Source organism: Bombina bombina, chromosome 6 (genome assembly GCF_027579735.1).
Source record: "Bombina bombina isolate aBomBom1 chromosome 6, aBomBom1.pri, whole genome shotgun sequence".
Taxonomy (NCBI): Eukaryota; Metazoa; Chordata; class Amphibia; order Anura; family Bombinatoridae; genus Bombina; species Bombina bombina.
The window spans coordinates 889,291,200-889,363,288 of record NC_069504.1 but is presented as its reverse complement, the minus strand read 5'-3'; the positions used below and the strand labels follow the sequence as shown (position 1 = coordinate 889,363,288).

The 72,089-nt window shown below is 39.1% G+C and overlaps 1 protein-coding gene across 2 annotated transcripts; it reads left to right on the top strand.

Annotated features, from left to right (window-relative positions):
* The first annotated feature begins 30,082 nt into the window (after window positions 1-30,082).
* On the top strand, window positions 30,083-54,990 carry CTDNEP1 (CTD nuclear envelope phosphatase 1). 2 transcript variants are annotated; one of them, XM_053718440.1, is made up of 8 exons: window positions 30,083-30,490; window positions 34,181-34,247; window positions 34,427-34,545; window positions 34,862-34,933; window positions 38,582-38,698; window positions 40,712-40,823; window positions 41,647-41,731; window positions 54,628-54,990. In XM_053718440.1, the coding sequence occupies exons 1-8, from the start codon at window positions 30,389-30,391 to the stop codon at window positions 54,686-54,688; spliced, it is 735 nt and encodes a 244-aa protein (XP_053574415.1). In that variant the 5' UTR covers window positions 30,083-30,388; the 3' UTR covers window positions 54,689-54,990. The 2 variants fall into 2 exon arrangements, with proteins under 2 accessions (XP_053574415.1, XP_053574414.1); XM_053718439.1 differs by having other exon boundaries at window positions 34,427-34,581.
* The last annotated feature ends 17,099 nt before the right edge of the window (window positions 54,991-72,089 follow it).

The following is a 72,089-nucleotide window of genomic DNA, read 5'->3' as shown; positions in this document are numbered from 1 at the left end:
GGAGAGCAGGATTTGCGGATGATCCCCTGCGACAGAGCATCGGCAACATACTCCTCCATAGCACAATTCTCCGCAACAGACAGAGGGTAAACCCGGCCCCAAGGAGGAATGGCTCTGGCTTGCAAGTCCATGGTACAATTGTAAGACCGGTGAGGAGGCAACGTACCGACACACACCTTGTCAAAAATGTTTAGGAACTCTCGGTACTCCTCTGGCAATTGAGATACCGAAGAAGTGCACAAGACTTTAACTGGTTTCAGAAGACAAGTGAAAATACATTGCGGAGACCATAACAAAATTTCAGACCTGCGCCAGTCGAGACTGGGACTGTGCTTTTGGAGCCAGGGATAACCCAGAACAACCGGAAAATGCAGAGAGTTTATGACCTGGAACTGGAGAGTTTCAAAATGGAGAACCCCAACAGTCACGGATAATGGAGCGGTTTCATGAGTAACAAGTGCGGGCTGAAGGGGCCTGCCATCAATAGCAAGTGGAACGGACCGAGGCAAAACAGGAATGGAGTGCTTTGATACAAAAGCACTGTCAATGAAATAGCCCGCAGCACCGGAGTCAACAAGAGCCTGGGTGACTATGGAGGAGTCCACCCAGGAAAGGACAACTGTGACCAAAGGTTTCTCCTTTAGCGGGATGAGGATAAACCACCCAAAGTCTGCCCCCAACAGGACCTTAGGTGCAAGCGTTTCCCGGCCATGTAGGACAAGACTTCAAAAGGTGGCCCTGTAACCCACAATAGAGGCAGAGCCCCTCCCTCCTCCTAAAGGCCCTCTCCGCCGTGGAGAGACACGTGAATCCCAACTGCATCGGCTCAGCAGTACCTGGTGACTCAGGACCAGGAGGCATGGGAGGAGAGGGAGGCATGGGTGGGAACGAACACGTAGGAGTCAACGGAACAGGAGATTTACACAAGCGCTCTGTCATGGTCAGTCCTCCTTAACTGACCGCTATCTATCCACACCACCTTTTTTTCTATCTCGAGCCTCAGCTGCCTATAAAAGGCTCCTCCTCCAACATCTCATTGCTGGTTTAATGAAGTGCATCATCAAGTCACCTCTCCAGCCTTTTAACGTTTCTAGAGAAAACTTGGACGCTGATCTACGTTGCTTACAGAATTTATCCTTTGCAAATATCAGCTCTGATCGCTGTTACTCACAGACACTGGAACTCCCAGCTGCTTCGCAGAACTCACTTGCTGTACCTGTCTCATTCAGCTTCATACAAACACTGAACAACTTGTATGGGAAGTTTTGTGAGTACTGAGTTCATTAGAACTGCCCTGACTACCTGTCAGATATTCCTAACTGTTACTACAGCTGTTAAATACAATTGTTTTCGTTATTCAGTTACTTCATCTTTAACATTGTTGCTGTATTTCATAAGTGATAATCCTGATACTTTGTTTCTAACAATATTCTCTAAGCTAGTAACGAAGTCTCATATTTCTGCAGAATAACTTCTCTAGCTTACTATTTCCTTTGCCAATTTAATTTAAGGTTGATAAATATTGTTGTATTAACACTACAGTTGCTGTGGCCATAGTACTTCCATTTACTGGTTTGTTGTATAGCAGACCATCAAATATAACTGTTACAAAAACTTATTTTCAGTTAATAATTGCTACATAGAGTATTTATACAAAGAACTGGCAATTATTTGACACGCTCCTTGAAAGAGCGCCTCTCTCTGAGTCTGATGTGAATTAGGATCAAAAAAGACATCAATGCCTCGAGATCCTCTGGTAAATCTCTGGCAGCAACTTTGTCTTTAATCGCATCAGAGAGCCCATGTAAGAAGGCGGCAACAAGGGCTTTATTGTTCCAACCTACCTCTGCGGCAAGCGTCGTTTAGCAGCAGAGGAGGAGCGAGCCAGAACATTAAATACCTTTCGAAAGGAGGCAACAAATTCAGGATAATTTAAAATCACAGGTTTATTAGTCTCCCACAAGGGATTAGCCCAGACAAGAGCTGTGTCAGAGAGTAATGAGATGAGAAATCCCACCTTAGCTCTGTCAGAGGGAAACGGCTGAGGTAACGTCTCAAAGTAAATGCCCACCTAGTTCAAAAACCCTCTGCACTGATTAGGATCGCCTCCATAACGCTAAGGTAGAGGTGCAGAACTGGACATGCTCCTGGTAGGACTAGGTGCAGCAGCGGAAACAGGAGCAGCCATAACTTGCGGGAAACTTTGGTCCAAATGTGCAGTCAGCAGGGTTTGCAGGGCTAGTGCAAATTGATCCAAGCGGTGATCCTGTTCATCCATCCTGGAAATGATGGTAGGTAAAGGTGGATTACTAGCACCATCAGGACTCATGGCCCTTGCGTAATGTCAGGGTGCCAGGAATCAGACTGAGACGAGAAATGCAAAAATAATCACACCTTTATTAATAACAAAAAATAATAAAAAGTCCACAAGTCAAAGGACAAGGCAGGAGTCAAAGCCAGAGCTGGAAGTCAGACGAGCCGAGTCAGGAGCCAAAGCGAATAGTCAGACGAGCCGAGTCAAGAGCCAAAACGAGTAGTCAGACGAGCCGGAATCAGGAACAAGGAGAACAGCAGAGTCAGGAACAAGCCAGGGATCAGGAACCAGGAGGGATGTCAGACAGCCAGGTAATACACAGGAACTGGAACTCACAAACAGGTCTGAGACAACACAAGGGCAAAGCATACTGAACAGAGGCCTTTTAAATAATAAGTGATGACGTCACAATTCTGAGACTGCAACCTGTCTCACACGGATGATGTACACCAGTCTGGCCATAAGAGGGCATGCAGGAAATGAGCAGCATCACACACTCTGCACCAGACTCAGCAAGAGAGGTGAGTAAAATGGCTGCCAGCAGCACATGGCAAACAAAGCAGGGAAAAAAAACCCTGACATGGACTTATAAAACATCTCAATAACCATATTCTGGCCTTTACTGGCAGTGACTTGGCTCAAATGTTCTGTGATATCCTGGAATTAAGGTCTGCCACCGCCCATATGTGTCTCTTCAGGGGGTTTATCACTACAATGCTATGGTTCTAACCAAGGAGTGAATGGCCCTTTGCCTCTATAGCAGCTGCTCCAATATTTCCAGTGAGGAGTTCCACCTTGTTAACACATCTTACCAGAGATGGTTCTAGGAGAGACCTGCCTTATTGAATTTATAGCCTTGATGTTGCTCTGAAAGTGCCCCAGAATCTTTTTACACTGCTTGATAATATTAGCCTGTCTGCACTCTGCTGGCACAGTCATTTTTTACATCTAGATGAAGAATGTGCTGCAAAGCAAATGACAACAAACTTACCCTTTTTTTTGTAAGCCTTCACCATGTTTATTGTGTCTTCGCTAACCATCATCCCCAGATTTGGACCTGGGATCCCAGCCTGCTCACCCACCCACCAATCAGGCTTGTTATTTTTATGACCATCACCTTGGACATAAACCTTAAAGGGACAGTCTACACCAAAAATGTTCTTATTTAAAAAGATAGATAATCCCTTTATTACCCATTCTCCGTTTTTGCATAACCAAAACAGTTATATTAATAGGCTTTTTACCTCTGTGATTACCTTGTATCTAAGCTTCCTTATCTAAGTGCTTTTGACAGACATGCAGTGTAGTCAATCAGTGAAGACTCCTAAATAACTTCATGGGAGTGAGCACAATGTTATCTATATGAAACACATGAACTAACACTGTCTAACTGTGAAAAACTTTCAAAATGCTCTGAGCTAAGATGCGGTTTTCAATGGTTTAGAAATCAGTTTGAGCCTAGCTAGGTTTAGCTTTTCAAAAATACCACCAAGGGAACAAAGCAAATTTGATGATAAAAGTAAATTGGAAAGATGTTTAAAATTGCATGCCCTATCTGAATCATGAAAGTTTAGTTTTGACTTTACTCTCTCTTTAAATGGAATCCTCAAATTCCTCAAGGGATGGCTGATGGTTAACTCCCTGCTCAGATGCAGACCTTGTGCTTCTATAGGATGTGGAAGCTTCAATAACACTCTCTACTATGGCTGGTACAGCTACTCTTGCTGGTGTTGGTAGTAGCTATTTTGGCAGTGCTTGTGGCATTGTCCTGTTCTAAATAATACTGCTCTTTGCTGTGTGTAGGTGCTGGCTCATCTCTAAACGTGTCAGATATCCCAGCACCTTCCTTTACTCACCTATTTTAAGCACAACATGCATCTGGCCATACCCCCATCTCTTGCGCTCTCAAATACTTGCCACGCATTGCCATGGCATTCAATACCTGCTTACAATGAATAGGTGCTGCTTCCGGCCTTATTTTTAGAGCCACCTGAGGTACAGGTGCTTTGGCATCACCACCTTTTTTGCTTTATCGTAAAGGGACATTATACACTCGTTTTTTCTTTGCATAAATGTTTTGTAGATGATCTATTTATATAGCCCATAAAGTAAGTTTTTTTTTTTTTTTTTAAATTATAGTTTTTCTTATTTTTAAATAACATTGCTCTGATTTTCAGACTCCTATCCAAGCCCCAAAGTTTTAGGAGAATACCCACATATACCTAATCCAGCTTGCTCCGGTTTGTGTAAAGGGTCTTTTCATATGCAAAGGAAGGGGGAGGGGGGAGTGTCTGATATTTCCCACTTGCAGTGGGTGTTCCAGTAACCTTTTAAACAGAGCTAAACTGGAAGTTTCTAAGTAAGTTTTAAAAAGGTTTTATACTGGATTTTTTAATATCAGTATCTGTGCATATTATTCTTTATAGTAGTGTCTATTACATGCAGTTATATGAAAATGAGTGTATAATGTCCCTTTACAGGCAGGTCTCACAATTAGAGACTTTAACAGAGGCAGCCTGCAGATCCTAAATAGTGCTCTCCTTATTGCAGATATCACAATTAAGTAAGTTTAAGGGGAAAGTGTACTGTAAAATCAGATTCCTCTTAAAGAGCCAGATTAGGAATGGAGCGCAGATGTTTGTGTGCGAGCAATAAGGGGTTTATTGCGTGTGTTTGTGCTCGTCGGGCTAACCACTGGTATTACAAGTTAAAAGTAAATGTGATTGCTTGAGCCCAATCGTGATTTACGCTAGAATGATTAATGCGTCCTCAGAGCACTGGTTAACTGTTTCACAAAACAAAAAGTGTCACAAAACACATCAAAAATACATTACAAAGTACAGATACACTCATAATAACACCATATAATAAGTTAGCACTGCGGAATCTGTTGGCGCTCTACAAATAACCGATAATAATAATAATTATTTAAACAAAATATTGCACAAAAAAGTTATAAGGGCTAAAAGATATGAGATCTCAGGTGCAGGCAAAGGGCTTTAGCATAGAGATACATGCATATACATGTCTAAGGATGGATATGTATGTCTATATATGTGTAAATATAGATTTATGTATTTATATGTGTATATTTATATTTAAAGACATATATACACATAAAAACACATTGATACAAATGTACACATATATAAGTGCATTGGAGCCCTTTGCTGTCAAGTAGATGAAAACATGGAAAAAACATATTTATGCAATATTCATATTTAAAAGACCACTCAGTGCAATAGAATTGCATAATTACCAAGTGCATAATAAAAAGACAATGATTTAACACTTATTTTGATTTTTAAATAAGCAGTAGGTTTTTTTTCAGACATTTATTTTTTTTGCCATTTTCCGGCCCCTTGTATCATGTGACAGACATCAGCCAATCACAGACTCGTATACGTATACCCTGTGAGCTTGTGCACATGCTCAGTAGGATCTTGTTCCCCATAAAGTGTGACTATAAAAAGACTGAGCAAAATTTGATAATGGAAGTAAATTGGAAAGTTTCTTAAAACTGCATGTTCTATCTGAATCATAAAAGTTTATTTTGACTTGAGTGTCCCTTTTATAAAGGTTTTAACTATGTATTTACTGTAAATATTTTACATTATGCGATCAGGTTTATGTGAGAGTAAGGTGTTGTTTTCTTTCTCTATTGACTTCTATGGGAGAATAATACATGAACGTGCACGTGATATTGTAAGTTCGGCTTTATGCACGCAAACGAAAACAGTTTTCTTTCAACTCAATATGAGAGCAACCCGATAAGTGCAAAAAGCGTACTTGTAGCTCAGTTAACACTTGAGTGGGAGTGTTAATTAGTGCTCCACTTGTAATCTGGCCCAATGTGTTTCCGATAACTTATTATACCAGCTGCAGAGTATAAAATATATGAGAAAATGCTCCTTTTGTGTTTATTTTTGTAAATGAAAAGGAAGTATTTTCTCTTCAAAACCACAATCCATCAAAATAGGCTAAGCTTGTAGAGAGATCAGACATCCTTATTTTATTACTCAAATGTATCCATTTCTAATCTCTGTCTGTATACAATACTTAGAAAGAACAATTGAAAATGAACCCAGTGTTCCAGTGTTAAGTTGCGTCCCTCAATGACAGGTTGTGATTCTCCTGACCTGGTGAAAAACAACAAATAAGCTGGTACAGCTGATTGGGCAAATTTATTTTTCTCTGGGCAGGTGGGAACTGCGGTTATCTCCCTGACGAGAAGTGGTACTAGCTCCCCCTCTCCCCGAGGAAGCTGAAACAAAAGATGGTAGAACAGGCTTGGTGATGGGGAGTTGTGCAGCAACACCCTTCCAGTTGGATGCCCATTTAGAAAAACAAAATTTATGCTTACCTGATAAATTTATTTCTCTTGTGGTGTATCCAGTCCACGGATCATCCATTACTTGTGAGATATTCTCCTTCCCAACAGGAAGCTGCAAGAGGATCACCCACAGCAGAGCTGTCTATATAGCTCCTCCCCTAACTGCCACCTACCAGTCATTCGACCGAAGACAAGCAAGAGAAAGGAGAAACTATAGGGTGTAGTGGTGACTGTAGTTTAAAAATAAAAAACACCTGCCTTAAAATGACAGGGCGGGCCGTGGACTGGATACACCACAAGAGAAATAAATTTATCAGATAAGCATAAATTTTGTTTTCTCTTGTAAGGTGTATCCAGTCCACGGATCATCCATTACTTGTGGGATACCAATACCAAAGCTATAGGACACGGATGAAGGGAGGGACAAGGCAGGCGCTTAAAAGGAAGGCACCACTGCCTGTAAGACCTTTCTCCCAAAAATAGCCTCCGAAGAAGCAAAAGTATCAAATTTATAGAATTTAGAAAAAGTATGAAGCGAAGACCAAGTCGCCGCCTTACAAATCTGTTCAACAGAAGCCTCATTCTTAAAAGCCCATGTGGAAGCTACCGCTCTAGTAGAATGAGCTGTAATTCTTTCAGGAGGCTGCTGGCCAGGTTTGGTACGTAATACTACCTTATCTGCATGGAAAATGAGATAAGGAGAATCACATTGTAAAGCAGATAACTCCGAAACTCTTTGAGCCGAGGAGATAGCTACTAAAAACAGAACTTTCCAAGATAAGAGCTTAATATCTATGGAATGCAAAGGTTCAATCGGAACCCCTTGAAGAACTTTAAGAACTAAATTTAAACTCCATGACGGAGCAACAGGTTAAAAAACAGGCTTGATTCTAACAGAGCCTGACAAAACGCCTGAACATCTGGAACCTCAGCCAGACGTTTGTGCAAAAGAATAAACAGAGCAGAAATCTGTCCCTTTAAGGAACTAGCTGATAAACCCTTCTCCAATCCTTCTTGGAGAAAAGATAATATCCTAGGAATCCTGACCTTACTCCACGAGTAACCCTTGGATTCACACCAATGAAAATATTTACACCATATCTTATGATAGATTTTCCTGGTGACAGGCTTTCGCGCCTGTATTAAGGTATCAATGACCGACTCGGAGAAACCACGCTTTGATAAAATCAAGCGTTCAATCTCCAAGCAGTCAGACGCAGAAAAATTAGATTTGGATGGTTGAAAGGACCCTGAAGTAGAAGGTCCTGTCTCAGAGGCAGAGTCCATGGTGGAGAGGATGACATGTCCACCAGATCTGCATACCAAGTCCTGCGAGGCCACGCAGGTGCTATCAAAATCACTGAAACTCTCTCCTGTTTGATCTTGGCAATCAGACGAGGGAGCAGAGGAAACAGTGGAAACACATAAGCCAGGTTGAAGGACCAAGGCACTGCTAGAGCATCTATTAGTGCTGCCTTGGGATCCCTGGACCTGGAACCGTAACAAGGAAGCTTGACGTTCTGACGAGACGCCATGAGATCCAGTTCTGGTTTGCCCCAAAGTTGAATCAACTGTGCAAATACCTCCGAATGGAGCTCCCACTCCCCCAGATGAAAAGTCTGTCGACTTAGAAAATCCGCCTCCCAGTTCTCTACTCCTGGGATATGGATAGCTGATAGATGGCAAGAGTGAATCTCTGCCCATCGATTATCTTTGAAACCTCCAACATTGCTAGGGAACTCCTTGTTCCCCCTTGATGGTTGATGTAAGCTACAGTCGTGATGTTGTCCGACTGAAATCTGATGAACCTGACCGCAGCTAGCTGAGGCCAAGCCTGAAGAGCATTGAATATCGCTCTTAGTTCCAGAATGTTTATCGGAAGGAGTGCTTCCTCCTGAGTCCACGATCCCTGAGCCTTCAGGGAGTTCCAGACTGCACCCCAGCCCAGAAGGCTGGCATCTGTTATTACTATTGTCCAATCTGGCCTGCGGAAGATCATACCTTTGGACAGATGGACCCGAGATAGCCACCAGAGAAGAGAATCCCTGGTCTCTTGATCCAGATTTAGTAGAGGGGACAAATCCGTGTAATCCCCATTCCACTGACTGAGCATGCAGAGTTGCAGCGGTCTGAGATGTAGGCGGGCAAACGGCACTATGTCCATTGCCGCTACCATTAAGCCGATTACTTCCATACACTGAGCCACTGAAGGGCGAGAAGTAGAATAAAGAGCACGGCAGAAATTTAGAAGTTTTGACAACCTGGCCTCTGTCAGGTAAATCTTCATTTCTACAGAATCTATCAGAGTTCCCAGGAAGGAAACTCTTGTGAGAGGGGATAGAGAACTCTTCTTTTCGTTCACTTTCCACCCATGAGACCTCAAGAATGCCAGAACAATGTCCGTATGGGACTTGGCAATTTGGAAATTCGACGCCTGTATAAGAATGTCGTCTAAGTAAGGGGCTACTACTATGCCCCGCGGCCTTAGGACCGCCAGAAGTGACCCCAGAACCTTCGTAAACATTCTTGGTGCCGTAGCTAACCCAAAGGGAAGAGCCACAAACTGGTAATGCCTGTCTAGGAAGGCGAACCTGAGAAACCGATGATGATCTTTGTGTATCGGAATGTGAAGATAAGCATCCTTTAAGTCCACGGTAGTCATGTATTGACCCTCCTGGATCATAGGTAGGATGGTTCGAATAGTCTACATCTTGAAAGATGGGACCCTGAGAAATTTGTTTAGGATCTTGAGATCCAAGATTGGTCTGAAGGTTCCCTCTTTCTTGGGAACCACAAAGAGATTTGAATAGAAGCCTTGCCCCTGTTCCTCCTTTGGAACTGGGTGGATCACTCCCATAACTAGGAGGTCTTGAACACAATGTAAGAATGCCTCTCTCTTTATCTGGTCTGCAGATAATTGTGAGAGGTGAAATCTTCCTTTTGGGGAAGAAGCTTTGAAGTCCAGAAGATATCCCTGGGACACAATTTCCAACGCCCAGGGATCCTGGACATCTCTTGTCCAAGCCTGGGCGAAGAAAGAAAGTCTGCCCCCTACTACAGGGAGTGCAGAATTATTAGGCAAATTAGTATTTTGACCACATCATCCTCTTTATGCATGTTGTCTTACTCCAAGCTGTATAGGCTTGAAAGCCTACTACCAGTTAAGCATATTAGGTGATGTGCATCTCAGTAATGAGAAGGGGTGTGGTCTAATGACATCATCACCCTATATCAGGTGTGCATAATTATTAGGCAACTTCCTTTCCTTTGGCAAAATGGGTCAAAAGAAGGACTTGACAGGCTCAGAAAAGTCAAAAATAGTGAGATATCTTGCAGAGGGATGCAGCACTCTTAAAATTGCAAAGCTTCTGAAGCGTGATCATTGAACAATCTAGCGTTTCATTCAAAATAGTCAACAGGGTCGCTAGAAGCGTGTGGAAAAACCAAGGCGCAAAATAACTGCCCATGAACTGAGAAAAGTCAAGCGTGCAGCTGCCAAGATGCCACTTGCCACCAGTTTGGCCATATTTCAGAGCTGCAACATCACTAAAGTGCCCAAAAGCACAAGGTGTGCATGGCCAAGGTAAGAAAGGCTGAAAGACGACCACAACTGAACAAGACACACAAGCTGAAACGTCAAGACTGGGCCAAGAAATATCTCAAGACTGATTTTTCTAAGGTTTTATGGACTGATGAAATGAGAGTGAGTCTTGATGGGCCAGATGGATGGGCCTGTGGCTGGATTGGTAAAGGGCAGAGAGCTCCAGTCCGACTCAGACGCCAGCAAGGTGGAGGCGGAGTACTGGTTTGGGCTGGTATCATCAAAGATGAGCTTGTGGGGCCTTTTCGGGTTGAGGATGGAGTCAAGCTCAACTCCCAGTCCTACTGCCAGTTTCTGGAAGACACCTTCTTCAAGCAGTGGTACAGGAAGAAGTCTGCATCCTTCAAGAAAAACATGATTTTCATGCAGGACAATGCTCCATCACACGCGTCCAAGTACTCCACAGCGTGGCTGGCAAGAAAGGGTATAAAAGAAGAAAATCTAATGACATGGCCTCCTTGTTCACCTGATCTGAACCCCATTGAGAACCTGTGGTCCATCATGAAATGTGAGATTTACAAGGAGGGAAAACAGTACATCTCTCTGAACAGTGTCTGGCAGGCTGTGGTTGCTGCTGCACGCAATGTTGATGGTGAACAGATCAAAACACTGACAGAATCCATGGATGGCAGGCTTTTGAGTGTCCTTGCAAAGAAAAGTGGCTATATTGGTCACTGATTTGTTTTTGTTTTGTTTTTGAATGTCAGAAATGTATATTTGTGAATGTTGAGATGTTATATTGGTTTCACTGGTAAAAATAAATAATTGAAATGGGTATATATTTGTTTTTTGTTAAGTTGCCTAATAATTATGCACAGTAATAGTCACCTGCACACACAGATATCCCCTAAAATAGCTATAACTAAAAACAAACTAAAAACTACTTCCAAAACTATTCAGCTTTGATATTAATGAGTTTTTTGGGTTCATTGAGAACATGGTTGTTGTTCAATAATAAAATTAATCCTCAAAAATACAACTTGCCTAATAATTCTGCACTCCCTGTAGATCCGTTACCGGATTGGGGGCTGAACCTTTGTTCCAGGCCTGGATAGGTCTCCAGACCGGCTTGGACTGGGCAAAATTTCCCTCTTGTTTTGCATTAGAGGGAGTTGATGCCGCGTTCGTCTTAAAGTTTCAAAAGGCACGAAAATTAGTTTGTTTGGTCCTTAATTTATTAGACCTATCCTGAGGAAGGGCATGACCTTTTCCTCCAGTAATATCAGAAATGATCTCCTTCAGTCCAGGCCCGAATAGGGTCTGCCCCTTGAAGGGAATGTTGAGAAGCTTAGACTTTGAAGTAACGTCAGGATTTAAGCCATAGCGCCCTACGCGCCTGTATAGCAAAACCTGAGTTCTTAACCGTTAGTTTGGTTAAATGAACAACGGCGTCAGAAACAAGTGAATTGGCTAGCTTAAGCGCTTTAAGCTTGTCAAGTATATCATCCAATGGAGTTTCTACCTGTAAGGCCTCTTCCAGAGACTCAAACCAGAAGGCCGCAGCAGCAGTGACCGGGGCAATGCATGCAAGAGGCTGGAGAATAAAACCTTGTTGAATAAACATTTTCTTAAGGTAACCCTCTAACTTTTAATCCATTGGATCTAGGAAAGCACAACTGTCCTCGACGGGAATAGTTGTACGCTTAGCTAGGGTAGAAACTGCTCCCTCCACCTTAGGGACCGTTTGCCATAAGTCCCGTGTAGCGGCATCTATTGGAAACATTTTCTTAAAAATAGGAAGGGGAGAGAACGGTACACCTGGTCTATCCCATTCCTTAGTAATAATTTCTGAAAACCTTTTAGGTATTGGAATAACATCAGTGTAAACAGGCACTGCATAGTATTTATCCAATCTACACAATTTCTCTGGCACTATAATGGTGTCACAGTCATCCAGAGTAGCTAAAACCTCCCTGAGCAACACGCGGAGGTGTTCAAGCTTAAATTTAAATAGAGACATATCAGAATCAGGTTGAAGCATCTTCCCTGAGTCAGAAAAAACACCCACAGAAAGAAGCTCTCCTGCCTCAGCTTCTGCATATTGTGAGGGGATATCAGACATAGCTACTAAAGCGTCAGAGAGCTCTGTATTTTTTCTAGTCCCAGAGCTGTCTCGCTTTCCTTGTAACCCTGGTAGTTTGGACAATACCGCTGTAAGGGTATGATCCATAACTGCCGCCATGTCTTGTAAAGTAAACGCCATGGGCGCGCTAGATGTACTTGGCGCCTCTTGAGCGGGAGTCCCTTGAGCGGGAGTCAAAGGTTCTGACACGTGGGGCGAGTTAGTCGGCATAACTTCCCCCTTGTCAATTTCCTCTGGTGATAAATCTTTTAAAGACAAAATATGATCTTTATAACAAAGTAAAATCAGTACATTTGGTACACATTATAAGAGGGGGTTCCACAATGGCTTCTAAACATAATGAACAAGGAGTTTCCTCTATGTCAGACATGTTTAAACAGACTAGCAATGAGACCAGCAAGCTTGGAAAACACTTTGATAAATGTAAACAAGCAAAAAATAAAAACGGTACTGTGCCTTTAAGAGAAACAAATTTTGTCAGAAATTGAAAAACAGTGATAAAAAGCAGTAAATCTTACGAAATTTGTGTGTAATAGACTAACAGAGCATTGCACCCACTTGCAAATGGATGATTAACCCCTTAGTTTCAAAACCGGATCAAAAAAACGATATAAACATTTTTAAACAGTCACAACAAACTGCCACAGCTCTGCTGTGACCCTACCTGCTCATACAATGACTTTTGAAGGCACAAAAACCCTTTGTAGATGTCCTAAGTGTTCAGGGGACTCCTAGGGAAGCTGGAAGTCTCAAGCTGCAAAAACTACTGCACGATTTAGGCCTGAAATTAGGCCCCTCCCAACCTGTACTCACAGTGAGAGGGCCATAAAAAACTATCCCTAGGCAAAATCTGGCCAGCCATGTGGAAAAAACTGGGCCCCAATAAAGTTTTATCACCAATATGTAGAAAAAAACGTTTAAACACTTCCAGCAAACGTTATCTATTTTCAGTAATGTGAGAAAGTAATAAGAATATTACCTTTTACAGCAAGCATGATACTAGTCTTTATTAAATCACTGTAATCAGGCTTACCTTAAATAAATCCGGTATTAACAGCATTTTCTAGCATATTCATTTCTCTAGAAAAATTTAAACTGCACATACCTCATAGCAGGAGACCCTGCACGCCATTCCCCCAGCTGAAGTTACCTCATCTCTTCAGTTATGTGTGAGAACAGCAATGGATCTTAGTTACAACCTGCTAAGATCATCAAAAACCACAGGCAGACTCTTCTTCAACTTTCTGCCTGAGGCTAAAATAGTACAACTCCGGTACCATTTGAAAATAATAAACTTTTGATTGAAGATAAACTACATAAATTCACCACATCTCTCTAGCTACTTCCTATCTTGTCGAGAGCTGCAAGAGAATGACTGGTAGGTGGCAGTTAGGGGAGGAGCTATATAGACAGCTCTGCTGTGGGTGATCCTCTTACAGCTTCCTGTTGGGAAGGAGAATATCCCACAAGTAATGGATGATCTGTGGACTGGATACACCTTACAAGAGAAATACTTTTCTCCTATTCACAGGTGATCTGTTAGCCATATAGAAATCTAATAAAGGAAAACACAGTATGTAACCTGTCAACCCCTTGATGTGTAAGCAACATAAAAAGGAAAGCCTCTACAACTTTCCACAGGAAAAATACATATAATAATATTAAAAAAGTGCGCTCAAAAGCAACAACATCAACGAGAATGGAAGTTCAAAATGATTAATTTATTAAGGACAATAATCTGTTCCTCTATGCAATGTAGTACAGTCGTGGCAAATACAATCACACTAATCCATTCATACAGAAAAAGATTAAAAAATGGAGACCACCGGTGGTATAAAAATACTAAAAAATACTAAAGGACGGATTCAGTCCAAAAAGTTTAAAACCAATGTCCATAGAAAATATCCTCAGATATATTACAGTCTTAAAGTGTATCTCTGTGGATCACAGTGAATATATATGAGCTTGAAGTTGAATATTACTTGTTTAAAATGTCCACAAGATGGTATTTTTTGAAGGGATAATTATCTTAAAATGTCGCTACAAGCATTCCTCTTAGAGCATTTTTTTAGACAGTATGCTAGGTTAGGGATATGTGAAGCCTCTAATTCCCCCGGTTCAAAAACAACTTTTTATGGTACGTTTACCTTATAGTAGTTGATGTCCTTTAGGGGCCATTAAGGTTTCTTACCACATTTTCCCCTTGTTTGTGGGATGCGACTTCAGAATCTGCAGCATTCAGCTGTTGGCGTTCTCTCTGCAGTTTGAATAGGCCGCTTCCGTGTGTAACGTCATGTGTTACCCTTCTACCAGTCAGATTGTCGTATAATAGATTGGGCAAAATGTCAGCGTGTTTCCTCCCAAGTATATGTCAGAGCGCTCTGTTCTTGGGCTATAGCAATATCTAGGTACGTCTCTGCGTTTCAGCCAGTCGTGGGCCTTTATCAAGATGACCTGGTCTCTCTTTGTGTCTTTTGTAGTATTTCTTGTAGCCTTCATGGGAGTTTCCTGCTGCAATTTTGCTCTTTGATTGGTTCTAAGGCATGTTAATCCAGATTTCTTCTTTCCTGTCTTGCTGCTTTCTTAAAGGATACTTTGTCGTTATTTCATGATATTGTATCCAATTGCCATATCATTTCATGGAGTTTATTTTAGGGCAATGTATTGAAAGGGATACTTATACATATTTGCCATTTATAGCATTTTATCTGTTTGCTAGAAAAGTTTCATACATACCAAATCATATAGTCTTGAAAATGATGCTTTCAAATAAAGACTATTTTAGAGATATGGGAATATATGGTATATAAAAAGTTTCATACATATCAAATCATGCAGACTTAAAAACAATGCTTTCAAATAAGACCTGTTTTAGAGATATGGGAAATATGGTATAATGATATTATCATTCTTTACCCCCTCTCATCATATATTACGATAGCATTATTGGGACATTGACTATTCATCATATAAATAATGCTTTCAAGTAAAGCCTATTTTTTTAATATGAAAAAATCATTGTATATAAATATTATTATTCATTTGCTCCTCTCATCATATATTAAGATGACATTAACTCATTTGTCCTATAGTGTTGATATTATTATTGCCGCCTTTAAGAGTGGATTTCACTAGGTATAGCTGGGTCCAACTCAATTATAACTTATATTCTCTCTTATGTAATGATATACATTATATGTATAGGCAGATTCCGGCTCACTTATATGTTGTATATCACTATAGAGCTTTGTGAAGAGATATGTTAGAACTAGGAAGTAAATAAAGTATGGAAGTATTATACATGCATGTGTATATTCTTAGATGCCATATTGGGGACAGGATTACTACACATATGGGATCTTACAAGTTAGAAATATAAGGGTATTATTTGCCTCCACTTGTGTGTGTAAGCTAGACCTAGTATGATTAAACATAGCCTAGATTACTTAACATAAGTTTTAAAGCAATGGGTTAAAGTCTAGTTCTGCATTGAGACCCTCGGGTGACAGACTACCAAATTCAAATATAAGTTGGGCTTCTTGATATAGTAGTTTCTTTTCGTAGTTTCCACCCCTCCAATCTTTTTCTACCTTTTTTATACCCCAGAACTGAAAATATTTTACATCACTATTGTGTTTCTCTTTAAAGTGTTTTGATAAAGTATGTCCTTCAAAACCTTTTTTTATGTTGTTCATGTGCTCTCTAATTCTATTGCGTAATATCCGCTGGGTTTGTCCTAAGTATTGCATTTTACAAGGACGTTGAATTAAATAGATGATTCCTTTACTCAAGCATCTGATGGTGTCAGTAATATTATATTTAAATTCTCTAGTGTTAGATGTTATCTATTTTTTCTTTGTGCTATGTTTGCATGAGATGCATGAGTAGCAGGGAAAAAAAAACATTTTACTGGATTTCCTCGTAGATCATGTTGTTTCCCTTTCCTTTTATTTTTATTAAACTCACTAGGTGCCAGCCAATTTTTAAGATTTTCAGCTTTTTTATAGATGATATCTGGATGTTCTTTTACTTGATCTCCTAGTATGTGATCTCTTCTGATTAGGTGCCAGTGTTTGTTTAAAATTGACCTTATACACCTATGTTGTTCACTATATTTAGTTATAAATGGGATGAAGAGTTTTTTTGGGGACATCAGATCTACTCTATTTAGGGTCTCAATTTGGTCTATCAATTTGTCCAGTTGAACTTCGTCATAGCCCCTGTCTTTAAATTTATCTTTTAATACCATAGTTTATTCTTTATAGTCTTCCAGAGAACTACAATTCTTCCTGATTCTCATCAGTTGTCCTTTTGGTATATTTGATACCCATTTGTCCAGGTGACAGCTTTCAATTTGAATATAGTTGTTTGAGTCAACTTTTTTGAAATAAGTTCTAGTTTGAATGTTTTGTTCTTTTATTTCAACCTCGATGTCTAGGAAGTGGATTTTGTTTTTGCTTACATAACTTGTAAACTTTAGACCTAGATTGTTGCAATTCATATCCTCTAGGAATAGATGTAATAATTTGTTGTCACCTTTCCAAATTATAAAGATATCATCAATAAACCTTTTGAATAGTACCAAGTTCGCGCTCCGGGGGCCGTCCTCAATGTTTCTTTCTTCAAAGAAGCCCATGAATAAGTTGGCATAGCTGGGCGTGAACTTGGTACCCATAGCAGTCCCTTTTTGTTGTATATAATGGTTACCATCAAAATTAAATTCATTATTTGTTAAAATAAAGTCTATGCATTTAATAATAAAGTCTGCTTGTTCTTTTAGCATTTTTGGATCTTTATCTAAAAAATGTTTTATTGCACTTTGTCCCAATTTATTATCGATACATGTGTACAGTGATGTGACATCACTTGTGGCTATAATATAGTTTTCCTCCCATTTTATATCCCCTATTTCTTTCAGAAAGTGAGTTGAATCTCTTAAATATGAATGGAGATGTTTAACATATTCCTGTAGAAATTGGTCTATATACTTTGATAGATTTGTTGTCAAAGAATCTATGTCCGATATAATTGGCCTGCCTAGTGGGTCTTTTAAGGTCTTATGTATTTTGGGCAGGAAATAAAAGATCAGTGTCTTTGGATATTCTATAATTAAAAACATTTTTTTACTTCGTATTAATGAGTTTCTTATTTGAAGCATCTCGGATTAGGGTATTTAATTCTTTCTTTTGTTTCTCTATAGGGTTTGATAAAAGTTTTTTATAGGTTTACTCATCTCCCAAAATTCTTCTAGCTTCCTTTAGATAGTCATTGGTCTTTCCGGACTTCCGGGGCGGTGCTCACAGAGCCATGCTGTCTCAACGCCGGCTCTCCAATTTGAGCGTTCTATGCTAAACGCAAAGCCTATTTCCTAGCCAGCATCTCGGACCTACTGCTGAGCGGATACGTGAACCAGAAGGCCGGTTCACAGGCGCCGAAGTCCCTGAGTGGCGTAAGGCCGATTCGCCACGGTCGCAGCTCGAGTGGTGTAAGTCCTTCGGGTCCACGGAGACTGTCCGACGAAGGCCCCACACCGCGTCTAAAAGACATCACCTAGACGCAATCTCGAAGTGAGACTCACCTTACCTTGAAAAATCTGCGCTCACTACAGCATTAACGGACTATTGCCATCATACAAAGGCCACAGTTTGGCGATCTGCAGGTACTGCTCCCGTGCTGCCGGCCGGTGAAGCCGCCAGGTTACCCACAGCCTATAGGAGAAGCTACAGACGCTTACCAGACCAGCCTATTCTCACAGCGGAGAAACAAAGTGAGTGGCTGTTAGCTGCTGCCCGGCTTCAAGGGCTCATACTGAGCAAGAAGTTACAGGTCTGTCAAGGCGACAGGTGCTCTCTGCTTTTACAAAGGCCACAGTTTGGCGATCTGCAGGTACTGCTCCCGTGCCGCCGGCCGGTGAAGCCGCCAGGTTACCCACAGCCTATAGGAGAAGCTACAGACGCTTACCAGACCAGCCTATTCTCACATCGGAGAAATAAAGTGAGTGGCTGTTAGCTGCTGCCCGGCTTCAAGGGCTCATACTGAGCAAGAAGTTACAGGTCTGTCAAGGCGACAGGTGCTCTCTGCTTTTGCTGGGGTGGAAAGACTGCCGATTCATCTATAGCTTGTAAAAGAAGTCCTGCGAGCCGCAGGAGTTATGTTTGCTGACCCTATGGAGAAGAAAATGGATCTACTAACTAGAGGAATCCTTAACATCTAGAAGGAAAGGGGAAAAAAACAAAGAAAGGAGAAGAAAGGAGAGAAAGGAAAGGGGGAAGAAAAAAAAAAGAAAGAGAAGGTCTCAAGAAGAAATTATAACATACTGTCTTCATTTAACAGATTTTCTTCTTTTTCTTTTTGGAACGGACGCAGGGATTGCTGTCACTGGCCACCTGGCTCTTCATAAAATTACCTAGACATCCAGCTGGCTAGCAGTGTCTCTTTCAAGTGGCCTCAGCAAAATTTGTTAAGACAGAACTGTCTTCCTTATTTCTGGACATGCAAGTATTTTATTTAAGTTGGTTTCCTACTGTTTTTCTTTTTTTTTTGCTGATAATTATCCTACATTAAGTAGCATCAGTAGAATAAGACAGCAGTTGTTTTTTGCATATCTAATCGCTCTGTTTCAGCAATCTGAAACCATATTTATATGTACATAAAAAAAAAAACACAAACCTTGCTAAATTATGCTCTTGTGCCTAAAAAGTTATATGTGTTTGCTATAATAATCTGATGAAAATTTTGATATCCCTAAAACAAAATAACATCTATGGGAATTTATCTTCTCAGAACATCGTATCACTCTAATTTTCTTTTTTTTTTTTACATACTTATTATGTGCTGTTAATGTTGTCTTACTAGCCCAATATCTGCAGTAATTCTTACATCCACATAATATTATCATTATAGATGGTCTAGGTCTACATAACTATTTGTATATCTGCTCCTCCTATTTTCTTTATTTTAAATATAGCCTGTTTTATATGTTTCTTAGATGGTCAAGTCTAGCAACTAACTAATCCAAAATGTTCTTATATATTTACTACTGAACAAAGTGTATATGGTTTCTTTTTTCTTTTTTTGTATGTCAATCTCAAATGGCTGTTAAAAGCAATCAACTAAAGTAGTGATCACGTATGTTAAGAAAACAAACGTCTTAAATCTTGTCTGAATAAGACTAGTATCTGCAGATCAGGGCAAACAAATATCCTCTTGTCTTAGATATTATATTTATTAATACAAATAGGCTCTAGCCACACTAGTTTAATATACACAAAAAAAAAACAAAAAAAAAAACAACACACTTTTCACCCCACTTTTTTCACTTTTTCTTTTCTCTCTTTTTCTTACCTTTTTTGTAAGAAAAACACTGTTTGCCCTTGAAGGGGGTTGCTTCTTTTTTATTTTTTATTTTTTGTTTTGTCACACAATAACCTTCACCCCACTAATCCGAATCCCTGATAAATACACATTCACTTTACTTCTATTACTATCCACACTTTAATGGAAAGATTCGTCACGCAGGTGAAACAACATTCACCCATAATGCCTGCAAAATCTAAAGACAAAAAAAGTAAACCAATGGATGCTAGTTCAGACTTCATTTCAGAAGCTCTGGCCAATCCCCCTGATACACAAACTTTAATGACACAGTTGAGCCAATTATTTTTGCCACAATTTGATTCTATTAAAAAAGACCTGTCAAATATCTCATCCAGATTAGATCTTATCTCTACCGAAGTAAAACAGTTTGCCAATAGAATCTCAGAGGCGGAAACTAGAATCTCTGATCTAGAGGACCTAGTTAACACACATGAAAATACTTTGCAAAAACAAGATTCTAAAATTAATCATTTACAAAACCGTCTGGAGGACCTAGAGGATCGCTCCAGGCGTAACAATATAAGAATTGTTGGGCTACCTGATACCCCAGAATATGAAGATCTATTACATTTTACATCTACTATACTTCCACAAGCTTTAGGCTTTCCCCCACAACAACTCCCATTATCAATAGAAAGAGCCCATAGAATTGGTCCCAGAAGGACCAACCAAGATGGTACAACTAGAAATAGAATATGCATATTTAAATTGCTTAGATTTCAAGACAAAATCCAAATGCTTAAGCTCTTTAAGGAAAGGGAAACATTTACTATAGCTAGCAAGAAAATTTTGCTGTTCCAAGATTTTTCAAATGAAACTACCCTTAAAAGAAAAAACATGGCCCCGTTTTGTACCCAATCGATCAACAGAGGAGAGAATGCACGTATGCTTTATCCTGCAAGAATTGTAATAATGAAAGATGGTAATAGGATAACCCTTGATTCTATAGAGGAAGCGCAAAAGTATATATCTGATAGTTCATAATGGCAGTTTTAGTCGTATTTTTAGTTGGTTCCTTTTTGGGTGGGGTTTTTTTTTTTTTCTTCCCCTCCTCCCTCCCTATCCTCAGATGATGATAGACTTTTTTCTGACGTGTTACTTAAGCTAGTTCTAGAAAGGAAGAAAGAGAAACTTAAATACTTTTATATAGACAATTACTTCTACAGGTTTAAGGCTAGCTGAGGAATTTAAACTCCTTTCCTGGAATGTCGGAGGGATAACGACACCAATAAAGCGCAAATCTGTTATTCAAAGATTAGGTAAGTTAAATCCCAGTATCGCTTTCCTCCAAGAAACTCATCTTAAAGATATTGAAATTCCTAAATTAAAAATTAAATGGGTTGGTGAAGTCATAGCCACCCCCTGTTCAACTAGAAAAAGTGGAGTTGCTGTTCTAATTAATAAAAATCTTTCGTATAGAATCTTAAACTGTGAAAAAGACCCTGAGACTAGATTTATATTACTTCACATTCAAATCCACAATACAAAATTACTATTATGTAATTTATATGCTCCAAATAACTTTTCTCCCAAATTTTGGAGGCTAATCCAGACTAAATTATTCCCTTATATCAATCAGTACGTTATAGTTGGGGGCGATTTTAACATGTCTATATGTACTGAACTTGATAGACTTGATACTAGAAATAAAAAAGAATATGACCGACAAGCCAAATATTTTAAATCCTTTTGCCATAAAATGAAACTAGTTGATATTTGGAGAATTAGCAATCCTGATACACGCACGTTTACGTGCGAATCTAAAACTTATAAAACATTTTCAAGGATTGATTATATCCTAGTCTCTGAAACGTTATCTATTTCTCAGATAGATCCACAGATAAATGATATTGTCATTTCGGACCATGCCAGTATATCGGTCTTGTTCCCTTCATTAACTCAAAATAAGAGTAAAAACCAAATCTTTTATTTTCCTAGATATCTCTATAATAATGCAAGATTTTCTTTATGGCTAAAACAAATATGGAGAGACTACTGTACTAATAATATTTAATATTTCAATAGAATAGAGACATTTTGGGAAGCCGCAAAAGCGGTCCTAAGAGGTCAGATTAAAGCCTACATGTGTACTAAGAAAAAGAAGGCGTCTGCTCAGGAAATTTCTATGTCTAATCAAGTTAAAAATACATATAAAAAATATATTAATACCCGAAATGATCTAAATTGGAGGAATTATCTTAAAGCCAGACAGGAAAGGGATATTGTAATAAAACAAAAAATTCAAGAAGAAATTAAAAATAATCTCTACTATAAAAGCTTCCATGGCTGTTCTGCTAAATATTTGGCCAAGCTGACAAAAAATAGGAAAAAAAAAATTGATATTGACCATAAGAGAAGATAATAATAGATACACAAATTCTCAAGAAATTGGGGATTTCTTTCACTCATATTATCAACAATTTTATACAAATAGGGAGACTGACATTTTACAGGAAGAAATATTCTGGTCTAAGATGAATATCCCTAAAATATCAGATACGGATCTGTCCGCCTTAAATAGCCCGATAACGCAAGATGAAATAAAGAAAGCCATAGATAAAACCAAATTCAATAAAGCTGCTGGACCTGACGGTTTACCGGCTGAATTCTTTAAAATCTTATCGGAAGAGATTGTAGAGACACTGGAAAAACTGTTTAATTATTATTTCAGTAAAGATCAACAGATTTCTAAAAATTTTACAGCAGCTATTATTTCATTAATATTGAAGAAAATTTTAACTTCTATCATAGCTTCCAGACTCTCAATCTCTTTTGATAAAATAATTCACCCTAATCAGACAGGTTTTATGTCCACAAGAAACTCTTCCAAAAATATTCGCAAACTTTTGACTTGTATAGATTACTTATCGAATGCTGATAAAAGTGAACGGGTACAACCTGATCAGAATATAGCGATAGTTAGCCTGGATGCTGAAAAAGCCTTCAATGCGATTATATGGAACTATTTATTTAGATCTCTTCAGGAATTTGGCTTTAAAAATCAATTTACACAATTTATACATAATATTTATAACAATCCTATTTCATATCTTCTTATTAACAGTAATTTGTCCGCTCCGCTGGTTCTAGGAAGAGGTACAAGACAAGGTTGCCCCCTATCACCATTTTTATTTAACATTGCCTTAGAACCGCTAGCAATTTGGCTTAGGGAGACAATCAAAGGTATTAGGTTTGGCTCCCAAGTCTTAAAACTTCTTATATACGCAGATGACCTGCTTATATTTCTAGAAAATGTAGCACAGGAAATCCCCAGTGTAATGAAAAGCTTGAATATTTTTAGCTCTTTCTCAGGCTATAAAATCAATTACAAGAAAAGCGAATTAATGTGGATCAAGAAAAATAGTCATTCAAACTCTATCCATCCTTTCAAAACTTTGGAAATAGTGAAATATCTAGGTATTTACATACATGCTAATCCTAAACTCTGGTATAAACTCAATATACCTCCTCTTATGCGAAAAATTAAAACTGACTTAGAAAGTTGGGTATCGTTACCTATTTCATTGTCTGCTCGTGTCAACGTCATTAAGACGATTATATTCCCACGATTATTACACCCGTTGCAGAACCTACCTTTATTCCTTCTTTCTACCGATTTACGTAAATTATATTCTATATTTTCCAGATTTATCTGGAAGAACAAAAAACCACGTATCGCGTTAAGAAAACTAATGCATCCTCGGGGTTTAGCTGGTCTTGCTTTACCTAATATCGAATTATATAATATTGCGTGTTTAGCCAAAATTGCTATAGACTGGTTAGCAGACACAAATATATTTTCTTGTTCGTCTATGGAAAGCTATATGATATATCCTTTTTCTATTAAAGCCAGTTTACATTGTACACATAAAGAGCTACCATTTAATATTAGTAGATTGATAACTATAAAAAATATTATTGAAGCCTGGCAAAAACTTTGTACTTTTCTAGGACTAGATTATTCCTTCTCCGAATTTCTCCCGATAATTGGCACGGTAGATTTCTCTCCAGGACATACCCAGGCCGTATTTAAAAGATGGGCCTACCAAGGACTTATAAACATGTACCAAATTTTACATAATGATGGTTACATTCATACATTTGAGTCTCTTGTCGTTCAATTTGGCCTTCCTAGAAAGGACATGTTTGCCTATTTTCAGCTAAGACACTATGTCAGTAATCAATCATGGGGTCTGGACCGGTCTCTGGCATGGTCTGATATTAAAAAATGTATTTTGAAATTCAAAATAGGACTACCTTCAATTTCTCTCATGTATGATATCATGTTGAATAAACAGAGCCTTATTTTTCTTAATAACATCTTTATATCTTGGTCACGAGATTGCCCTAATCTAGAAGATGGAGAAATAGAACAGAGCTGCAGCTTGGTTAATAGGAGCCGAGCCCCATCAAGTTGGAAAGAAGCACATTTCAAAATCCTAAATAGGTTCTATATAACACCAGCTAAATTGTCAAAAATGTATATCTCACAATCTGCTAACTGTCCTCGTTGCTCGTACCCTAAAGCAGATCTATTACATATGTTCTATTATTGCCCAAGATTGATACAACTATGGAAAAAATTATCCTTCTGGCTAAAAAAATATTATGGTGTTGATATACTATTCAAACCAGAGAGTATTATCTTTCTCAATATTCAACTTATTAATTCTCCTTTGAGATTAAAAACTTTGACTTAAATTATTCTATCAACTAGACATCTTATAGCAAAAAATTGGAAAGCGAAAGCGGCCCCTTCTTTTTCTATGCTTACTCAGGGAATACAAAATCAAATAATCTTTGAGTCCTTTCACCTAAAATCCGCCAAAGAAAATAAAATAAAAAGGTTTTTGCTAGATTGGTTACCAATAATTAAGTCATATTCACCTCATATTCAAAAACGAATATTATCCCCGTTTTTAAGTTCAGATAGCTTTATGGAGTTAGTACTACATGATGAATTTCCGGCATCATGGATCTCTAGCTACAGAGAATAATCTCAAGATTAAATTAGATATTATACATAGGAAGCACTGAGCGGGGAGGTGTTGGAGGGGTTCCCCCTTTTTTTTTTTTTGTCGTTTTTTTGTTTTGTTTTGCTTTGCTTTGGTTTTGTTCTTTTTTCTTTTTTATTATTTAGGATAAAAGAAAAATTCTAAGCCAAGTCTTTGTTTAGATACTGACAAATTATGGAGGAATGATACAAAACTGTTAAATTTCTTTCAATCTATATCTGTTATAAAGTTTGTTATTGTGCCCTGCGTGGCAGATATCATTTGATCAGTATGATTGTATTATTTTTGATGGCTTATGCAACAAATAAAAGATTTAAAAAAAAAAAGATAGTCATTGGTGTCTGCTTGTTTTATCATAATATCTTTGTTCTCTTTAAGGTCTTTTAGAGTGTTATATTCTTCCTTTGTTAAATTAAATTTAATGTCTTTATTTTTATAGTTCTCTAGATCTTTCTTGACTTATTTTCAAATTGTTTAATATTATCTCCCTTTTCACTAGTAGGATAAAATGATGATTAATTTTTAAGTGTGGTGAGGATATATTTTTGATTCTCAGTGACATTTGACTCACAGGGATTTTTTATGAAGTATCTTTTTAGGGTTAGCTTTCTTATATATTGATTTATATTAATGAGTGTTTCAAATTTGTTAATTTATTTGAGGGTGCAAATGATAAACCTTTTTGAAGGACTTGCTCTTGTTTCTCATTTAATTTAAGGTTACTTAAATTGAAAATAACATTGCTTTTCGCAGTGCTAGCTACCTTGACCTCTTTTGGTTCTCTTGTTTACCGTCCTCTTCCTCTCTTTCCTCTCTGTTTCTTTTTGCTTTTTGTTTCACATTTACTCTCCTTTCTAACTCTAAAAAATCTGTTGAGATACCTGCTCTTTCTGAGTCCCTTTTTTATTCCCTTTCTTTTATATCTTGTATGGGATCAAACCTATTTTTAAGCGGTAATCCACTTTCCTTTTTTTCCCCAATTGTGTTGTTTGGGATACCATTTTCTATTTGGATTAGTGCTTCTGTTAGAGTGTTCATTCTCCCCTCTATGATTTCTATAGTCTCTGTCTTCTCTATAATCTCTATTTGGTCTCCTATATGGACGTGTATTCCAATGTGAATTTAAATTGTGATTTTTGTGTTCCCTATTTCTATTATATGTGTGATTATAGTATTCTCTATCTATGTGATGTATATCTGGATATTCTCTATCTTTATAATAATTATATGAATCATCATGTTGGTAATTTCTCCAATTTTCATTTCTCCTAGGAGTATAGTTCTGCTTTTGGTCATAACTCCAATTTATATTCCTATTTCTAATTTCAATTCCTCTACCTTAATTTTCTCTATTGTAAAGATAGTTGATTTTTTATTCCTCATGTCTATTGGTAGATTTATATCCTTTCTCAATATTTTTTGTTTTTTAAAAAACTTTTAAGTGTGTTTTTGTGTCTTTTTGTTCTTTACTTGTGTTTTTTTCTTTTTCTCTAGGTGTTTCTAAATTGTTTTCCTCTGTCTCAGAGTAATCACATTCATCTCTTGTTACTTTTTTAAGTTTCCCACTTATAATATTATCATTCAGTTTTTTTTAAATATTTTATTATTTCTTTTTGCCTATCAATATATGTGCTATTAATCATGTGTGCTTGAAGTTTATTTTTGAAATCATTAACTTTTAGTGTATATTCTTCTAGTGTTTTTTTTCGTGATTTGATTATAATTTGCACTATTGTGATAGATGCTTTTTCTAAAGTTTTGTACTATTCGGTGGAGAATCCTTTCTGAAGTTCAAATGTACATTCTTTTTTCAAATGGAGGCCCCTGGGTACAATGTTTTTTTCTATATATTTTTGCATAAATGATACCTCTATTTTGTGTTTTAGTTCTTTGGTAAGCGTTTGTTCAAGATCATTTAATATATCATTAATATCATCCTCTGGATTCTCTAATTCTATTGTTGTTATATCAGTATTTTCTATTTTTAGAATCAGATTATCTCTTAATGTGAACATATCCCTACTGGTGGGGGGATAGGAAAAAAGTAGAGAGTATTCAATAAAGGAAAGCACAGTATGTAGCCTGTCAACTCCCTGATGTGTAAGCAAATCTGCAAGCTCGCCCACTTCCAGTGCTGTTTGGGCTTCTGATTCAGCACCCACTCCTGTACTTCTGCTGGGCACAGCTGCATGAACTGTTCCTTGACCATCAGATCCTCCAGGTCCTCCATGGTGGTAATCTTTGGTCCTCTGATCCACTGCTAAATTGCTGTTTTCAGGTTTTCCACAATTGCAGTTTAGCTTTCTTAGGTACCCCTCTGCTGAGGCCTGAATTTCTTCCTGTAAACCTCAGGATTCAAGTTATACCGCCTCTGCAGTACAGCCTTAATTGTATCATAGTCCTGATCAAACTTTAGAGGCAGTTCTGCCAAACCCTGCAATGCAAGGGCCTTTTAGACCAGGGGTGAGATACTTTGCACACTGGTCCCATGGCAACTGGTACTGCCTGCCAGCCTTTTTCAAAGCTGCGCCAGCATACATCCAGATCCCCATCTTTATCTAGAGTAGGGAAATTCTCTGCACTCGGTCTGAGTACAGAGGAGTCTCGTTAATTCACTAATAATAGGTGAGGCAGTTGCTCTCTCCAGTCGTGCAAGCTCTAGTTGATACTCTCCGCTTGTCGTTCCGCAGCTTGCTGTTCTTGGTATTTTAGGATCAGTTGCATATGGAGACGTGGGTCTGCTGAGCCCATATGCTTTAGAACAGTTTGCAAATAACAGTCCAAGGGATCTCCAGTGCTTGATGAATCTCGGCCCACATCTGCTTGTACTTTTCCTGTGTTTGAGGCTTGCTGCATTGCTCTGCACGTTATATGTCATAATTCATCAAGACTCGGATAAGTCCCTCTTTAGTTTTTTTGCCCAGGATGTTATCCCTCTGTCCTGACACAAAAGTTCAAGAGATTCTTTGGACTTCTGATGGATGCATACATATTGAAAATAAAATAGAAAAGAAAAACAGATAATAGGGAGGGAAACTGTTTGCAATGTGTGACTATATAATTCACAATTTCTTTTATCACTTGTCTTTCCACACTAGCAAATCCACAAAGTACTAAATTCTAATAATAAATATATCCCCACCACTAGCAACCAGTTTGTGACATACAGAGTTTTACCCTCCCTGTAACATTTACCAGTTTGTCATAAAAAGGGTTAACTTTCCCTTTCCACCTTCACCAGTGTGTCAAAGTCTAGCTAATACAGGCAAGCCTGTGAATTAATTCAGTGGGTGCAAGGGTCAACATACACTGTCTAGTTTGTTCTAGACCCATAAAAATGCCCATACTCCCCTTTAATGCCACTCAAACTAAACTATCTCTGCTGCCACCACTTTAAGATTATTGTATGGGAAATCCTAAAGATAAACCCAGACTAACAGATTAAAAATCCCAAAACACAATTTGTCAAAAATCAGTCTAGAAAAACACAATACTGTTATTACTATTCTCGTCGGTAACATGGTTAAAATATTAGACAAAGGCCAAAACTTAATAAAGAAACATTTATTATGAACAAAAAAAAGAGTCACAGTGCATTTATATAAAAATGGAATTAACAAACACAGATACATACGCAAACAAAAAGTAGAAAACATAACAGAACCTAATACTCTGCAAGCTTATATATTTGTCCCAAGGGAGCTTGGCTGTTGTCCGCAGCCTCTCATGCAGAATGGCAATTTTATTTTGCTAAAATCAAAATTAAATACATTTAATTACACAAGTAATTAAAACATGTTGAGATATTCTAGTGTTTCAACTATAATTGACCTCTGTCTCTGTCTTCTGTCACACCTTGTTGAACAAGATGCAGGTAGTAAAAAATGATTGGTCCCATAAGTTTGACTTTTTAGAGTTCTGGTCTATGTTAAAAAGCAGTTAATAGCAAACACTGCAATACCTAGACACACAGAGACAATAATTAATTAATGAAATCCTAAAATCATGAGGTTTCATGACACCCGACCTTTGGGTCTACCAACAGTCTTCAGGTTACTGTGCCCATGTAAGCAGCTAGAAAACTAACAATACCTTGTATCAGGTGCAGCTTTCTTTAGGAAAGTGGAATCTTCTGATCCCACTTGAAACAACATCTGAAAAACACAAACAAACAGAAGCGCAATCAAGTGAAGTTTTAATAAAAATGCTTATGCGCAAAATAAAAAAATAGGATACACTAGGATAGGCCAGTCCCACGCTCTAAAAACAAATAGTAACTCTGTGTATTTGTATAGTGTTTCAGTTGCAGGAAAATATTACAACCATAATTTTCTAGTCAGCTTTTTACAGTTATGCTGTATCACATTCAAGTGCTTCAACATCAGTGAATCGTGTCCCTTTAAAGTGACACGACATAAATTTCAGCATCTGCAAATTCCATGATACTATTCGCTGTATAATTTAAAGGACTTTAACCTGTACATTGTGGTAAAAAAACAATCACAACCTGTGAAAACAACTCACTGGTCTTAATCACTCTTTCATTCATTGGTTCCTTATGATGCTTTGGGGACAGCTAACCCACCTCAGCTGTCCCCAAAACTTTACAGAGCACTAACATAGTTTAAGATCAGTGAGTGCTTGCCTTTTTGTCTTGTACATTAACTCTGCAAGCACACTGGCATTCTATTGGATTTGTATATATAAATAATATATATATTATAATGTGTCTTTGTGTGTATGTATATACATATATATATAAATAAGTTTTGCATTAAACAATATTTTTTTATTATTGGAAAAACTATATATGTATAAATATACAAACTTTCAGGATATTCCTCCCTTTCTCAAGTCTGAAACAATACTGGGTATTGCTTCAGACTTGAGAGAGAAATATCCTGAAAGCTTGTCTACTTATAAATATATAGTTATTCCAATAAAAAAGTATCATTGCTCAGTGCAATATTCTTGTTATTTTGGTATCTAAATCACTGGACTAACACACGACTACTCCAATAAATATAATATATATATGTATATAGATATATATCCAATGGGTGGATCCAAGCACTCACTATTATATTTGTTGGGTACTCTCTATGGGCAAGATTACAAGTCGTGCGATATGGTCTTTTTGCATGTTGTTTGGTTTGGTTTTTTATAGATTAAACTGAAAGTAAAGTCACGAGACAGAGAACTGAAAGTCACTTCCATGGCGAATGGGAAAACACATCGCAAAAAACACTAGTCAATTATAGTGCGCATGCACAGTAAGTTAATGCGTGCTAGCGTCGTTGTTCATGCTCGTAACGCTTCTTGTGCGTTCCAACGAAACCGCACATGCGCAGTGGATTGACAACCCTCCATTATCGGAAGTGACGCGGGCGTTCCGCCATGGCGGCTGTCATACGGCTCCGCTGTACAGCCGTGACCGGGATGTGACTGAAAGCGTTAGCGGAAAGTAATTCCCTTTCCCCAATACCCATTGGAACTAAAATCTTCACTTTTCTTTGACTTCCGTTAAACCTGGTAAAAGACTAACACAGAAGAAAAAAACGCCTGTTCTTCTGCAGCGTGATACCGGCACCGGAAGCTCCCGCACCGGTTCCATCAAGAGGAAGCTTCCCCCGTCCCTTCTCTTGTTACCTGAAGCTTCCCCGGGATGATGCGGGCTCCGGGGCTGCTTGGGCTGCGAGGTTTCGTAGCGTTCGCGGTCAAACTGTGGAGCTTCGTTTTGTACTTGCTGAGGAAGCAGGTCCGCACTGTGAGTATGTCCTACCTGTTAGGTGAAACTGTTGCCAGGTTAGAGCCCACAAACCTATTCCGAGGCACTGTTGCGCTTTATGTAGTTGTTCCAGAAATGTCTGCATAAACTGTTTAACACTTATGTAATGTCAGCACCAACTCAGCCAAAGATTAAAGCGGATAATTCCTCTGAAAACCTAAACATACTTTTCTTGAAGATATCATTTTCAAATTCAGTATACAACATCATATTAATTAATACACACAACGGGAAAAGCCTAGTTCCTTCAAGGGGCAGTAAGAACCTTGCTTTATTAGTATGAAATGTTTAGTTATGCATATTAAAGTAACTTTGTAATATACTTTGATTTTTTCTCTCTCTATATTTCCATGTACTTTAGCCCTAAAAAAATGTGGTTTCTAATTCTCAGAGCATAAAGTGTACTTCGCTGACATCTCATGACTAACCATGCTACATATCTTTCCCTAATCAGCTCTAATAAATAACTGCAGAATAGTTTACTTTAAACTAATGTAATGATCTTCGCTAGCCATGCTGTCTTTAGACTCAAGCCTGGATTGGCTGCTTCAAATAAGGAAAGTGGTGGTGTTGGCTGTTAAAAAAAAAAACAGTTGCAGCAAACTTAAGTTTTTTAAAACCGATATGCTACTATATATAGCAAGCAAACAGAAATGTATTGTAATTGCAAGGTGTTTACTTTTCCTTTTATAGTCTGTGAAATTTGGAAATTCCAAGCCATATATATATATATATATATACACACAGATGATGGTAGTAAAGCCAAATTAAAGAAAAAGTGCAGCAGAAGTATTTGTGTAAGAAGTGTTTGTTTCAAAAACCTATTATGGCTATTATCAGGCTTTTATCTCATGAGATCTGTCATAATAGAGGCTAATTACATATCACTAATAATAATAAAATATATATATTTAAGGGGGAGGCTCATGGACTCCTACTAATTTTTAAATCTGCATGTGGGATAATATTGATCCGCTGAACTATTATTGTATTATCTTGTATTATATTTGAATATAAAATCGATTAATACTACATTGAACATTCTTTAGTTACTATTGTAAAAGAAATCTGAAGCAATTTGCAACATTATTACAGTTTTTTTTTGTAGAATGGGATTGGTTTACTATCTGGTCCTTCTACCCAGCATGCTAGTGTGATTATGTAGATACTGTTGCAATATCACAGCGTGGTGATTATATAGTGAAGGGGGGTTGCTTTGTTTATTTTTGACAGCAGATTTAGAACTGCAGATTCACTGCTTAAATATTTTATTATGTAGATACACAGTTGCATTATCACAGGGTGGTTATTGTATAATGAAGAGTTATTTTGTTTCCTTGTCACAGTTTATGGAGTTTAATTGATTTAACCATACTAGTTTTGACAGCAGATTCAGAACTGCAGATTCAGTATCCTGTTTGTAACTGGTAGTATGTCACACTGGTACCTCCCTATACTCATTTATATTGAAGAGGACAAGCAACTTGTTGAGTGGTCCCAAAATGTTATTCCCCTAGTAGTTTTTTAATTTGATCCTATTTCATTTACACAGTTGTTTGGATAATTAAGTGCTATAGAGTGCATCCTTTCTAGTCAGTTAAATATATATATATATACAGGGGCGTATTAAGGCATAGGCCAACGAGGCCGGTGCCTAGGGCAGCAGATTTTTAAGGGGCAGCAGAATTTTGAGTCCCTAGGGTCACTCTACTGAACTCAGGGCCGGGTGGCTAAATCAACCAGGGCCCGGCTATTGCTATCCCATGGGATTGTATGTGGGTGCGCATGACGTGGTGACAGTGGAGGCAGAGCTCACTTGCGCAGCCTGGTCTGGACTGAGAGGAAATGCGGTATTCTTCCTGGCTCCACTGCGTGATTGAGACTCACACAGACTACACAGTGCAGTGTGCACTACACCGTGACCACTGTGAAACAGCATATGCCTTTCTCCCTTCAATACATCTTCATTAGGCATTAAAATACTTAAACGGATTAGTCACTAAATACTTGTACATTTACTGTTTGTCTGTCTGTCATACATTCAAAGAATAAGTATTTATTGCTGAATCTATACAACTATGTGACTTAAAACACAACTGAAAATATGTTGTATGCATTTAATACATTCAGAAACAATACAAGTATATACTTTATTATGATTGTATCATGTGACTTTATCCCCTAGGATACAATTCCTAAACCTATCATAACTACTGTAGTATTTTTTTAAGTACTTTTAAAGGCCAGTTTGTATATTCATTACATATTTATCCAAGCAGATATTTTGCTTAAATAACTGTCAATCACCAAAGAAGATGTTTAAGGTTAAACAACTACCTACTGACAAGCTATCATACAGTGAAGGATATTTTTTTCTGATATAAACACTTTAATCATCTGACCTGCAAAATAATGTCTCTATCTATCTATATATAAGTGTGTGTGTGTGACCAGAGTGAATGCAAGCCCTTGTGAACATCTACTTTAAAAGAAATATGTCTTAAAAAAAGGCCTTAAACCTGGGGTGGGGGGGGGGGGGGGCAGCAGAATTTTGAGTGCCTAGGGCAGCACAAAACCTAAATACGCTATATATATATATATATATATATATATATATATATATATATATATATATATATATATATATATCCTCAAAAATTAAATTCCTAATCTATAAGCTAGGCCAAATGTTACCTGCTACTCCTGATATCTTGACCCCCTTTTTGCATGTTTAGCCATTTTGAAACACCTTATTGTGCAGTAGCTATTGTAAACCATAACAAATGAAAGTGACATGAAACCCTATTTTATTATTATATAGAGCATGTTAATTTTAATCCCTTTCTAATTAACTTCTATTTAATTTGTGTTGTTATCTTGGTATCCATTGTTGAAAAGGATACTTAGGTAGGCTTAGCAGCTGCTGATTGGTGGCTGCACATGTATGCTTCATTATTGGCTCACCCAGTGCGTTAACAAGCTCCCAGTAGTGCTTGCTTCAACAAAGGATACCAAGAGAATAAAGCAACTTATATAATAGCATGGACAACCATGGTTGGCCTTTAGTATTCCTGTTAAAACTGCCACCTATACTGTCAATAACGCAGTATTTGTTATTGAAAAGCTATGTAATCAAGATGTAGTGACAGTGGGGTAGAAAAAAAAGTGCCTACCCATTTGAAAAAGTTTCCCTGTATGCAATTACTTTGAATTAAAAAACAACTTATTAGTTGCTTGCTAAGTACATTTATGCCTTTTTAATGATGTTATTTGCTAAAAATTAACTGTTCTATGGGCACAGATCATTTCTTATTTCTCCACTGTATTCCTTTAAATTAATGTTTTAAGCGCATTCCCCTACTTTGTAACCTGACTAGGATGTTTTAGGCATGTAACTTTGTTTAAGGTGCAAGTTAAACTTGTTAAACACATTGTAAAGAAATGGTATTTATTTAAATATGAAATGAAACAGAGCATTTTGTTGGTGCTAGAAATGTTCCTCTAAACAGCAAGGACTACTCTGCAAATATCTATGAAAAATTACAATCTGTATTTTATGCCTTTTTTAGGTAGGTGCGCCATGATGATTGTGTATTATGAGGTAGCTTACTCTGCTTATTTAGGCATATTGTTTAAATAATCTGTCTTTATCATGTCCCATATCTGCAGGTTATCCAGTACCAGACTGTGAGATATGATATTCTTCCTATCTCTCCAACGTCTAGGAACAGACTCAGTAAGTTCATTCTATGAGTGACAGTTGTGTACCTATTTTTATTTTCTTATGTATACATTAGCTTCTCATCCTATCAGTTGAATCCTTCTCTTTATTATTATCTGATGTTATTATCTGTTATTTGTAGAGCGCCAACAGATTCCGCTTCTTTTGCTCAGTCTGTGTTTTTTTATTTTCAGGTCAGGTAAAAAGGAAAGTCCTTGTACTGGATTTGGATGAAACGCTCATCCACTCTCATCATGATGGTGTCTTGCGACCAACAGTACGACCAGGAACTCCACCTGACTTTATACTTAAAGTTAGTCGATCTGCCAGCCCCCCACCACAGCTGCTGGTCACTACCTTTTCTGCTATTCACCTTCTCTCCTCTTACAATTCACCTTTTTACTCACACCTGACATGATCAATGCTACTGCCATCTTTCATCATTTCCGGTCTCTGATTCTTCCTTTTGTGACACACACAGACCTTTTTTTTTCTTTTCTTCTGTCACTTGTTAGTCATCTTTTGCTTTTCTGGCCACCCTGTTTACTATTTTTTTTTTCCCAGTCCTTTCATTGTCATTCTATTTTTTAACTTTACCTTACTCTTTCTCTTTTTTGTTTTTATCCAAGGTTGTTATAGATAAACATCCTGTGCGATTCTTTGTACATAAACGACCGCATGTGGATTTCTTCCTTGAAGTGGTGAGTTTTCACAGCATGACAGGGACACTGATAATTTGATAGCAGTTTGTATTCCCTATACTTAAACTGAAGTTAACTGTTCTTATGTTTAATTAAAGTGACAGTTCACCCCAAAATTGTTTTAATTTTATTTGAAAGCTTTTAATAATGTAAGTATGCTAGTCTGAAACACTAAATGCACATTATTATCATCATATAGTTTTTTTTTTGTTCTTTTGTATTTTACCTTTTTGATCTGTGCGTTTAGTCCGAAGTTACTTCCTAGTTCTGGCCCTCCAATGACGTAATCACAAGTGTAAATGCGGACAAGCACTAAATAAAAGTGCGTCCGTGTTCCTCATTGCAGTTAGAATTTTGCTTGTGTCCAGACTCCTAATTTTTGCGCAGTCTCAGAAGGCACCCTCGCTGTACCGAAGGTTAGACTATCCCACAGATCACTGACAGCTTTGAACAACATTCTCAGTGCATAGTTAGATTTGTTCCATGGATGCTTGTTTCTAATAGTTATACAATGTAACAAACCCTTTTGCTAAGCAAAACCTCAAATGATCCGTGAAATCTCACATTCCAGGTTATGCCTCACGTAACTAACATCTCACATTGCAGGTTATCCCTTCACATTGCCGGTTATGCCACACGTAACTCACATTGCAGGTTATGTCTCATGTAATACATATAGAATAAATTTGCTGCCAATTCCTTATTAATCCTGCAATGATTGCTTGTGGCCAATGTTGAACTGTCTATTTGGTAATTTTAGGCTATATGTGTTACATGAGACATAACCTGGAATGTCAGATGTCAGTTACGTGTGGCATAACCAGCAATGTGAGATGTTAGTTACGTGAGGGATATTCTGCAATGTGACGGGATAACCTGCAATGTGAGAATTTAGTTACGTGAGGCATAAACGGCAATGTGAGATTTCACGGATCATCTGAGGGTTTCCTAAGCAAATGGGTATGTTACATTGTATAACTATTAGATTTTGCCACGGGTGCATGTTTCTAACTAGGCGCTTTGAATTTTGGAGTTAGCTTGTATGTGGAAAGATACAAAGAACTTGGGTTCTGTGCAAGCTCTCCCCTGATAATGTGCGCACACTTCCTTGATGTAGAGGACGCCCTTCTCTGCAATGGCGCATGCGGAGTAGAGAAAACGGCTATTTTGCATAGAATTGAATAAAATGATTTGATAGGTCACAGGGCGGGTAAAGAGAGTTTTCTAAGCACAACCCTTTTATCTGGGTGTTCCAGTATCGTTGAGCTTCAACACAAAGAAGCTGATTAAAAAGGTAAAAATATAGATTACACAGAACATAATTATTCAGTGTTCTCCGTTCCTTTACTTGCTAATGCGATGTTGCTGATAATGAGTTTTTGTACATTGAGTGAACTGGTCCTTTTTAAGCATAGTTTGAAAGAAGAGGTGCAACATTCATTATTTTTCCTGAAATCCTCCATTAAAACTGCTCTCTGCCTTAGAAAGGCTTGAGTGCATTGTGAAGCATGCTATACTGTGATTAGATTATTGCTGGAATTAATTTACTTCTGTCCCCTCCTTTGTTAATTAACTTAAAAATTCCCCGGTGTTTCTATAAAGTAATGTTAAATTGACTTTAAACCATTATAGCAAAGCTGTGCAAACAAAGTTTAGAAGAAGTCAAGCTCTGGGTATGTATGTATGTATGTATGTTCTCCCTGCAAGATCAGTCTATTTGGGGCTAGATTACAAGTGGCATGCAAACTGTTGTGCGTGAGTGATATCTGTTTTTTCTCCGCTTTTTGTGTGAAATGGAAATAGCATATTACGAGTTGACGGTAAATGTTTGCTTGAGCACAATAGCGATTTTTGCTTGTCAGGTTAAGGCAACTACAGAGCTCATGTAAAGGGTAGAGGAAGAAAAAGTTACATTAAACACAACATAAATACATGTAAAAGTACAGTTACTCATATTTTAAATGCTGTCTGATAAAAAAAATTTAAAAAGTTATAAGGGCTCAAAGAATGGTGTAAGGTTAGAAAAAAAAGTGGCCTGCAAAGGGTGGGGTATATATATATGTGTGTGTGTGTGTGTATATATATCTATCTATCTCATATACACACACACCCCCCTTTTGCAGGCCACTTTTTTTTCTAACCTTACACCATTCTTTGAGCATATATATATATATATATATATATATATATATATATATATATATATATATATATATATATATATATATATATATATATATATATATATATATATATATTTATTGTGTGTGTGTGTGTTTACAGTGTTATAAGGGCTGTGTAATTGTATGTGTAATTTGAATTCATATTTGTAATAGTTTTATATTTAATGATTCTATAATAATCATAGCAGTGTTTACAGTGAGAAGTCTGCAGAGTGCTTTTCCAAGTCTAATATTTAAAGAGCCACAATTATGAGAGCTAAATTATATGGAAAGGGGGCAAAATAAATAGTGTATTGCAAAGTTGTTTTACTATGCATATCTAAACCTTTAATATTAAAATTACAAGTTGTTTACTGTCCCTTTTGACTATGGGTTTAACACCTTTGCAGGGGTTAAACACAGTTATAGGCAAGAAAAAAAATGCTTATGCACATTTTCATGTTTTTTATTGCAGATTAATGTCCCTCTAATTGCTTATGATATGCATATGTCAAAATACTTGTTCTTTCATATTCCTTAATAAAATGTATACGTTAGTTGCTGCAAAGATTCATTACGTTTATGTAAAAAGTGTTAAGATATGGAATTGAAGTGCGAGTTAAATGCAGAGTGCATGAAGTTCTGTCATTGACTAAGTGTCGTCATGTTAGATGTTCTATTGGTGTCAGATGGACGGAGGGAACAGCTGAAGTTGAGAGTTTGCTTTTAGAAGAAAAGGTCACCAGAGAGCCTTGTAGTTTTCCAAACTCTAAGTTAAGAGGGAGTGAAAGGGACAGTAAGCACCTTGAGATTTTGATATAAAATGTTTAGTTATACATAATGAAAGAACTTTGTAATATATCTTTATGTATTTTGCCTTCTGTTTTTGTAATTTGGCTCTGAAAATTGAGCAATTTCTAATTTAATCTAACTTGAAATGCATCTTGCTGACTTCTCAGGGCTAACAATTCTACACATCTGTCCCTAATTGGTTTCTTCAGATAACTGCAAAACAATGTACTTTATACTAACTAAATGTCCATGACTAGTCATGTTGTCTGGACTAAAGACCAGATTGGTTCCTCTAAATAAAGCAAATGGTGATCAGAGTTTTGCTATTGATGTTGTTCTATAGCAACACAACCGAAATAGATGGCTATGAATTTTATATACTCTTTTTTTTTTTTTTTAGTTAATCTAACTAGCTCATTTTGTCCCTGCTTTAGTAATTACACTGTTAATGAAAAGTAAACTCTGCTGTAACTGAGAAAAATATAGAAATGTTTTAAAATGGAAACCGTTTGTAATAAAAATAGATGAAGAAGAGTGGGGAACTTTACTGATGATTATGATATTATAATATGATGGTAGGGTGTATGATTTGATCTACAAATGTACAATATATAGTGTTACATGCATCACCAATCTTTTAATTTTCTCAACGTATAATGAATTGGTGCTCTAGTAACTTGTGGTTACCTCCCAGGTCAGCCAGTGGTACGAGCTGGTGGTATTCACAGCCAGTATGGAGATATATGGCTCCGCTGTGGCTGATAAACTAGATAACAACAGAGGTATCTTGAGAAGGCGCTACTACAGACAGGTGAGATATACCTACTCAACCCAATACTCTTCCTGGTAAATATACACCTGTTGTGCTCCGTTTTCTGTTCATCTGGTCTACAGTGTGTTGCAGTATTAAAGGAACATGAAATTCAAAATAATACTTAGATCATGCCATTTTAAGAGACACTTCAGTTTAATTCTATTATCAAATTCCCTTTCTCTTGGTATCCTCTTTTTAAAAGCATATCTAGCATATTACTCTGGAGTAATACACTATAGGGAGCTAGCTGTTTGTTGGCGGTTACACACATGCCGCCTGTCAACAGATTAGAGCATCATCATGTCCCTTTAATGGCACATGAGTTACTTTAAAAATAAAAAGTTGTCAAAATTAGGATTCGAATACGGAAGAAGGTGACCACTCGTAGGACTCGGCTCTTTTCAGAGATGCATTTATTCTTGCGAAAGTTCAACACACTAGGATTTGCACAGATCTTAGTTTGTTGGACTTTCACAGGAATAAATGCTGCTCCAAAAAGAGACAAATCCCATGTTCTATAAGAACATACTGAGGTAGGTCCAGGAGTGTGTATTGGCCTTGAACATTACATGTATATTGTTACATCAAACATTGTCTTCTGTTATATAGTGCTCGGTGTACCTTTTAATGTCTTTACAGTATAGATATTTGTGTGAAGAGACAAGTGACATTGATGAGAGGGTTAATTTGTCTACATCGGAACAACGTTCCGATGTAAACAAATTGAAATCCTGCGATCGTGCACGCGATTGCAAGATTTCAATGATGGGATCGGGTCAGGGGGGGCGTCCCTGTGAGGCTAGGCACGCCCTACAGACCGCGATCACATCATAGGAAGTGCAGTTGGCTTTAGGACAGCCAACGGTTATGACGTTCTATTTCGTCATAACGGCACTAAAGCCCAGTGTAATTATGACAGAATAGAACGGCAGAACGGCGTTAAAGGGCCATTATAGTGCAAAAATACATGCTCTGATTTGTTTGAGCATGAAATTAACATTAGTGACATTGCAAAGCTGCATGTTCAATTACTTCAAATGGTGTTAAACACATAGTTAAAGTACCGATTGGGAGCCACAGGGCACTGTTTATCATAGGTGGACATGGCCACAGACCAAATCAGCAGTGGAAGTTGCATAATTAAGCTGTGTGGCTACCACTGAAGATTGACTGACTGTTTCTGCAGCTTCCAAGCAGTACTTTAAGGCCTTTACAGCATATTGGGTAATTAGTGTTAAAAATGTTAAACGCAGAAAATGTGCGCCTAGTGCATACTTCTCTGCTTTAGCAAAATATTATTTTAAATGTGATATACAAAGAAAATGCGCTTAGCTAAAAGTATCACACACTACACCTGCCATAACTTCTTCTCTATTAGGGAAACAAGATAGTGAGTGGGTCCAAGACTAAACATACTATAAAGGAATTAACATCCGGATTGGATAGTTTTTATGATAATTACAATATTAAAATCACAATGGAAATTTATTTCATTGTATTTTTCCGTTGTGATTTTAATATTGTAATTATCATATAAACTATCCAATCCAGATGTTAATAAATCCTTTATAGTATCTTTAGCCTTCGGCGCACTCACTATCTTCCTTTTTTCACAAAGTATTTTTAATGTAGGTGTGTGCTCAACGGTGTCATTAGTGACAGTATGAGTAACTAATCAAATCCTGGAAATATTGTGCAGAACAAATGGCTCACTTATTGGCTCACTGCATAATAGAAGGTGGCTTGTAGTGAAGCAGGTTTTTTTTTTCAGTTATTGCCTCTCCATTTTTTTTATTTTTTATCTAATTGATATAAAAGTACATATATTAACCACAATGCTGAATAAATAATATAAACAAAAATACATATTATAAATTCCAAGGTAGTTCTACAGTATAAGACATTATCTTCAATGTTACCAGCATTTATTTCTATCTTCCAAACAGCTGTTTTAAATAATGTACTTGTAACTGATCCATATTCATCAAATGTACATTTATACCCTTGCAGCACTGCACCTTGGAGTTAGGAAGTTACATTAAGGATCTCTCAGTGGTGCATAATGATCTCTCCAGTGTGGTGATTTTGGATAATTCACCAGGCGCCTACAGGAGTCACCCAGGTATCCATGGCAAATAAAATATATGCAAAGGGGAGCGCAGAATGTTGGGAGTTGGGCGGCCAGTGGAATCATGCGGGTGTCGCTTTGTAGACAGAACTGCTGGGATAATTTTCAGGTTGTGCACAAATTTGTGGCAAGTTTCAGTGGGTATGTATTGTCAGGGTGTAGGTTAGCATTCTAGAGCAGTACTTTATATGTACAATAGCTTTGTAGGTCAGCAGAGGTGGAGGGGGAGATAAAGGGATACATTATGGGAAGGCTCTGCTTGTGACTATATATGGAGACAACATTGTTGAGTTGTATAGTAACCCTAACTTATATATTTAGAAGTTAAATATTAAATGCATAGGGGGGGGCTTTGTACATTGTTTGTTTTTTTTATTGCTATTCTTTGTGTATAAGCTCACTATTGCCTCTTCTTCTACACTAATTTGCATGCTGTTTCCTTTATTAGTTGTGTCTTGTCCTGTTATTTCTAGCCTTGTTTCTCTCATTTGCACTCCTACAACCCTTTAATAATTCTAACTTGCTTCTAAACATTCCTCCTCCTATAAGGTAACTCCCCTATTCTGTTACTTGGAGCATTACCTTATGAGTGTTGTGTATTTCACACCTCTGGTATGTTAAACTTCCTCTTTTATTAATGTACTGACCCTTCTGTATCAGCTTCCTCCTCCACACCCTTTTACAGTGCTTGTACCCTTCCCTATTTACCTGTTACCTTCCCTTAGTCCTTATTCACTATTTGTATTGTAATGCTGCATTCTTTTTGTTTTGTTGTCTCCGTCATCAAGTCACTATTTAATTTTATCTGGTCTCTTAGATAATGCTATTCCAATAAAGTCTTGGTTCAGTGATCCGAGTGACACCGCCCTTCTAAATCTTCTACCAATGCTGGATGCACTGAGGCAAGTAACTGCCAAATCAACTATACTGCAATACTAACCCTTTAAAATTCAGTTAAGTGCAATGTAGTATTGATTTGCTATAACTTTCTGTTTCTCTTGTGTTCAGGTTTGGAATGTCACTGATCAGGTGGAAGAATTTGAGAATATATATATATATATATATATATATATATATATATATATATGTATATGTATATATATAACAGAATTTATGCTTACCTGATAAATTACTTTCTCCAACGGTGTGTCCGGTCCACGGCGTCATCCTTACTTTTGGGATATTCTCCTCCCCAACAGGAAATGGCAAAGAGTCCCAGCAAAGCCGGTCACATGATCCCTCCTAGGCTCCGCCCACCCCAGTCATTCGACCGACGGACAGGAGGAAATATATATAGGAGAAACCATATGATACCGTGGTGACTGTAGTTAGAGAAAATAATTCATCAGACCTGATTAAAAAAACCAGGGCGGGCCGTGGACCGGACACGCCGTTGGAGAAAGTAATTTATCAGGTAAGCATAAATTCTGTTTTCTCCAACATAGGTGTGTCCGGTCCACGGCGTCATCCTTACTTGTGGGAACCAATACCAAAGCTTTAGGACACTGATGAAGGGAGGGAGCAAATCAGGTCACCTAAACGGAAGGCACCACAGCTTGCAAAACCTTTCTCCCAAAAATAGCCTCCGAAGAAGCAAAAGTATCAAATTTGTAAAATTTGGCAAAAGTGTGCAGTGAAGACCAAGTCGCTGCCTTACATATCTGGTCAACAGAAGCCTCGTTCTTGAAGGCCCATGTGGAAGCCACAGCCCTAGTGGAGTGAGCTGTGATTCTTTCAGGAGGCTGCCGTCCGGCAGTCTCATAAGCCAATCGGATAATGCTTTTAAGCCAAAAGGAAAGAGAGGTAGAAGTCGCTTTTTGACCTCTCCTTTTACCAGAATAAACAACAAACAAGGAAGATGTTTGTCTGAAATCTTTAGTAGCCTCTAAATAGAATTTTAGAGCACGGACTACGTCCAAATTGTGTAACAAACGTTCCTTCTTTGAAACTGGATTCGGACACAAAGAAGGTACAACTATCTCCTGGTTAATATTTTTGTTGGAAACAACTTTCGGAAGAAAACCAGGCTTAGTACGCAAAACCACCTTATCTGCATGGAACACCAGATAGGGCGGAGAACACTGCAGAGCAGATAACTCTGAAACTCTTCTAGCAGAAGAAATTGCAACCAAAAACAAAACTTTCCAAGATAACTTAATATCTACGGAATGTAGGGGTTCAAACGGAACCCCTTGAAGAACTGAAAGAACTAGATTTAGACTCCAGGGAAGAGTCAAAGGTCTGTAAACAGGCTTGATTCTAACCAGAGCCTGAACAAATGCTTGAACATCTGGCACAGCTGCCAGCCTTTTGTGAAGTAAAACAGATAAAGCAGAGATCTGTCCCTTCAGAGAACTTGCAAATAATCCTTTCTCCAAACCTTCTTGTAGAAAGGATAGAATCTTAGGAATTTTTATCTTGTTCCATGGGAATCCTTTAGATTCACACCAACAGATATATTTTTTCCATATTTTATGGTAAATTTTTCTAGTTACAGGCTTTCTAGCCTGAATCAGAGTATCTATTACAGAATCTGAAAACCCACGCTTTGATAAAATCAAGCGTTCAATCTCCAAGCCGTCAGTTGGAGGGAAACCAGATTCGGATGTTCGAATGGACCTTGAACAAGAAGGTCCTGTCTCAAAGGTAGCTTCCATGGTGGAGCCGATGACATATTCACCAGGTCTGCATACCAAGTCCTGCGTGGCCACGCAGGAGCTATCAAGATCACCGAAGCCCTCTCCTGATTGATCCTGGCTACCAGCCTGGGAATGAGAGGAAACGGTGGGAATACATAAGCTAGGTTGAAGGTCCAAGGTGCTACTAGTGCATCTACTAGAGTCGCCTTGGGATCCCTGGATCTGGACCCGTAGCAAGGAACCTTGAAGTTCTGACGAGACGCCATCAGATCCATGTCTGGAATGCCCCATAATTGAGTTATTTGGGCAAAGATTTCCGGATGGAGTTCCCACTCCCCCGGATGGAATGTCTGACGACTCAGAAAATCCGCTTCCCAATTTTCCACTCCTGGGATGTGGATTGCAGACAAGTGGCAGGAGTGATCCTCCGCCCATTGAATTATTTTGGTCACTTCTTCCATCGCCAGGGAACTCCTTGTTCCCCCCTGATGATTGATATATGCAACAGTCGTCATGTTGTCTGATTGAAACCTTATGAATTTGGCCTTTGCTAGTTGAGGCCAAGCTTTGAGAGCATTGAATATCGCTCTCAGTTCCAGAATGTTTATCGGGAGAAGAGATTCTTCCCGAGACCATAGACCCTGAGCTTTCAGGGGTTCCCAGACCGCGCCCCAGCCCACCAGGCTGGCGTCGGTCGTGACAATGACCCAGTCTGGTCTGCGGAAGCTCATTCCCTGTGACAGATTGTCCAGGGTCAGCCACCAACGGAGTGAATCTCTGGTCTTTTGATCTACTTGAATCGTCGGAGACAAGTCTGTATAATCCCCATTCCACTATCTGAGCATGCACAGTTGTAATGGTCTTAGATGAATTTGTGCAAAAGGAACTATGTCCATTGCTGCAACCATCAATCCTATTACTTCCATGCACTGCGCTATGGAAGGACGAAGAACAGAATGAAGTACTTGACAAGAGCTTAGAATTTTTGATTTTCTGACCTCTGTCAGAAAAATCCTCATTTCTAAGGAATCTATTATTGTTCCCAAGAAGGGAACTCTTGTTGACGGGGACAGAGAACTTTATTCTATGTTCACTTTCCATCCGTGAGATCTGAGAAAGGCTAGGACGATGTCCGTATGAGCCTTTGCTTTTGACAGAGACGACGCTTGAATCAGGATGTCGTCCAAGTAAGGTACTACTGCAATGCCCCTTGGTCTTAGAACCGCTAGAAGGGACCCTAGTACCTTTGTGAAAATCCTTGGAGCAGTGGCTAATCCGAATGGAAGTGCCACAAACTGGTAATGCTTGTCCAGAAAAGCGAACCTTAGGAACTGATGATGTTCCTTGTGGATAGGAATATGTAGGTATGCATCCTTTAAATCCACGGTAGTCATAAATTGATTTTCCTGGATAGTAGGTAGGATCGTTCGAATAGTTTCCATTTTGAACGATGGAACCTTGAGAAATTTGTTTAGGATCTTGAGATCCAAAATTGGTCTGAATGTTCCCTCTTTTTTGGGAACTATGAACAGGTTGGAATAAAAACCCATCCCTTGTTCTCTTATTGGAACTGGATGAATCACTCCCATCTTTAACAGGTCTTCTACATAATGTAAGAATGCCTGTCTTTTTATTTGGTTTGAAGATAGACCTGTGGAACCTTCCCCTTGGGGGTAGTTCCTTGAATTCCAGGAGATAACCTTGAGAAACTATTTCTAGCGCCCAAGGATCCTGAACATCTCTTGCCCAAGCCTGAGCAAAGAGAGAAAGTCTGCCCCCCACCAGATCCGGTCCCGGATCGGGGGCCATCCCTTCATGCTGTTTTGGTAGCAGTGGTAGGCTTCTTGGCCTGCTTACCCTTGTTCCAGCCTTGCATTGGTCTCCAGGCTGGTTTGGGTTGTGAAGTATTACCCTCTTGCTTAGAGGATGTAGAATTAGAGGCTGGTCCGTTTCTGCGAAAGGGACGAAAATTAGGCTTATTTTTAGCCTTAAAAGACCTATCCTGTGGGAGGGCGTGGCCCTTTCCCCCAGTGATGTCTGAAATAATCTCTTTCAAATCAGGTCCAAATAATGTTTTACCCTTGAAAGGGATGTTAAGCAATTTTGTCTTGGAAGACACATCCGCTGACCAAGACTTTAGCCAAAGCGCTCTGCGCGCCACGATAGCAAACCCTGAATTTTTCGCCGCTAATCTAGCTAATTGCATAGCGGCATCTAAAATAAAAGAGTTAGCCAATTTAAGTGCTTGAACTCTGTCCATAACCTCCTCATACGAAGATTCTTTATTGAGCGACTTTTCTAGTTCCTCGAACCAGAAACACGCTGCCGTAGTGACAGGAACAATGCATGAAATTGGTTGTAGAAGGTAACCTTGCTGAACAAAAATCTTTTTAAGCAAACCCTCTAATTTCTTATCCATAGGATCTTTGAAAGCACAACTATCTTCGATAGGAATAGTAGTGCGTTTGTTTAGAGTAGAAACCGCCCCCTCGACCTTGGGGACTGTCTGCCATAAGTCCTTTCTGGGGTCGACTATAGGAAATAATTTCTTAAATATAGGGGGGGGGACAAAAGGTATGCCGGGCCTTTCCCACTCTTTATTTACTATGTCCGCCACCCGCTTGGGTATAGGAAAAGCGTCGGGGGGGCACCGGAACCTCTAGGAACTTGTCCATCTTACATAATTTCTCTGGAATGACCAAATTGTCACAATCATCCAGAGTAGATAATACCTCCTTAAGCAGTGCGCGGAGATGTTCTAATTTAAATTTAAATGTTACAACATCAGGTTCAGCTTGTTGAGAAATTTTTCCTGAATCTGAAATTTCTCCCTCAGACAAAACCTCCCTCCTGGCCCCTTCAGATTGGTGTGAGGGTATGTCAGAACAGTTATCATCAGCGTCCTCTTGCTCTTCAGTGTTTAAAACAGAGCAATCGCGCTTTCTCTGATAAGTAGGCATTTTGGATAAAATGTTTGCTATAGAGTTATCCATTACAGCCGTTAATTGTTGCATGGTAATAAGAATTGGCGCACTAGATGTACTAGGGGCCTCTTGTGTGGGCAAAACTGGTGTAGACACAGAAGGGGATGATGTAGTATCATGTTTACTCCCCTCATTTGAGGAATCATCTTGGGCAATATCATTATCTGTGGCATTGCTGTCCCTACTTTGTTTGGACACTATGGCACAATTATCACATAAATTTAAATGGGGAGACACCTTGGCTTTCATACATATAGAACATAGCTTATCTGATGGTACAGACATGTTAAACAGGCTTAAACTTGTCAACAAAGCACAAAAAACGTTTTAAAATAAAACCGTTACTGTCACTTTAAATTTCAAACTGAAAACACTTTATTACTGAATATGTGAAAAAGTATGAAGGAATTGTTCATAATTCACCAAAATTTCACCACAGTGTCTTAAAGCATTAAAGGTATTGCACACCAAATTTCAGAGCTTTAACCCTTAAATTAACGGAACCGGAGCCGTTTTTACATTTAACCCCCATACAGTCCCAGCTATATGCTTTGCTGAGATCCAACCAAGCCCAGAGGGGAATACGATACCAAATGATGCTTTCTATAAGCTTTTTCAGTGATTCTTAGCTCCTCACACATGCATCTGCATGCCTTGCTCTCCAAAAACAACTGCGCATTAGTGGCGCGAAAATGAGGCTCTGTCTATAACTAGAAAAGGCCCCCATCTGAAAAAGGTGTCCAACACAGTGCCTGCCGTTTTTCTAAACAATCCCCAAGATTATAATAACCATTAATAGTTAGAATCTGCAAAATATGCCTAGCAAAGCAATCGTTTTAGCCCAGAAAAATTTCTACCAGTTTTTTAAGCCCTTATGAAGCCCTTTATTCTTTTATTTAACTAAGAAAATGGCTTACCGGTCCCCATAAGGGGAAATGACAGCCTTCCAGCATTACATAGTCTTGTTAGAAATATGGCCAGTCATACCTTAAGCAGAAAAGTCTGCCAACTGTTTCCCCCAACTGAAGTTACTTCATCTCAACAGTCCTGTGTGGAAACAGCAATCGATTTTAGTAACCTGCTAAAATCATCTTCCTCTTACAAACAGAAATCTTCATCTTTTTTCTGTTTCAGAGTAAATAGTACATACCAGCACTATTTTAAAATAACACTTGATTGAAGAATAAAAACTACATTTAAACACCAAAAAACTCTTAACCATCTCCGTGGAGATGTTGCCTGTGCAACGGCAAAGAGAATGACTGGGGTGGGCGGAGCCTAGGAGGGATCATGTGACCGGCTTTGCTGGGACTCTTTGCCATTTCCTGTTGGGGAGGAGAATATCCCACAAGTAAGGATGACTCCGTGGACCGGACACACCTATGTTGGAGAAATATATATATTTTTTTAATTTTATTTAAAGGGACACTAAACCCAAATGTTTTCTTTCATGATTCACATAGAGCATGCAATCTTAAAGGGACACTGAACCCAATTTTTTTTTTCTTTCGGGATTCAGATAGCTTGCAATATTAAACAACTTTCTAATTTACTCATCAATTTTTCTTCTTCTTTTGCTATCTTTATTTAAAAAAAGAAGGCATCTAAGGTTTTTTTTTTTTTGGTTTAGAACTATGGACAGCACTTTTTTATTGGTGGATGAATTTATCCACCAATTAACAATGACAACCCAGGTTGTTCACCAAAAATGGGCCGGCATCTAAACTTACATTCTTGCATTTCAAATAGAGATACCAAGAGAATAAAGAAAATTTGATAATAGCAGTAAATTAGAAAGTTGCTTAAAATGTCATGCTTTATCTGAATAACAAAAGAAAAAATGTGGGTTCAGTTTCCCTTTAAGCAACTGTAATTCTGACTTCACTGCCCGATTTAACGTAATCTTGTGTGATTTTTAACACACCACACATTTGGGATTATTTAAATTATGTGACAAAGAATGTTACGAAACTTGGTAAAATCTAACTACTGATGAAACATTTTAGATTTTTATTTGTAAAAAAAATAGGCAGATAGCTAAGATGGTATTTAGATTATGGCTCAAACATCAGATATACAAAAGGAAATCTTGAAACCCTTCCAGAAAGCAGGATATGCGCTGCCTGCACTTAGAAACCTTATCGTATTAGAATAATGTCTTAAGGGTGGCTATAGATAGGTGGGAATAACCAATATTAATTTTAATTATTCTTTTAGAATTATCCCTTTTTCTCTTGTAAGATGTATCCAGTCCACGGATTCATCCATTACTGTGGGATATTCTCCTTCCCAACAGGAAGCTGCAAGAGGACACCCACAGCAGAGCTGTCTATATAGCTCCTCTCCTAACTGCCACCCCCAATCATTCTCTTGCAGCTCTCAACAAGAAAGGAAGTATCAAGAGAGATGTGTTGAATTAGTGTAGTTTATCTTCAATCAAAAGTTTATTTTTAAACGGTAACGGCGTTGTACTGTTTTTACCTCAGGCAGAAATTAGAAGAAGAGTTCTGCCTGAGGTTTTTGATGATCTTAGCAGGTTGTAACTAAGGTCCACTGCTGTTCTCACACATAACTGAAGAGTATGGGAAAACTTCAGCTGGGGGAACGGCCTGCAGAATTAACTGCTCTGAGGTTTTGTTTTGTGCCTACAAAAGTCGTTTTATGGGAAGGTAGGAGCCACAGTAGAGCTGTGGCAGTTTGCTTGTGACTGTTATAACTGTTTTACCGTTTTTTTGCTTCGTTTTTGAGCCTGAGGGGTTAATCATCCATTTGCAAGTGGGTGCAATGCTATTTTAGTCTATTATACACACTGTAAAAATGTCATAGTTAACTGCTTTTTTTCACTGTGTTGCAGTTTTTGTGTTTGTTTTTTTCCCTTAAAGGCACAGTACCGTTTTTTATATTCTGCTTTTTCACATTAATTAAAGTGTTTTCCAAGCTTGCTGGTCTCATTACTAGTCTGTTAAACATGTCTGACATAGAGGAAACTCCTTGTTCATTATGTTTAGAAGCCATTGTGGAACCCCCTCTTAGAATGTGTACCAAATGCACTGATCTTACTATAAGTTATAAAGACCATATTCTGGCTTTAAAAGATTTATCACCAGAGGAAATTGACAAGGGGGAAGTTATGCCGACTAACTCTCCCCACGTGTCAGAGCCTATAACTCCCGCTCAAGGGACGCCAAGTACATCTAGCGCACCCATTGCGTATACTTTACAAGACATGGCGGCAGTTATGAATCATACCCTTACAGAGGTATTGTCCAAACTGCCAGGGTTACAAGGAAAGCGAGACAGCTCTGGGGCTAGAACAAATACAGAGCTCTCTGACGCTTTAGTAGCTATGTCTGATATACCCTCACAATGTGCAGAAGCTGAAGCAGGAGTGCTTCTATCTGTGGGTGATTTTTCTGACTCAGGGAAGACACTTCAACATGATTCTGATATGTCTACATTTAAATTTAAGCTTGAACACCTCCGCATGTTGCTCAGGGAGGTTTTAGCAACTCTGGATGACTGACGCCATTGTAGTCCCAGAGAAATTGTGTAAATTGGATAAATACTATGCAGTGCCTGTTTACACTGATGTTTTTCCAATACCTAAGAGGTTTTCAGAAATTACTAAGGAATGGGATAGACCAGGTGTACCGTTCTCTCCCCCTCCTGTTTTTAAAAAGATGTTTCCTATAGATGCCGCTACACGGGACTTGTGGCAAACGGTCCCTAAGGTGGAAGGAGCAGTCTCTACCCTAGCGAAGCGTACAACTATCCCTGTCGAGGACAGTTGTGCTTTTCTAGATCCAATGGACAAAAAATTAGAGGGTTACCTTAAGAAAATTTTTACTCAACAAGGTTTTATTCTCCAGCCCCTTGCATGCATTGCCCCTGTCACTGCTGCTGCGGCCTTCTGGTTTGAGTCTCTAGAAGAGGCTCTACAGGTAGAAACCCCATTGGATGTTATCCTTGACAAGCTTAAAGCTCTTAAGCTAGCCAATTCATTTGTTTCTGACGCCGTTGTTCATTTAACCAAGCTAACGGCTAAAAACTCAGGTTTTGCTATTCGGGCGCTATGGCTTAAATCCTGGTCAGCTGACGTTGCTTCAAAGTCTAAGCTTCTCAACATTCCCTTCAAGGGGCAGACCCTATTCGGGCCTGGACTGAAGGAGATCATTTCTGATATTACTGGAGGAAAAGGTCACACCCTTCCTCAGGATAGGTCCAACAAATTAAGGACCAAACAGACTAATTTTCGTTCCTTTTGAAACTTCAAGAGTGGCGAAGCTTCAACTTCCTCTAATACAAAACAAGAGGGAAATTTTGCCCAGTCCAAGCCGGTCTGGAGACCTAACCAGGCTTGGAACAAAGGAAAGCAGGCCAAAAAACCTGCTGCTGCCTCTTAAACAGCATGAAGGATCAGCCCCCGATCCGGAAACGGATCTAGTAGGGGGTAGACTTTCTCTCTTCGCCCAGGCTTGGGCAAGAGATGTCCAGGATCACGGGTCGTTGGAAATTGTGTCCCAGGGATATCTTCTGGAATTAAAAGCTTCTTCCTCAAAAGGGAGATTTCATCTCTCACAATTATCTGCAAACCAGATAAAGAGAGAGGCATTCTTACATTGTGTTCAAGACCTCCTAGTTATGGGAGTGATCCACCCAGTTCCAAAGGAGGAACAGGGGCAAGGCTTCTATTCAAATCTGTTTGTAGTTCCCAAGAAAGAGGGAACCTTCAGACCAATCTTAGATCTCAAGATCCTAAACAAATTCTCAGGGTCCCATCCTTCAAGATGGAGACTATTCGAACCATCCTACCTATGATCCAGGAGGGTCAATATATGACTACCGTGGACTTAAAGGATGCTTATCTTCACATTCCGATACACAGAGATCATCATCGGTTTCTCAGGTTCGCCTTCCTAAACAGGCATTACCAGTTTGTAGCTCTTCCCTTTGGGTTAGCTACGGCACTAAGAATCTTTACGACTCTTAGTGGTCCTAAGGCCGCGGGGTATAGCAGTAGCCCCTTACCTAGACGACATTCTGATACAGGCGTCGAATTTTCAAATCGCCAGGTCCCATACGGACATTGTTCTGGCATTCCTGAGGTCTCATGGGTGGAAAGTGAACGAAGAAAAGAGTTCTCTATCCCCTCTCACAAGAGTTTCCTTCCTAGGAACTCTGATAGATTCTGTAGAAATGAAGATTTACCTGACAGAGGCCAGGTTGTCAAAACTTCTAAATTCCTGCCGTGTTCTTTATTCTACTTCTCGCCCTTCAGTGGCTCAGTGTATGGAAGTAATCGGCTTAAAGGGCCACTGTAAGTAAATTTTTTTCTATGCCTGTTACTTACTAACTACCCCAAATACGCTTTTTATCAATAGCATTTCATTAACGTATCTCTACCGTATATCAGAAATCTTGTCTGCAAATTTAATTGTTTTCCAAACCCACTCCGTGGGTATCCTTTGCTCTGTACCAATTCGTTTACAATACCTAGGTTTCAAAATGGCGCTTTAAACACAGTTATTGGTTTAAGTATTTTGAACACTCGGTGCTGAAAATAGTGGGCAGGATAACGTGACATCATCGGCGAATAAAATATATAACTTTTAGAACGTTATGAAACTTCGTTTTGGAGAAAATATAGGTCAGTAGGTTTTAATTAATGTTTATTAACTTTAATATGTTAGTTATTTAGCTTAAAAATTATAACAGAAAGTAATCCTTTAATGGTAGCGGCAATTGACATAGTGCCGTTTGCCCGCCTACATCTCAGACCGCTGTAACTTTGCATGCTCAGTCAGTGGAATGGGGACTACACAGATTTGTCCCCTCTACTAAATCTGGATCAAGAGACCAGGGATTCTCTTCTCTGGTGGCTATGCCGGGTCCATCTGTCCAAGGGTATGACTTTTCGCATGCCAGATTGGACAATAGTAACGACAGATGCCAGACTTCTGGGGTGCAGTCTGGAACTCCCTGAAGGCTCAGGGCTCGTGAACTCAGGAGGAGACACTCCTTCCGATAAATATTCTGGAACTAAGAGCGATATTCAATGCTCTTCAGGCTTGGCCTCAGCTTGCTGCGGTCAGGTTCATCAGATTTCAGTCGGACAATATCACGACTGTAGCCTACATCAACCATCAAGGGGGAACAAGGAGTTCCCTAGCAATGTTGGAGGTTTCAAAAATAATTCTATGGGCAGAGGTTCACTCTTGCCATCTATCAGCTATCCATATCCCAGGAGTAGAGAATTGGGAGGCGGATTTTCTAAGTCGGTAGACTTTTCATCCGGGGGAGTGGCAACTCCATCCGGAGGTGTTTGCACAGTTGATTCAACTTTGGGGCAAACCTGAACTGGATCTCATGGCGTCTCGTCAGAACGCCAAACTTCCTTGTTACGGGTCCAGGTCCAGGGATCCCAAGGCAGCCCTGATAGATGCTCTAGCAGCTCCTTGGTCCTTCAACCTGGCTTATGTGTTTCCACCGTTTCCTCTGCTCCCTCATCTGATTGCCAAGATCAAGCAGGAGAGGGCTTCGGTGATTTTGATAGCACCAGCGTGGCCACGCAGGACTTGGTATGCAGATCTGGTGGACATGTCATCCCTTCCACCATGGACTCTGCCGCTGAGGCAGGACCTTCTACTTCAGGGTCCTTTCAACCATCCAAATCTAATTTCTCTACGTCTGACTGCTTGGAGATTGCTAAGGAGTATAATCCGCTTAGCTTATGAGACTGCTGGCCAGCAGCCTCCTGAAAGAATTACAGCTCATTCCACTAGAGCGGTGGCTTCCACATGGGCTTTTAAAAATGAGGCTTCTGTTGAACAGATTTGTAAGGCGGCGACTTGTTCTTCGCTTCATACTTTTTCTAAATTCTACAAATTTTATACTTTTGCTTCTTCGGAGGCTATTTTTGGGAGAAAGGTCTTACAGGCAGTGGTGCCTTCCATTTAAGCGCCTGCCTTGTCCCTCCCTTCATCCGTGTCCTATAGCTTTGGTATTGGTATCCCACAAGTGATGGATCAATCCGTGGACTGGATACACCTTACAAGAGAAAACAAAATTTATGCTTACCTGATGAATTTATTTCTCTTGTGGTGTATCCAGTCCACGGCCCGCCCTGTCATTTTAAGGCAGGTGTTTTTTATTTTTAAACTACAGTCACCACTGCACCCTATAGTTTCTCTTTTCTCTTGCTTGTCTTCGGTCGAATGACTGGAGCTGGCAGTTAGGGGAGGAGCTATATAGACAGCTCTGCTGTGGGTGATCCTCTTGCAGCTTCCTGTTGGGAAGGAGAATATCCCACAAGTAATGGATGATCCGTGGACTGGATACACCACAAGAGAAATAAATTTATCAGGTAAGCATAAATATTTATTTATTTTTTTCCTCCTTTTCTCCCCCCCCCTCCTTTTTTCTCTTTTTTTTTTTTTTTTTACATTTTTTTTTTATAGAAACTCAATACAGCAAATGTATAAAATAGGAAAAGAAATTAATGTAATATTGAAAACAGATAAAATGTATAAACTATTCTTGTTACTCTTTGAAATTGGTTGGAATTAATGGAAAGTATACCATAATTGAAATGATTGACATTCTATTTTGTTGTAACAAAAGAAAGAATAGATTGTAATTTAATAACTATGTGAATTTCTTAGTTAATATCTTCAGTTGATTGATTAAACCTTTGACCAAAATAATGCAAAAAAGGGGAAATATTTATTTTATCATACATTATTCAACTACCATCTGTAATGTATACAGTATGTTATGATATTTGTTTTGTAACTATGTATTAATTGACTGGAAAAAAAATAATAAATATAGATAGAGAGAGAGAGAGATATTGATTATTTATAATATATATATATTATTTAGATATATAAAAGGTAAAAATGAATCACAATAAAATTAAAGCTTTGACATTTTCTATCCTAGCTATTAAGTGATACTTGGTTAAGTATGGAAGTTTATAAATAAGTTTTTTTGGTTTGTTTTTTGACAACTCCCCCCCCCCCCCCCCCATAAAAAAATGTATATTTAACTAGCAGACGGTTTATTCTAATGTTGTATTTGCATTTTTTTAGTTGAATTCCAGTATATAATTTGTAGGAAGTATGTAGTGCTGGTAATATGAAGGTTTTAATGCACAGCCTTTGATCCTTTCCATAGGTTCACTGCAGATGTCCGCTCCGTTTTGAGCCGCAATCTTCACCAGCACAGACTGTGGTGACAGTGACCCCCGCCGCCCCACCTCCTGGATACTCCCTGCCCCATCATCACCAACCCTCCTCTGCCTTATCCCCCCTCCTCATCTGCAGAAAGAGACTGTACCCCTCAAAAGGGGAGGAGGATCCAGAACTCCCCCCTTTCTACCTCTAGGACACTCAATGTGGGGGGAGGGTGATGACCATGGACTCTAAATCCCACCCCTCTTTTATGGGGCTGGCGGTTGTTTCGAGGGGCTTGAGGGGGGAGGGGGGGTCTGGTTTTTAATTGTAGACTTTCTTGTATAAAGAGAATTATTTCAAGTTATATTTTTATACATTTCTTTTACTGCCCTCTAAGATGAACACCTTTTTCGTATTGTTTGTATTTTGGGCAAGTGTTGCACATATTTCCACTTTTTCATTGCTTTGGGCTATTCAGGGATTCCAGCTCACATCTCCAAGGGCCACAAAGTACTTAAACTATCATTTATAATGCACATCTAAGCAAGTGTGTTAGATGGAGAACTACAGAATGCAGTGTGTTACTGGAGAAACTTAAAAAACAAAAGTGGTAATATAAAAAGCAGCATTTTTTTTTGGGGGGGGGGGAATGGGACATCTGAAAGTGAAATATAAAAATTTTGGCTGTAGTGTGATATTCATTGCAAAGTTGTGGGAGAGTTAAATATTTTCCACTTATTTCATTGTTAGTTCCATATGAGTGCAAAGTCTCCTATTCAGTTGCCACTGCAGTACAGTAGGGATCTCCCCCTTCTCTTGCCTGGGTGGGTGGAAAATCTGGATGTTCTTTCTCTGCGAATCATTGGTGAGCAGTATGAGTCCTAACATTCTCTCCCTTTTTAGTCATTGTTCAGTTTATTTTGTCCCCTTTTCTCCTATCTGTTCAAAAGCAAACATGTGACTAAATTGTTTACCCATTTACTCCTAATTGTGAGCAGTACATTTTGTGATGTGCCTTAGTCCTCCATTTAGCAGTGAGCTTAATTGTATAACCTCCTCTTTCTTTAATTTCTCTTGTTTAGAAGTGAGCTAGCTTGTTTTCCTCTTATCCCTCCTAGCAAATATTTGAATCTTGAAAGAGATCAGTGAGCATTCAAATCAAACATTTCGGAGCAGGAAAACAAAACCATCTCAATCCCCCAACAATCAGATATAGAGAAGTAGAGTGCAGTACAATAACTAAAGCGAAAATCACACACTCAGTAGGCAATGAGCATACAAATCAAAGTGAGTTGTGTGATGTTCCTTTTCGGTCAGTGTAAATTGTTGAATAATTCACTATGCTATCCTTTTCTGCCCTTGGGGTTGTCAGTACTGATGAGGGTACCATTTGCATTTTTAATATTTTTTCCTAGTAGTAGAACTGGTTTGTTTCGCTTAATGGACGGCACATACAGCAATTGCTGACTTCTCAAGGCTTCTCAACACTGCTACATATATGTCCATATTTGGCTTTATAAAATAACAGCTGCAAAACAATGCACTTTCTACTAACTTTATTACCGTGGCTAACCTTGTATTCTGTAGATTTAAGCCCAGATTAGTTTCTCCAAATAAGGAAAATGGTGGGTGGAGTTTATTGAAAAATAATTGCAGTAAAAAGGATGTTTGTTTTACAAACGTTTAGACTTGGCTGATGTTATTTTATAGCAACATAACAGAAATGTCTTGTAATTACAAGGTGTTTACTGTCCCTTTAATTCTCCTAACCTTGGGTGTTTCAAAAATTACTGAATAATAGCTTGATTGTCATTGGAAAGGCATGTTACCATCTTATTAAAAAGGTTGATGGAGTTTCTTGCTGTGAATAGCATCTTTCAGCGTTACATCTCCATGGAAACTATAAAGTTTAGTGACTAAGTGTGACTGTAAAGTGCCATGCTTTGAACTGATTGGTTGATTTGTTTGATTCCCATTCCTCCCTATAACTCTGTTGGCTGTGTAGTTTACTCCTCCCCTGGAGGGAACAGTAGTGACTTGGTACTGTATTCTTTCTGCTTTTACACTAAGGACCTGTGTTGTATACTAGTTTCATCGTCCTCCGGTATTAAGATGGTTGTTTGTGCGCATTTTGTTGACTCTCCCTTACCGTTACCTGCTGTAATTTGGTGTTTCCCATAGTAAATTATATTTAATCTGTTTTAATAAAGCTGGTCGAGCTAATCCTTCTCCTCTGAGGTTTAGCAGAGACTGTTTCTAGTCTGTTGGTGAAATTGGTGGAAAACATTACATCAATGAGAAAAACCGTATATATAATTATCAGTTGAACTGACAGATGTACAAGCATCATTTGTAAATAACTTTCCAGCATGCTGTTGAAATGGCTACCCGTATTCTCAAAGATATTAATACCCTCAGCGAGTATCCATTTCCTTATAAGATCCTGTAACTAGCTAATTCTCGTAAAAGGCTGACACACTGCAATGCAAAGGCAATGAAAGTTCTGAGAGACTGTAGGACTTCGTCTACAGCTTATTATTGGAACACTTAAAATTATTCAAGGTTCAAATTATGATTGTGCTTTGAAATAGATAATCTTATTAAGAGTACATTTTTCTCTTGTAAGGTGTCTCCAGTCCACGGATCATCCATTACTTGTGGGATATTCTCCTTCCCAACATTTAGCGGCAAGAGGATCACCCACAGCAGAGCTGTCTATATAGCTCCTCCCCTAACTGCCACTCCCAGTCATTCTCTTGCAGCTCTCGACACGATAGGAAGTAGCTAGAGAGATGTGGTGAATTTATGTAGTTTATCTTCAATCAAAAGTTTATTATTTTCAAATGGTACCGGAGTTGTACTGTTTTAGCCTCAGGCAGAAAGTTGAAGAAGAGTCTGCCTGTGGTTTTTGATGATCTTAGCAGGTTGTAACTAAGATCCATTGCTGTTCTCACACATAACAGAACAGATGAGGTAACTTCAGCTGGGGGAATGCCGTGCAGGGTCTCCTGCTATGAGGTATGTGCAGTTTAAATTTTTCTAGAGAAATGAATATGCTAGAAAATGCTGTTAATACCGGATTTATTTAAAGTAAGCCTGATTACAGTGATTTAATAACGACTAGTATCATGCTTGCTGTAAAAGGTAATATTCTTATTAATTTCTCACATTACTGACAATAAGATAACGTTTGCTGGAAGTGTTTAAACATTTTTTTCTACATATTGGTGATAAAACTTTATTGGGGCCCAGTTTTTTCCACATGGCTGGCTAGATTTTGCCTAGGGATAGTTTTTTATGGCCCTCTCACTGTGAGTACAGGTTGGGAGGGGCCTAATTTCAGGCCTAAATCGTGCAGTAGTTTTTGCAGCTTGAGACTTCCAGCTTCCCTGAAGGAGTCCCCTGAACACTTAGGACCTCTACAAAAGGGTTTTTGTGTCTTCAAAAGTAATTGTATGGGCAGGTAGGGCCACAGCAGAGCTGTGGCAGTTTGTTGTGACTGTTAAAAAAAACGTTTATGTCGGGTTTTTTTTATCCGGTTTTGAAACTATGGGGTTAATCATCCATTTGCAAATGGGTGCAATGCTCTGTTAGTCTATTATACACACTGTAAAAATTTCGTAAGATTTACTGCTTTTTATCACTTTTTCAATTTCTGACAAAAAGTGTTTCTCTTAAAGGCACAGTACCGTTTTTATTTTTTGCTTGTTTACATTTATCAAAGTGTTTTCCAAGCTTGCTGGTCTCATTGCTAGTCTGTTTAAACATGTCTGACATAGAGGAAACTCCTTGTTCATTATGTTTAGAAGCCATTGTGGAACCCCCTCTTAGAATGTGTTCCAAATGTACTGATTTTACTTTTGTTATAAAGATCATATTCTGTCTTTAAAAAATTTATCACCAGAGGAAATTGATAAAGGGGAAGTTATGCCGACTAACTCGCCCCATGTGTCAGAACCTTTGACTCCCGCTCAAGGGACTCCCGATCAAGTGGCGCCAAGTACATTCAGCACGCCCATGGCGCTTACTTTACAAGACATGGCGGCAGTTATGGATCATACCCTTACAGCTTTGGGACTAGAAAAAATACAGAGCTCTGTGACGCTTTAGTAGCTATGTCTGATATCCCCTCACAATATGCAGAAGCTGAGGCAGGAGAGCTTCTTTCTGTGGGTGATTTTTCTGACTCAGGGAAGATGCTTCAACCTGATTCTGATATGTCTACATTTAAATTTAAGCTTGAATATCTCCGCATGTTGCTCAGGGATGTTTTAGCTACTCTGGATGACTGCGACACCATTATAGTGCCAGAGAAATTGTGTAGATTGGATAAATACTATGCAGTGCCTGTTTACACTGATGTTTTTCCAATACCTAAAAGGTTTTCAGAAATTATTACTAAGGAATGGGATAGACCAGGTGTACCGTTCTCTCCCCCTCCTATTTTTAAGAAAATGTTTCCAATAGATGCCGCTGCACGGGACTTATGGCAAACGGTCCCTAAGGTGGAGGGAGCAGTTTCTACCCTAGCTAAGCGTACAACTATTCCCGTCGAGGACAGTTGTGCTTTCCTAGATCCAATGGATAAAAGTTAGAGGGTTACCTTAAGAAAATGTTTATTCAACAAGGTTTTATTCTCCAGCCTCTTGCATGCATTGCCCGGTCACTGCTGCTGCGGCCTTCTGGTGGTTTGAGTCTCTGGAAGAGGCCTTACAGGTAGAAACTCCATTGAATGATATACTTGACAAGCTTAAAGCGCTTAAGCTAGCCAATTCATTTGTTTCTGACGCCGTTTTTCATTTAACCAAACTAACGGCTAAGAACTCAGGTTTTGCTATACAGGCGCGTAGGGCGCTATGGCTTAAATCCTGGTCAGCTGACGTTACTTCAAAGTCTAAGCTTCTCAACATTCCCTTCAAGGGGCAGACCCTATTCGGGCCTGGACTGAAGGAGATCATTTCTGATATTACTGGAGGAAAAGGTCATGCCCTTCCTCAGGATAGGTCTAATAAATTAAGGACCAAACAAACTAATTTTCGTGCCTTTCGAAACTTTAAGAAGAGCGCGGCATCAACTCCCTCTAATGCAAAACAAGAGGAAAATTTTGACCAGTCCAAGCCGGTCTGGAGACCTAACCAGGCCTGGAACAAAGGTTAGCAGGCCAAGAAGCCTGCTGCTGCCTCTAAGACAGCATGAAAGATCAGCCCCTGATCCGGTAACGGATATAGTAGGGGGCAGACTTTCTCTCTTCGCACAGGCTTGGGCAAGAGATGTCCAGGATCCCTGGGCGTTGGAAATTGTGTCCCAGGGATATCTTCTGGACTTCAAAGCTTCTTCCCAAAAAGGAAGATTTCACCTCTCACAATTATCTGCAGACCAGATAAAGAGAGAGGCATTCTTACATTGTGTTCAAGACCTCCTAGTTATGGGAGTGATCCACCCAGTTCCAAAGGAGGAACAGGGGCAAGGCTTCTATTCAAATCTTTGTGGTTCCCAAGAAAGAGGGAACCTTCAGACCAATCTTAAATCTCAAGATCCTAAACAAATTTCTCAGGGTCCCATCTTTCAAGATGGAGACTATTCGAACCATCCTACCTATGATCCATTAGGGTCAATACATGACTACCGTGGACTTAAAGGATGCTTATCTTCACATTCCGATACACAAAGATCATCATCGGTTTCTCAGGTTCGCCTTCCTAGACAGGCATTACCAGTTTGTGGCTCTTCCCTTTGGGTTAGCTACGCCACCAAGAATCTTTACGAAGGTTCTGGGGTCACTTCTGGCGGTCCTAAGGCCGCGGGGCATAGTAGTAGCCCCTTACTTAGACGACATTCTGATACAGGCGTCTAATTTCCAAATTGCCAAGTCCCATACGGACATTGTTCTGGCATTCCTGAGGTCTCATGGGTGGAAAGTGAACGAAGAAAAGAGTTCTCTATCCCCTCTCACAAGAGTTTCCTTCCTGGGAACTCTGATAGATTCTGTAGAAATGAGGATTTACCTGACAGAGGACAGGTTGTCAAAACTTCTAAATTCCTGCCGTGTTCTTTATTATACTTCTCGCCCTTCGGTGGCTCAGTGTATGGAAGTAATCGGCTTAATGGTAGCGGCAATGGACATAGTTCCGTTTGCCCGCCTACATCTCAGACCGCTGCAAATCTGCATGCTCAGTCAGTGGAATGGGGATTACACAGATTTGTCCCCTCTACTAAATCTGGATCAAGAGACCAGGGATTCTCTTCTCTGGTGGCTATCTCGGGTCCATCTGTCCAAAGGTATGACCTTCTGCAGTCCAGATTGGACAATAGTAACAACAGATGCCAGCCTTCTGGGCTGGGGTGCAGTCTGGAACTCTCTGAAGGCTCAGGGGTCGTGGACTCAGGAGGAGGCACTCCTTCCAATAAACATTCTGGAACTAAGAGCGATATTCAATGCTCTTCAGGCTTGGCCTCAGCTAGCGGCAGTGAGGTTCATCAGATTTCAGTCGGACAACATCACGACTGTAGCTTACATCAACCATCAAGGGGGAACAAGGAGTTCCCTAGCGATGTTAGAGGTTTCAAAGATAATTCAATGGGCAGAGATTCACTCTTGCCATCTATCAGCTATCCATATCCCAGGAGTAGAGAACTGGGAGGCAGATTTTCTAAGTCGTCAGACTTTTCATCCGGGGGAGTGGGAGCTCCATCCGGAGGTGTTTGCACAGTTGATTCAACGTTGGGGCAAACCAGAACTGAATCTCATGGCGTCTCGCCAGAACGCCAAGCTTCCTTGTTACGGATCCAGGTCCAGGGATCCCAAGGCAGCGCTGATAGATGTTCTAGCAGCGCCTTGGTCCTTCAACCTGGCTTATGTGTTTCCACCGTTTCCTCTGCTCCCTCGTCTGATTGCCAAGATCAAACAGGAGAGAGCATTGGTAATTTTGATAGCACCTGCGTGGCCACGCAGGACTTGGTATGCAGATCTGGTGGACATGTCATCCTTTCCACCATGGACTCTGCCTCTGAGGCAGGACCTTCTACTTCAGGGTCCTTTCAACCATCCAAATCTAATTCCTCTGCGGCTGACTGCTTGGAGATTGAACGCTTGATTTTATCAAAGCGTGGTTTCTCCGAGTCGGTCATTGTTACCTTAATACAGACGCGAAAGCCTGTCACCAGGAAAATCTTTCATAAGATATGGTGTAAATATCTTCATTGGTGTGAATCCAAGGGTTACTCATGGAGTAAGGTCAGGATTCCTAGGATATTATCTTTTCTCTAAGAAGGATTGGAGAAGGGTTTGTCAGCTAGTTCCTTAAAAGGACAGATTTCTGCTCTGTCTATTCTTTTGCACAAACGTCTGGCTGAGGTTCCAGACGTGCAGGTGTTTTGTCAGGCTTTAGTCAGAATCAAGCCTGTGTTTAAACCTGTTGCTCCGCCTTGGAGTTTAAATTTAGTTCTTAAGGTTCTTCAAGGGGTTCCGTTTGAACCTTTGCATTCCATAGATATTAAGCTCTTATCCTGGAAGGTTCTGTTTTTAGTAGCCATCTCCTCGGCTCGAAGAGTTTCGGAGTTATCTGCTTTACAATGTGATTCCGCTTATCTCATTTTTCATGCAGATAAGGTAGTGTTACGTACCAAACCTGTTTTTTTTTACCTAAGGTGGTATCTAATAAAAATATCAATCAGGAGATTGTTGTGCTGTCACTGTGTCCTAATCCTTCTTCAAAGAAGGAACGTCTTTTACACAATCTTGACGTGGTTCGTGCTTTAAAGTTTTATTTACAAGCTACTAAAGATTTTCGTCAAACATCTGCATTGTTTGTTGTCTACTCTGGACAGAGGAGAGGCCGAAAGGCTTCGGCAACCTCTTTCTTTTGGCTAAGGAGTATAATACGCTTAGCTTATGAGACTGCTGGCCAGCAGCCTCCTGAAAGGATTACAGCTCATTCTACTAGAGCGGTAGCTTCCACATGGGTTTTTAAAATTTTATACTTTTGCTTCTTCGGAGGTTATTTTTGGGAGAAAGGTCTTGCAGGCAGTGGTGCCTTCCGTTTAAGCGCCTGCCTTGTCCCTCCCTTCATCCGTGTCCTATAGCTTTGGTATTGGTATCCCACAAGTAATGGATGATCCATGGACTGGATACACCTTACAAGAGAAAACATAATTTATGCTTACCTGATAAATTTATTTCTCTTGTGGTGTATCCAGTCCACGGCCCGCCCTGTCATTTTAAGGCAGGTGTTATTTATTTTTAAACTACAGTCACCACTGCACCCTATAGTTTCTCCTTTCTCTTGCTTGTCTTCGGTCGAATGACTGGTAGTGGCAGTTAGGGGAGGAGCTATATAGACAGCTCTGCTGTGGGTGATCCTCTTGCAGCTTCCTGTTGGGAAGGAGAATATCCCACAAGTAATGGATGATCCGTGGACTGGATACACCACAAGAGAAATAAATTTATCAGGTAAGCATAAATTATGTTTTTTCTATGGAGTCAGTGAAAGTCAATTCAGATAAAGATAGCTCCACAATAATACGGTGGAAACTTAAAGGCACGTTAAACCCACATTTTTTCTTTCATAATTCAGATAGAGCATGCAATTTGAAACGACTTTCTAATTTACTCCTATTAATTTTTCATTGTTATCTTGCTATCTTTATTTAAAAAGCAGGTATGTGATGCATAGGACCCGGTCCATTTTTGGTTGAGAACCTGGGTTATGCTTGCTTATTGGTGCGTAATTGTAAGCCTCCAATAAGCAAGCGCTATTCATGGTGCTGAACCTCAAATGGGCTGGCTGCTAAGATTTACATTCCTGCTTTTAAAATGATAGCAAGAGAACAAAGAAATTGATAATAGGAATAAATTAGTTACTTAAAATGTCATGCTCTATCGGAATTGTGAAAGAAAAAAAATTGGGTTCAGTGTCCCTTTAACTGCACCCTCCAGATTCATAACCCATGTTTAGTCTTTCTCATTTATGTATACTATTGAACTGAAAACTGCAATATCTGGCAGTGATAGTAACAATTTTTTTAAGCCAGTGTAGACTTTTGCTGCTACTTTCCTGTTAAAGGGATTGTGAAATCAAAATTAAACTTTCATGACAACTTTCATACGTACTTCTATTATCAATTTTGCTTTGTCCTCCTCTGTATAATCTGTGAAAAGCATGCAAAGGTTGGCACAGGGAAAGCAATGCTCTACTGGGAGATAGATGCTCATTAGTGGCTGCACATATGTTTGTTGGCTCAACCAATATGTTTAGCTTTGAGTAGTGCACTGCTGCTCCAAGGTATACTCTTCAACAAAAGATACCAAGAGATCAAATAGGATAATATAGTAATTTGTTTAATTGCTCTTCCTGACTAATAGAAAGTTTAATTTTGACTTTACTATCCCTTTAAGGAAGTATTCTTCTGTGACACTGATGACCAGCCGAGGATAAGACTGGATGGTCACCCAGTGCTCTACTTTGGGGGGGGGAAAGAAATTCAATATCAGGTGCTTGATTAACTCTAATGCTATTAGTATGTGGTTGACCAATGTGTAAAATTTGAATGAAATAGTTATATAATTTGTACATGCTGAGAAAGGAGAGAAAAGCACTGACTTGAAGAACAAACAATATAAAAATAAAAGGTTGAAGTGCCCAAAGGCAAAAGGTAAGTCACAATTCTTGTATGTTGTAATGGTTCTCTGTTCTGTTAAAATTGTTTCCGACACAAGCTAATTAACTGTGATAATGGTGGATAACTTTCATGTAGTATGTCTGATCCTACCCAAAGAAGAAGCCTAGGCTTAATGAACCATGGTATTCTCAACAGGATAAACCAGACTCCAAGTCTTCCCAGTAAAGTGCCACTTCATCCCTTAAAACACAATAAGCGGTCAGATGTCGTGGGTAAACGAAAACATACATTTTGTCCCATGGTATTTCCTGAACTTGGAGACTTTTCCTATAGTATCTATGATGAGATATATATATATACTATTTAAATAGCAATCTGCATACAGTTTTACACCCAATCCATCCTCTACCAGTGTGAGGTGCTATGCAGAGCTCCATCACGATCTGGGCTTCATCTATGCTCTCTGCTGAATAGCACTGACAGTCTGTTGAATCCAATTAGTGAGTCTTTTATAAATAGTGAAGGCTTTAATGCAGCCCAGATTGTGATGTCATCAGTAGGCAGAGCTTGGCAGTCATTTCAAGGTGACCAGAAACCATGTTCATTGTAAAATAACTTTTTTACTGTTACTGCTGCATGATATAGAAAGGGTGCAGTAGGATATTTGCAGCTTAATCTAACATAAGACTTTAAGATGACTAATGTGTAGACTGTCCCTTTAAGCTGTGTTTTGCCTTTACTGACAGTTTCATGGTGTATGTTAATCTGTGATTCATAGGAAGCATAAGCACAAAGCTTTGTATAGTTTCTCAATCAGGGCCCTTCTTCCTGTATATTTAGTATGAAGAAAAGTACAGGGTTTTTTTTATATATTTCTTCAAGGGTGTGTTGTATCCATTTGCTGAATTTACTTTTACAGCCCTAGTTAGTTTCATTTTTCAGTTTATCTAAACATTTGCGTTTACAGATCCAAAGGAGACAAAGTTCATTCTTGACAGATTCACTTTTATTATATCTATTTTGTTTGTTTTGTGGATATTTAAAGCTTAGTTACAATATTCTCAGAGGTCTCTGGTTGAAAGGGGCATTAAATCAAAAACATTTCTTTCATGATTCAAATAGACAATACAATTTTAAACAATTTCCCAATTTACTTCTATTTAATTTGGTATCCTTTGTTGAAGAAACAATACACTACTGTAGGAGGAAGCTGAATACATTGGGTGAGTCAATAACATCTTCCTAGGTATCCTTTTCAACAAAGGATATCGAGAACAAAACAAATTAAATGATAGAAATAAATTGGGAAGTTGTTTAAAATCGCATGTTTTATCTGAATCAAGGTCCTTTTAAGCTCTGGATTGCTGACTTTGGCTCCCTAATGCAGAGTCTGTTACCAATCATGAAAAGTCTTATTTTTGCAAAGACTATAGGACCGAGTTCCCTTTTTCACAAATAGAGAAACCTCTATGCAAACCTATGGTGGCCTGACATTTATGCATTTTCCTCTGTCTCCTTTTACATTTGCAGGTTATTTTCTGTAGCATATAGAAAGATTTCACTAACCGTCCTCCAGGATTTTATCCTCAGGACCAGGAAGAGGGTTAATTTGAAGCTGTTTTAGGCAGTACTCTCTTGTTCAGTCTTTTACCGGACAGGATTTTTCTCCAAGATAAGGGTAGCTTTTGGCCAGTGTTCTATTTTAAAAAGGTATGTTGTTCAGTTGGTGACCAATGTAGACTTGAAAGTGTATATTTTTGTTCCTTCTTGTCCAGATCAATTTTCTTTGTTCTGTTGTGGAAACTTAATGTCTAGTTTGGCGAGCTTGCATTTTGGGTTGGCCACTGTTCCAGTTATCTTCATTATGGTTCTGCAAGCTCCCGTTTTAAAGATAGTTGCAGGGTATTTGTGACATGTTATCTGTACTGTGATTATCTAAGTCTAATATATGGCAGTCTAAGGTGATTCTTGCACTTTATATTTTCTTTCCTAATATATGGTGAGTCCACGGCTTGAGTAATTACTGTTGGGAATATCACTCCTGGCCAGCAGGAGAAGGCAAAGAGCACCACAGTTAAACTGCCAAGTATCACTCCCTTACCCACTACGCCTAGTCATTCTCTTTGCCTTCGGTGTGCATGGAGGAGGTGAAGTTTTAGGTGTCTGAAGAAAAATTTTGTATTCATCTGCAAGCAAGTTTTGGGGTATAAGTACCTCTTTACAAGGTACTAACAATTGCTGCCCTAGCTAAGAAAGCCAGAGTTGTTGGATACTCTGTTCTTTCTTTTTCGGTGAGGAACTGTCCTCTCATACCTTGTAACTGTCTACATGCCGGACAGCGGAGCAGGTAAGTGCTTTTTCTTCTAGTTGGGGAGACCATGTGCTTAACAAATTAAAAAATGCTTTTTTATTGGGACATAGATAATTCTGTTGTATGGGTTACACTGGGGCATGACGCAGACACTGTAGCATGTGTGAGACTAACATTTAAACTCTTAAAAAGGGTAAAATGTTTTTTTTTGGCTTTATTTTCTGACACATATTTACTTTCAGCAGCATATTCATTCCCCTTTGCTTTTAAAATAAAATGATGCAACATTTTAAACTGTCAGGTTTGAAAAACTGGTAATTTCTCGTACTCTGTGTACCAGGAAGTAGTGCCTCTCTGTGTCACTGCAGTAATTTTACAGTTGCAAGGATAGCAAAAGCAACATCCCAGGAAGCTGAGGTCCCAGGTTCAATCCCAGTGTGTGACAGTACCCCCTCCTCAAGGACCTCTCCGAGGGCCACCAAGCTTATAAATTTTAGCTGGGGATCAATTCTAATTTTGGATAAAATTTAAAGTGTATTTTTTCATTGGCTTATTTTAATTGAATATTAAAATCTTTTAAACTTAACTGTACAAGTTTTATTTACCGTTTCACAACATGTCTGATATGGAGCAAGAGCCTGCTCTCATGAATTCATGCTTATGTTGAGATGCACAAATTGCAGCTCCTATGCAATTTTGTTCTTCATGTGTCAAGAAAACCTTGCAAAATAAAGGTAACATTTTTGAGCCAAATGTCTCTCAGGATGATGCTGTTAAAATGAATACCTCGGCTTTCTCCTGCTATGTCCCACGCCTCAATGGCGTCACATGCAGTGCCCTGCGGTTCAACTAACTCCTAGTGGAGTTTATTTAAAGCAGAAATTGCTGCCCAGGTATCTTCAGCGGCATTAGCTGCCATTCCCAGATTACAGGGAAACACAAGAGGAAATCTAGAAATTCAGAAAGTAAGGTGCCTGTCCTCAGTTCTGCTTCCCAAGTTGCTCTTTTTCTCATAAGCCTGATGAGGAAGATACATCGGGATTTTCTGAGGGGGAAATCTCCGCTATGGACCGTATAGTGCCGCCTTCTGAGACTGAGGTGGTATCCTTCAGAATTAAGCTTGAACACCTTTGTGTATTGTTAAAGGAGGGTTTAGCTACTTTAAATGAATCCGATACCCCTGTCATTGTCACTCCTAAGAAATCTAGTAAACTTAAAAGTTTCTTTGAGCCTTCCTCTTCTGAGGTTTTTCCTGTGCCAGACTGCAAGGGAGATTATCTCACAGGAATGAGAGAAACCAGGGTTGTCTTCCCCCCCCCCCCCCCCCCCCCGTCTCCCATTTTTAAGAAAATGTTTCCTGTTGAGGACTCCATTAAAGACCCTTGGTATACTATACCCAAAGTTGAAGGGGCCATTTTCACTCTGGCTAAGAGAACCGCTATTCGTATTGAGGATAGCTGCTCTTTTTTAAGGATCCGATGGACAAGAAGCTGAAGGCTTATTTGAAAAAGATTTATGTTCATCAAGGTGCCCAATGGCAACCTGTGGTGTGTATTGCCACCGTGACTAGTGCGGCATCTTATTGGTTTGACGCCTTGTCTGATTCTCTTCAAGTAGAGACTTCCTTGGTTGAAATTCAAGATAGGAGTAAAGCTCTTAAGTTGGCCAATTCCTTTATTGCAGATGCCATTTTACAGGTTGTTCTACTAGGAGATAAAACTTATAGTTTTGCTGTCCTAGCCCGCAGGGCGCTATGGTTGAAATCCTGGTTTGGGGACGTTTCCTCTAAAGTCAAGCTTCTGGCAATTCCTTACAAGGGCAAAACCTTGTTTGGACCCGGTTTGGCAGAAATTATCTCTGATATTACGGATGGGAAAAGGGTCAACTTTTCTAGGGTCAAGCTTTTCTACCTCAAGATAAGAATAGCCCTAAAGGACCAACTAGCAAACTAATTGTAAAAAAGGGTTTACGATAGAGTGTAAGAGGTCTAGCTCTGCAAAAGGAGGAAAAATTATACAAAACTGCAAAACTAGTGGAAAATAAAGGAGTATATCATTCCATTGCATTCACACTGTTAAACTTTAATAAGGGATACAGAAACATCAACAAATGATCATTCATACACAACATTAGGCTGAATTTAAAAACACTTAAACCAGAGGGTGTTAATAATATATCTCTTGAAAATATTGTGGTGCCAGTGGATCAGCCAACAGTGATATAATTAACTATATAATAAGAACTTACAATCTGAGGGCTAAACTAACATTTATTTATTAAAGTTTAATACTGCTGAGCTGCATTGGCAAATAATGATTTTGCTAGAGAATTAAGTTAAACCATGGTAAGCAAAATTAAAACACAAAGGAGAGACAAAGCTACTCCTAAGGACCCAGGGGTTTCTTAATTCCCTAGCAAAATCATTATTTGCCAATTCAGCTCAGCAGTATTCAACTTTAATAAATAAATGTTAATTTAGCCCTCGGATTGTAAGGGCTTATTATATAGTTAAATATATCACTGTTGGCTGATCCACTGGCACAACAATATTTTCAAGAGGTATATTATCATCCTCTGGTTTAAGTGTTTTTAAATTCAGCCTAATGTTGTGTATGAATAATCATTCGTGGATGTTTTTGATCCCTTATTAAAGTTTAACAGTGTGAATGCAATGGAATGATATACCCATTTATTTTCCACTAGTTTTGCAGAGTTTCGTATAATTTTTCCTCCTTTTGCAGAGCTAGACCTCTTACACTCTATTGTAAACCCTTTTTTACAATTAGTTTGCTAGTTGTTACTTGTTCTTTGTCTAGTCTCTGCTACAGGTTTATATTCCCATTTCAATAAGGTTTAAATTAACCATAATTGTATTCTTCACTGTATACAAGTGAAGCAACGTATTGGAATTACCTGTTCTATAATTACTCTGCCCCCCTACCCTGTTTCTTTGTACATTAAACTGTAGCCCTAAAGGACATCAGAGTAATTTTAATTCCTTTCGTAACTTCAGAGGAAAGCCTTCCCCTTCTTCCAAGCAGGAAACCAAATCAGTCTTGGAACAAGGGGAAACAATCAAAGAAACCCGCAGCTGATTCCAAATCAGCATGAAGGGTTTGCCCCCGATCATGGATCGGATCAGGTGGGGGGCAGACTTTCTCAGTTCTCTCAAGCTTGGATACGAGATGTTCCAGATCCCTGGACTATGGACATAGTATCCCAGGGTTACAAATTGGAATTCAAGACTTTTCCTCCCAGAGGCAGATTCCAACTCTCAAGATTATCTGCAGACCAGAGAGGTGTTCTTTAAATGTATAAAACATCTTTCCTCCCTGGGAGTGATAGTTCCAGTTCCAGTGCAGGAACAGGGTCTCGGGTTGTACTCCAACCTATTTGTGGTTCCCAAAAAAGAGGGTAATTTCCATCCCATTCTAGACTTTAAGTGTCTAAACAAGTTTCTCAAAGTTCCATCCTTCAAGATGGAGACTATACACTCTATTCTTCCTTTAGTACAAGAGGGTCAGTTCATGACAACCATAAACCTAAAGGATGCGTATCTTCATGTTCCTATTCACAGGACCATCACAGATTCCTGAGATTTGCCTTTCTGGACAAATATTTCCAGTTTGTGGCCCTTCCATTTGGTCTAACCACGGCTCCCAGAATTTTTTCAAAGTTCTGGGGGCTCTTTTGGCAGTGCTCCGTTCTTGTGGAATTGCTGTGGCACCCTACCTGGACGACATATTGGTTCAGGCACCATCTTTTCAACAAGCAAAATCTCAGAGATGTTGTCTTTTCTTCGTTCCCACGGATGGAATGTGAATCGGGGGAAAAAAAGCTCCCTTTCCCCTGCTACAAGAGTAGTGTTCTTAGGGACCATAATAGATCCTCTATTGAAGATTTTTCTGGCAGAGGTCAGGAAAAACAAAATAATTTTCTCTTGCCTCTCTCTTCAGGCTACTGCTCATCAGTGGCTCAATGTATGGAGGTAATCATTCTAATGGTATCTTCCATGGACATAATTCCTTTTGCTCGATTCCATTTGATAGCTCTCCAGTTGTGCACGCTCAGACAATGGAATGGCGACCATGCAGATCTATCTCAGTCATCAAGGGACTCTCTCCTGTGGTGGTTTTCTCAGGAACATCTGTCCCAGGGCAGATGCTTTTGGAGACCTTCCTGGGTGATCATGACCACGGACTTCAACCTGCTGGGCTGGGGAGCAGTCTGGAACTCATTAAAAGCTCAGGGCCTTTGGACTCGGGAGGAGTCTGCATTTCCCATCAACATCTTGGAGTTGAGGGCGATTTACAATGCTTTATTGGCTTGGCCTCAGTTGTCAGCCCAGTTTATCAGGTTCCAGTCAGACAACATAACCTCTGTGGCTTACATCAATCACCAGGGAGGAACTCAGAGTTCCTTAGCCATGGAGGTGGTTACTCGGATTCTTCAGTGGGCAGAGACCCACAATTGCAGTCTGCCATCCACATTCCAGGAGTAGACAACTGGGAAGCGGATTTTCTGATGAGACAGACTTTTCATCCCGGGGAGTGGGAACTCCATCCGGAGGTATTTTCCAGCTTAGTCCTCAAATGGGGGGTGCCAGAGTTAGATCTGATGGTGTCCCGTCAGAACGCCAAACTTCCAAGGTACAGTTAAAGGTCAAGAGATCCACAGGCCATTCTGATAGATGCTCTGGCGGTTCCTTGGGTTTTCAGGTTGACATACCTGTTTCCTCCGTTTGCTCTCCTTCCACGAGTAATTGTTCGTTTCAAACAGGAGAGGGTGTCAGTGATTCTAATAGCCCCTGCATGGCCTTGCAGGATCTGGTTTGCAGACCTAGTGGAAATGTCATCTCTCCCACTTTGGAGACTACCTCTGAGGAAGGACCTCCTGATTCAGGGTCCCTTCCTTCATCCAAATCTCGTTTCTCTGAAGCTGACTGCTTGGAGATTGAATGCTGAATTCTGTCAAAGCGTGGTTTTTCCGAGTCGGTCATTGAGACCATGATTCAGGCTCGCAAGCCTGTTACTAGAAAGATTTAACATAAGATATGGCGTAAATATCTTTATTGGTGTGAATCCAAGGGCTAATCTTGGAGTAGAATTAGAATTCCTAGAATTTTATCTTTTCTTCAGGAAGGCCTGGAGAAGGGATTGTCAGTCAGTACCCTGAAGGGTCAGATTTCTGCTTTATCCGTTTTACTACATAAACGTTTGGCGGATGTGCCAGATGTGCAATCTTTTTGTCAGGCCTTGGTCAAAATCAGACCTGTCTTTAAGTCTGTTGCTCCTCCTTGGAGCCTTAACCTTGTTATTAAAGTTTTACAGCTGACTCCGTTTGAGACGTTGTATTCCATAGACATTAAGTTGTTATCTTGGAAGGTTTTGTTTTTTGTTGCTATCTCTTCTGCTCGAAGAGTCTCTGAACTCTCAGTTCTGCAGTGTGATTCCCCTTATCTTATTTTTCAGGCTGATAAGGTGGTTCTTCGTACTAAGTTAGGTTTCCTTCCTAAGGTTGTTTCTAATAGAAAT

Excerpts from the sequence above, each read along its gene's own strand:
- CTDNEP1 (XM_053718439.1), top strand. The coding sequence starts at position 30,389 with ATGATGCGGGCTCCGGGGCTGCTTGGGCTGCGAGGTTTCGTAGCGTTC. Across the intron at positions 34,248-34,426 it reads AACGTCTAGGAACAGACTCA|GTCAGGTAAAAAGGAAAGTC; the intron begins GTAAGTTCATTC and ends TTTTATTTTCAG. Across the intron at positions 41,732-54,627 it reads CCAATGCTGGATGCACTGAG|GTTCACTGCAGATGTCCGCT; the intron begins GCAAGTAACTGC and ends TCCTTTCCATAG.